The sequence below is a fragment of the Lactuca serriola genome, chromosome 4 (assembly GCF_051521515.1).
Source record: "Lactuca serriola cultivar US96UC23 chromosome 4, Lser_US96UC23_V15, whole genome shotgun sequence".
NCBI classification, from domain to species: Eukaryota; Viridiplantae; Streptophyta; class Magnoliopsida; order Asterales; family Asteraceae; genus Lactuca; species Lactuca serriola.
The window spans coordinates 184,925,331-184,997,419 of record NC_136411.1 but is presented as its reverse complement, the minus strand read 5'-3'; the positions used below and the strand labels follow the sequence as shown (position 1 = coordinate 184,997,419).

The 72,089-nt window shown below is 38.7% G+C and overlaps 2 protein-coding genes and 1 non-coding gene across 3 annotated transcripts; 2 read left to right on the top strand and 1 right to left on the bottom strand.

Moving 5' to 3' along the window:
* The first annotated feature begins 3,848 nt into the window (after positions 1-3,848).
* On the top strand, positions 3,849-3,922 carry TRNAR-UCG (transfer RNA arginine (anticodon UCG)). The gene has a single exon. It is a non-coding gene; the product is annotated as a tRNA-Arg (tRNA).
* A 200-nt stretch (positions 3,923-4,122) lies between these two features.
* MFP1 (MAR binding filament-like protein 1) lies at positions 4,123-7,592 on the bottom strand. The gene is made up of 4 exons (XM_079040556.1): positions 7,223-7,592; positions 6,695-6,735; positions 6,419-6,559; positions 4,123-6,021 (listed from the first exon to the last, which is right to left on the bottom strand). The coding sequence occupies exons 1-4, from the start codon at positions 7,506-7,508 to the stop codon at positions 4,282-4,284; spliced, it is 2,208 nt and encodes a 735-aa protein (XP_078896682.1). The 5' UTR covers positions 7,509-7,592; the 3' UTR covers positions 4,123-4,281.
* Positions 7,593-42,135: 34,543 nt separating this feature from the next.
* Positions 42,136-44,623, top strand: LOC145099059 (uncharacterized). Its single transcript, XM_079036645.1, has 5 exons — positions 42,136-42,550; positions 42,619-43,667; positions 43,793-44,013; positions 44,194-44,376; positions 44,491-44,623. Exons 1-5 carry the CDS (start codon positions 42,136-42,138, stop codon positions 44,621-44,623), a joined length of 2,001 nt encoding a protein of 666 aa, XP_078892771.1.
* Positions 44,624-72,089: the final 27,466 nt, after the last annotated feature.

Here is a 72,089-nt window from a genome sequence, read left to right as displayed (position 1 = left end):
TTAGGACCAAAACCATGGAAAATTTTGATTTTAGACCTTTTATGCAACTTGGAAACTTTTTGGACCCTATCCATGATTTTTTGAATACCATAGGGAAAAATTTTGCAGTTTTGTCAAAACCTGATATTTATATAGACAAGAAATATTATTGAAATTTATTTTTTGTATATATTAGATTAACGTACTAAATTGTACATAAAAATTTAATTATTATCAATAATAAGAGGTGTACATGAAGATATCAGACATTCCATGCCGAAAATATACCAGGAAGATATCAGACATTCCATATAATAATCGGGAAACCAACTCCCAACAAAGCCCTAGGGGTTGTGACTTCCTTGCTACATGTATGGGTCCTGTGATTTCAGTAGTACGGGCGCATACTACCTTCAACACCTACCCATATTTGTCTCAAGTATCATCACAACGCCCTAACAATATACTTAAGCATGGTGAGCGCTCAATCCTCACTCCTAGAGGAAGGCTAATATCTCATAATTGGTCGACTGATCCCTAACAACTAACCCATGAAACTTCCACCAACCCTGCAACACTCGTGTATGCTAGCCATACATAACGCTGGACCTTATAGACATTCGAATATTTGATCCTACCCTAAGCCCTTCATCAAACAAGAACAGGAAATAAGGCCAATCCAAACATTCTCAGACTTTATGATCTTAATTATGTACAGCTATGATGCATACACTAAGCAACTACAGTAATGATGTCAATTTCATATAAGGAAAACCCTAGGCTATCAGGCATCATATAATCAGACAATTCTATTATGCAATTCCTGAAGATCCCTAGCCTATCACTAACATGTTGTTCTAAGATATCACAATATCAAATATCCGTAAGGTATTTTGGGGTCTACTTACTGGCTCCGACTGATCGTACACTTTGCATCCTCCTTTCGTATTTTGAAAACCATTTGAAAATAATTTTGAAATTTTTTTCCTTAGTTTGAGACTAGATTCACACGAGTGTTCCTCCAATTCACTCAAATTAAGGCTCCGATACCAACTTGAAACATCCATGAAATTCATGAAAATTTAAAACTTTTTCAAGCATTCAAAAACCGTTATTTATTACAAATTGCTTTCAAAATAGTTTCATATCAGAGTATCACAGAAATCAAAATCATAAAATGCGAGGAGGTGCACGATCAAGCCTTCGCCTTCCCGCGATCATCCGAAGTACCTGAAACAAAATCCAAACATGTAAGTCTGAAGCTTAGTGAGATCCCCCAAAATACCAACGCCATACAAACCATAACCATATCATAACAAACAACATGCATATAGAGTCTACAGTATGACTGGACCTCCCTCACCGGACCTTTAGTCTGTCTGTCCCTCTCTCAGAACCTTCAACATGTCTGGTCCGCCCTACCGGGCCTTCAGCCTGTCTGGACCGTTCTCCAGGCCTTCGGACCGACTGGTATCCCCCATTGGGCCTGCAGTCTATCCGAACCGCCTTGGGTATGTTGGCCTACAACACAAAGCACTCAACCCACCCCAAGCATACAATCAACACATAGATAACAATTGCTAGCATGTATAAATAGTCAAACCGATCTAACAGATCACTAATCATAACATCATCTTATATACTAGGATACCGACCTAATAGGTCACTAAACATAGCATCATCCTATATACCAGGATATCAACCTAACAGGTCACTAAGCATATCATCTTGCGATAACCAGGATAACAATCCAAAAGAAGGGCCGACATTGGTGACTTCGACCCTCTTGATATAGTGAGAAGAACTCACCTCACAATTTGTGCTGACTCAAGAAGATCAAACTCTAACTCTCGAAAGTCAAACTTGGTCAACCCTTGGTCAAAGTCAAAGTCAACGGTCAAGGTCAACAGTCCATGTTGACCCAACTCGTCGAGTTCCTCAGAACTCAGAAACCGTGAAAACTTGAGTCAACTCGCCGAGTTACCCAACATCTCGTCGAGTCCATGCAGTGTCCAGATGATCGATAAAACCCTAACTAACTCGCCGAGTCATCTCACCCACTCGTCGGGTTCACTCAGAATCCAGAAGGTGTGTAAACCCTTTCCAACTCTTCAAGTTGGCTATGCAACTTGTCGAGTTCCTTCAACCTTTTTTCCATTAATCAGTCGCTTTTAAGCAAAACCAAGGCACCAAACTGTGGATCTAGCCCCCTAGGTGTAGTTACCACGTAAAGTTGCTAACTTTACATGCATGCAAGGCCTTAAGAGGCTAAAACACCTAAAACTAGCCTTAGGAAGAGGTTTAGGGCATGAAGAAAGGCCACAACTTGAGTCTTTATGTCAATGAGGGGCTAGAAGAGTCCAAATTTGAACTCCTCGCTTTAAAACGTGCTCAATCCCAGAAATGCCTTAAGAATAAGCTAGAAATGACCCTAGACTCTTGAATGAAGAGATCCAACAAGAAAATGATCAAGGTAATAATTTTTTACCTTCAAATGAATGCCAAAACGAAGTAGATGCTGAATCTACAAGCTCCTTCTCATTCCAATCTTCTCAATCTTCAAGTCTCTTAAAGAAATGCACCAAACACACACTCAAAATAGGAGGTTAGCTCGATTAGGGTTTGTTTCTGGACGTGAAAGGTGGTAAGGAGACTGGAGGGAGGACTTAAGATCCTTTAAATAGGGTGCAAACTCTAAAAATTAGGGTTTTCATGTTCAGCTTCAACTCGTTGAGTTGGGTCCTCCAACTCGTCGAGTAGGTTCTAGAATCCATGCGACTTTATCAATTTCTACACGACGAGTTGGGGCAGCCAACTTGTCGAGTAGATCTATAATTATGAATATAAAAGCTTTAAAATTTATACCCGAGATTCAGGATGTTACAGTTATAAAATTCCGCATTTGTTAGAAAACTTTGATAATCCCTAGAATATTAATTAAGAAAATTTTGGTCGTTACATGAAGTCTCTTTCAAACATTATCTACTTAGGAATATACTTCATAAACATCATCTTACCCATATTATTTAATATAGAATCTTAACATACTTAATACATCACAATACTTTATTCCAAGTTGGGATACGATAATGTATCTTTACCATCAACAACAATCGAAACATCTTACATTACATATAAGGGCAAGCAACATACTTTTACGAATAACATGCATTATCTTATTATAAGCACACATTAGTTCCAGTTTACACTACAAATTCCTTCACTTAATTATCACTTTCAAGTCCTATAAAACTGTTTTACAGTAAGATATTATAATGTATGCTATAACGGTACAATATCTAATGCAGGCTAGACAAACAAATTTGATTATCATACATGAGACATATTCTACCCTCTTTACACAATAAACATATACATTGAGTGAAAAAGTTGTTGATGATCGTGACCTGAGAAATATTGTTAGGACGCAGTTTTTTTGGTAAGAATTTTTTAGTGTTTTTTAATGTTATAGTATCTCACAATGGTGAAGCATCAAGTGTGTTATAAATTCAATTTTTATATTTTTATTGAATTTGCTCTTAATGAAATATACAAAAACTTTCAAAAATTAACTTTGTTGTTTGAAGGTGTGTTTAAAACTTATATTTAGACTACTTGTACATGTATAAATTATACATTATAGTGATTTAGTTATTACCTTCATCTATGTTTAGTTAACTATTAAAAAAATTAAGCATGGGTCATGAGTCATGCCTGCTTCTCAAAAGGAAGAGATTTGTCTATTGGAGACGGCTTTCACATGAATCACGTGGATTAGTCATTAGAAAGACGAATGTGTCGATAAAAAACATTAATCATGCACTAGATTGACACTTGAAAACTAATTTTATTTCTAGTATAGACACAAAGACCGCATAGCGCAGTGGATTAGCGCGTTTGACTTCGGATCAAAAGGTCGTGGGTTCGACTCCCACTGTGGTCGAGAAATATCTTTTTCTTACTTTTTTTTTTTTTTCCTTATTACTCAAGTAGAACCAACCTCTATCAATCTACTGTTGTTTTGGTTGGGTTGCAACTTTTTCAAAATAACTTGTATAAAAAGTTTCCAAATATTTTTGTATAATATAGCCTCATTAAAAAACATATATTTGGAACTTAATTATAAACCATGAACCAATCAGGTTATGTTGGTAAACTGCAACAATTTTTATTTTTTGAATGTTTTATTTTTAATGACAATTGTTTTGAAAATTACAAATGCTACCTCTACTATGATTTACCCTCCAAGAATCAAATATTACAGATACCTCCCCTCAACTTTTAAGCAATACCAAACCCCCTTCAAGATTCTTTCTGTTGTGATACGACCTTCTTCCTCCTCCCACCTTTCTTCACAACTCCTGCACCTTCATCGTCACTTCCACTCTTATTCCCCTTTTCTGCATTTCCTTCACTTCTATTCTTATTCCCCTTTTCTCCAGAATTCATTTCACTTCTCAATCGCAAAATCTCACCCTTAGCAGCCGCCATTTCCTTCTCAAGTTTGCTTCCTTTCTTCTCCAAACTCTCCCGTTCCTTTCCCAATTTCACAATCATTCCATGAGCATCTTCCATGTTTTCTCGAGCTTCTTTAATCGCATGTTTCTGTTCATTAATGGAATTATACAAAACTTCCTTCTCGTCTTCAAGCTCAGAAATCTTACCCTTTGAGATCTCCAATTCCCTCGATAGAATCACCGTGTTCTTATTCATCTCATCAAGTGCTCTCGTCGCTTCTTCCAAATCCATTTCCACCGATTTTTTTGAATCCCTAATTTTCAAAATCTCAGTTTCTAGAGTGTTGACTTTTTTAGTCAAATCACCGATCGTCTTCCTTTCTTCTTTAACCTCGTTGCTCACAATTTCAAGTTTCTTATACGTCTCCACCAGTTCTTCCCTCAAATCATCGCGAGTTTCAGATGCTTCTAGAAGTTCACCAGACACCCTCTTCAATTCCTCCTTCGTTCTTTCCAAAACGTCTTTACTTCCGGCGAGTTCTTCAGCCAACATTTCAACAGTTTGTTTCAGCTTATCGATGTTACCATGTAATCCTTGTTTAGCTTCAGAATACTCGATTTGAACCCTCGAAACCTCTCCTTCAAGCTCCTTACATGTATTCTCGGAGATTTCTAGACGTCCCGCCAGCTCAGCAGCCTCGTTTCTTGTGTCGCCTAACGTCCTCTGAACCACACGAAGCTCCTCTTCAAGATTTTCGACTTTACCCTCTTCCAGATTCAATCGTTTTTTCAAATCATCCCTTTCATTCGTCAAAACGCTGATTAATTCTTCGTTTTTTTCTACATTGGTCAAAGAAGACTCGAGCTGTTCTTTAAGCTCTTCGAGTTTCTTTTCCCTTTCCTTCAAAAGCTTAGCATCAGAAGCTGATTTCTGTTCTGAAAAGAGCTTCAAATCACCGTACTCCTTCCTAACAGACTCCAGTTCTTCACTAATAACGTTTTTTGCATCACATAAAGATCGAATTTCTGCATTCAGATCATCAATATTCAAACTCTTCAATTCTAATTCTTTCTCAAGTTTAACGATTTCTTGTTTTAGCCTTTCGATTTCCGAATTTGAACCACCCAATTCAGCACATGTTTCTTCATACACAGAATTCAGTTTCTTGAACTCAGATTCTTTGGCTTCAAGGGTTGAGCTTAAATTTGCAAGACTGTCTTCTTTATCTTTGATTTCAGATGTAAGCAAATTTATCCGTTCTTGAAGGACTTGAATGGAGAAAAGCTTATCTTTCACCTGCATTTTGAGGTCTTCTTTATCATCAAAAGCTTTTTTGAGGTCAGCATTAAGACCTTCGATCTGGTTATTGAGATCTTGGATGACCTTCTTCTCTTTTTGAAGCTCTTGTCCTAACCCCTTTATAGTGCTATTTGCTGAACTTAATTGGCTCATTAAAGATTGCTTCTCTTGATTCGATTTTCTACTTTGTTCGTTTTTTTCTTCCTTTTCGTTCTGTAGTTTTGACTCAAAGTTTTTCTGCATTGAAACAAGTGCAGCTTCCTTTTCCACCAGTTTAGCTGTCATCTGTGTGATTATAAGGCTTTGTTAGATATATAATATAGCTTCCCCATTCGAAAAATGTAAGTTTATTTTGACATTTGAGGTCAAAGAAACAGTTTTTCTGAGTGACATTTGAATAACAAATACCCAAATATAGAAATGTCATCCGTATGCAAAGCAAATCTCACTGCTATAAATGGGTTTACTTTTGTTGCATGAAGATGAAGTCTTACACAAAACCCTAATAAAATGAACATTTTCTCATGGGTATTTCTCATAACATATAAGAAAACGTTCTCATTCACTTTAAATACATTACAAGTTTATTTTAAAAGATTAACGTCCATAAAATGTTCTTTTTGGAAGTCTCATTGCGTAAAAGTGTTCAAGATCATAAATAACATGAGAATTGAAGGCTTACAGATTCTATAGTCATCATGTTGGCTGACTTTTCCTTCTGAGCCAATGCATAAAAGGCACCAAGAACACCTGAAGCAACTATTCCAAGTCCACTCGAAAGAGTAATAAAGGGATTTGGTGATGAATCTCCATTAGTTGGTACCTAAGGGGCAAGAAAGGAAATCATTTAAAAGTGCTTCAAACATTATAACTTAAAAGAAGTTAAGGACATAATTTTAACGAGATGATGTATGTATGTTTGTTTAAATTTCAACATTAAACTAGCATAGTATTGGACCTCAGCTATTTGATTTCGTTCTTGTGCCCTTGCAGAATCTTCTGAAATATCATAATCAAGAAAAGAATTAGTCGATTGCAATTTAATTTTTCATTAACCAAACCATTTAGCTTTTGTTTTATTTATTTCTCTCTTATTCTTTATCTTTGTGGGAAAGCCATCAAATTCTTGATTATGTTAACTTTCATTACACTTCTTGATTCAACAAATAAGCTACAATGCCAGTTTTCAACCCATGTATAACCCCATCAAAGATATAAACGTTATAGCTGAAGTTGGAATTTCGGGATTTTTTTTAGGGTAAATAAGAACAATTACTTCATTATTATCAAAGGAAATCACAACGCTACTATTATTCATTTCACGTACCACTACAGGGTCAAGATTCAAGACCCCCATTTTACCAAATCACCAAATTATCCCAAATCAAGCTAATAAATGTAAAACCCTAGATACATTTCGCAAGTAGATTAGAGGAGAAGAACAAATGTGTTCAATTTTGAAAAGGGGACTGGAAATCAAGCATACCCGATTCATCCGGAGCGGAATTTTCAACAGCTCTTGCTTTTAAATTCAAGAACGGAAGAACAGAAACACCCATGAAAAGAATCGCTCTTCTCTGGCAGAAATCGTCTTTGTTGGGGTCATGTTGTTGCATACAAGCATGAATTTTTCTTCTCTTACTGAAATCATGTGGTTTTCTTTGGCAAGAGTAGAGGAAAAGGGGCTGTGAAGAAGATGAAAAAGAAGGGAAAAGAGAGTGATAAGTTGAGGAGTGTAAAGGAAAAGAACATCCCATTGCAAACCCCATCATTTGAGATTCTGGTAGATTTGCTTGTGTTCCTTTCTTTTCGAGTTTTGGATGATTGAATCTCAGACGATTTCAATGCGAGTCTTGCTATTTCTCCCATCATTGTATGGGATTTGCCCTTCACGGACCAAAATGCCCTTCGATAATTTTATCTCCTAACAAATGGAAACTCAAAACTTTCTTTATGTCTTTTTTAAAAAAAAAAAACCTAAATTAGCATTTTTTTTTCTTTTAACATTAAAAAGATTACCATGTTGTTTGTTTTTTTAAAGCTAAGATGTTTACAGTCTGCAGATCATATCTGTAAATCTCTGTAATAGAAGAGGTGGATCAAATGTTTGCAGTCTGCAATAAGAAGTCTGTTTGTATTTTAATGTCTGCAGGTAATGAACTAAATTGTTTTTTCAAAGTTAATTTCATGTCATAAACAAAAAAAAATGCATTTTCAGCAAAAGAGATAGGCGGCGGAGAAAGGAAAAAAAAGATAGACGACGTTTGTTTTTGTTTTGGTTAAAATGAGGCGTGAAGACAGTGGTCATATCTGCGCCAAGAAGACCTCGCGCAGACGTTTTTTGATCTGTATGTTTCCAAAAAACAAACACTCTACGATGGCATATATCTGTGCGACGCAGACAAAAATGGTTGTGCATATCAGCACAAAAAAAAACAACAAAAAACAAAAACAAACAAACAAACAACCGCTATATCTTTGGTCTTGACATACTTTTTTTTTAACATGATGACTAACCATGAGTCGCTACCGGGAGACAAATGGTGCCCACGGTCATTTTTATGTTTGCAGTCTGCATACCATATATCCAAATCTCTGCAATAGAAGAGGTGGATCAAATGTTTGCAGTCTGCAATAAGAAGTCTGTTTGTTTTTTAATGTTTGCAGGTACTGAAATAAATTGTTTTTTCAAACTTAATTTCATGTCATAAACAAAAAAAAATGCATTTTCAGCAAAAGAGATAGGCGGCGGAGAAAGGAAAAAAAAGATAAGCGACGTTTGTTTTTGTTTTAGTTAAAATGAGGCGTGAAGACCTTTGAAAACAGTGATCATATCTACGCCAGAAAGACGTCGCACAGACGTTTTTTAATCTATATGCTTCCAAAAAACAAACACTCTACGATGACATATGTCTGTGCGACGCAGACAAAAATGATTGTGCAGATCTGCACACAAAAATAATAATAATAAAATAAACAAACAAACAGCCGCTATATCTTTGGTCTTGATATACTTTTTTTTTCTTTTATTTGACATGATGATTAACTATGAGTCGTTACTGGGAGACAAATAGTTCCCATGGTCATTTTTGTTTGTATTAAGTCAATTTCTATATGAACAACATTCTAAGATAAACGTAATCTTTTGACAGAATAAGTAAATGACAGTTATGCAAGTAAGTGATCCTTAATCTTTCTTATTCGATACATTTCACAATCAACAACGGTTAAAGCACATTTTGGGGGTGCAAGGCTCTTAATGAGAATATAACTTGAAGGTTTCACATTTGTATGACATGTGTGTAAATTTAAGCATTGTGACTTATAAGTTGTAGCTCCTTTATAAATAGTAAAGTCATATTCATTGTAGAGTTGAGATCTCCCATTTTGTATAGTCTTAATTGTTTTAGAGAATAGATTAGTTTGAATGAGTACTGTAGAGTTTTGTTCTACTCGACATTTATCTAAACAATTATGCTTAAACGTTACATCGTTCTTGTTGATTATGCACTTTCTACATGTTTTGCATGTAAAATCCAAGTTTTATGTTTTCACAACACATACCATTCGACATGTTGTGCGTTTTTAGTTTTTTTTTGTAATGATATTGTATTCTTTTATATACCATAAACCTACACTAATAACGACTTAACAAATTGAGACTTGCAAACAGAGTGTTGTAGTTCCATGCTTGAGGAAACAAGTTGTGTTTTTAGCACGAAGAGTTTTGCTTTATATATATATATATATATATATATATATATATATATATATATATATATATATATATATATTGTAGATGAGTATGTTTGTAAAAACATAAAATAAAATGAAAATGCATAATTACAAAAAAATGTGAATCAATGATAAGAATTGGTTTTAAATGATTGATAATTTTTATAGTGAAATTGATAAGGAACAATTTATATAATCGATCTCTCGAAAATAAAGAGCACTCGATAATACTCTCTCTAAATATGAGTTTATAGTTACAAAAAGCCTAACTGATGAATAAATAAAGGCTCTATTTATATTATGGGTTTGATTCTTCCAAGCTAGATTCAACAAAAACAACCAACCCAAATCCAACAAAAAAATAGCAAGTTGATTTGACATTTTAACTTATTAAATTAAACTAGAGGGCTTCTCGCGCTTCGCGAATGGAGGAGAACTTATATAGGGATAAATGCAATAAATAGTTATGAACTTCATTGAAAATCCACTATTTTCAATTTCTTCCTATAAACTGTAAACAATTATTCAAAAAGCATAAATGATCTTTGAGATTAGTATGTCTGAGTGAAAAATAGGCCCTAGAAAGCTCAATACAAGCATTTTGTATACAAGTAAAATAATTTTTTTCCACCGATTAGGGATCAACAATGGACGTTACAAAAAGAAACCTTAGACCTTAGGGACAAAAACAAGTTAAAATTTCTCGCAAGGATCAGATTAATACATATATACCAACAACTTAAGTAACATTAAAGCGTATAAATTTTTCTTTGAAAAATTACTCACTTCAAGTTTCCCTAAACTTTTATATGCCTACCTCTCCTATAAAGAGCTTTAACATTTCTTTCATTTGTTGCAATACTTGAAGAATTTACAAAATAGAAGCATGTCCATTATTAAAAGACAATATACTTCAGTTTTTACCCATGATAGCAACGTACTTATAATTTTTTTTACTTTCATATCTCTCTATGATAGTATGTGTTTTGGTCAAAAATTAATCAAATGTAAATCACCCAAAATTATAAGAGAGGTTGTGATGTTGTAATCAAAACAAGTGAGCAAATCAAGAGTAGGTGACACAAGTGGTTTACAAGGAAAGCCCTTAATTCTTAATAGGATCTCCGACATAAAACCTTGTGAGGTGATAATTATCACACACCTTGTTATTTTTATTGATATGAACTGTTGAGTACAGAAGAATAATATGAATGTAAGTACAAATGTCGTAGATTAGCTGACCGTGTGTGTAGTGTACATATTACTGGTGTATTTATAGTCTAGCTTAAGCAACATTAAGTCCGATATTTCTGGGATCCTCTTGAATGAGTATTCACATGTTGTTTGACTTGGTATTCCCGGGTCTTAAGACTGGTTGAAGTGATTCTTCATTGAGAATGAGTCTTATGTTGGTCATTTATGAAAATGTGATAAAAAGACTAGAAACATATCAATTATAAATGTTAGGAAATAAATATAATAATGGTTAGGATCCTAAAATATGTCAGGGACCCTGAAAGTTCTTGAAGATTTGGGATCTCGAATAGGGTTAACGATCTTGACCCTAACAATTGCCCCCAAATTATTCATGTAGGATATTTAGGTTAATTTTAAATATTCAACGGTATAATTTCAAGTAAATAAAGATAAGGTTTTCAAAATTTAAACCCTAACGGATAGATTTTATCAATTCCAGGATCATAATGATGCAGTCAAATCACCTTCTCTCTCCACTGTCATGAGGATAAATTAGGGTAATTAGTTCGAGTTATTCTTTACCCTCCGATGTTTCTTTTCGATATTCATCAACTGTTCCTAAGGTATCCTTTTTTTCATCCTTTTTAACTTTTGCAATTTCTTATGCATGGGTAAAAAGATGGTTTGCTCTCGAGCTAGCATCATTTCCCATTTTGATGATAACTTTATCGATCAAAAGCTCCTCACTTACAGTGAGACTTGTTCATTTAACAATGAGGATATTAGGCTCTTGAAATCCAATGAGGTTTTTAATGTAGACATGATTTTTAGGCCTTTCGATGCTTCGATTTAACAAGATGTTGTCTCTTCTTCTTGGATTTGCTTTCATAAATATCAATTTTCTTTAGGGTTAAAATACCCATTTATTGGAATTATTTCTGAGTTTTTAGAAGTCACAAACATCTCATATATCCAAGCCATGCCTGTCATATGGAGGATGAGTGAAGTCATAATTATTTATGTTTCTTGCTAAAGCTCAAACCTAGCAAATCTCCACTCATTCTAAAATCAAAACATAATAACGGAGCTTTGAAAGAGAAATACTTTTTATGAGGCACGACATTATTCCTGGCGTGGATCTCCTACCAAAGTCCTGGGTCAAAAAAGGTTGTATTTACTCTTTAGTCACAAGGATCCTTGTAACACCTCAAATTTCAAGATAAAATTTTTCAATTTTAATTCTTAAAATATTACTCATAAATTAAAACCATCATATATTATTTAAGTTATTATCAGAACAATATTAGAATATCCCAAAATCCTCAAATCTCCATAAGCTGGCGGATGTGTACAATCATGCCTCTGCTTTCCCGTGATCTTGAGATGTACCTGAAACACATTTTACACAAACACTGTAAGCACGAAGCTTAGTGAGTTCTCCAAAATACCACATACGCAAATAATAAACCTTTAATAGCTATGTCTCGATATGGACCCTCCGGTCATGTGTCTCAGTAAAGGCCATCCGGTCTCATGGCTCGGTATGGACCCTCCGGTGATAGCTCAATATATATACAGAATAATGTAACAACATAATTCACAAAGACAGAATGCATAATAACACATAAAGCAGATAAGACCCTCCGGCCAGTAATACAAACAAGACCCTCCGGTCAATAATATAAATAAGACCCTTCGATCAACAACATAAATAAGACCCTCCGGTCAATAACACAATAAGACCCTTCGGTCACTCATGCATTACCACACATGTAAGTATAGTAAGAAGACTCACCTTGGATGATCAACATATCTTATAAATGTTGTTGCTGCACACCGGCCTCTAACACTAAGCCAAACCAAAAATTAACCCAATTAGGATCTAAGACCAAGCCCCCACACATTAAGTCTAAAGATGGCCCACTAACCCTACCTACAAATAACCCAATCCCATTAGGCCCACCAAGGTCTAATACCAAATGGGCCCACCAAGGCCCAAACCTAAACTTAAGTCCAAAATGACAAGCCTAACACAAGGGTACAATACATATATATAATCCTCTAACCAAAAATCTCTAATACAGAAATCCCAAACCAAGATCCAACACTTAAGGCCCAAAAAGAGATCTAGCCCAAAATCCCACAGTGAGATTACGCGGGGCGTACCTCCCTTGGTACGGTCAGTGTGCACACAGTCCTGATCGGGGGACTTAATTCGAAACGTGGGTCGTACGGTACCTTATGCAGGGTGTATTGATCTCGTCCACAAACCTCAATGTTTGACTTAACCACTTCAGCCCAAAGCATCCACACCTCGGGGAAACTTCATTATAAGTACCTAATTAATAAAGTTGGGGACTTTATCAGTTTGCATGTCTTAATGGGACCCAACTTCCAAAAATGACCATTAAGACTCTCTTTACTCATCTTAACACATGCATGGAGAGGTTTAGATGACCAAGTTCTCATTTTTATGAATCTAGACCACCAAATACTCATGAAAGGACACGTATTATGCTCCGGAGTTCATCAAACTCATAAAGCTTCAAGCTTGGGACATAAAACCCTAGAAATGGACCCAAAACCAAAACTATCACAACAATGAACAAGTTTCGAACTTGATACCTCTGGAGGATGCACCAACTAGATTAGAATTCAGATCCACAAGCTAGAAGCATAAGTTTTCCTTCCTTCAAGACTCCTTATTCATCACAAGCTCCATAAGAACACTTAAATGAGCCACAAACCCTCACACAAGCCAGAGAAACGGGATTAGGGTTTGAGAGGGCTTGGATACTAGAAATGGTGGCTGGAAATAAGGCCATCATGTTCCTTAAATAGGGATACTCCAAGACATTATGGTTTGGACCTAGTACGCCCAACGTACTAGTTGGCATTCCCGATCATAAAAGGCGCATAAGTAGGTTGCGCGTACTCAAGTGTACGCCCAACGTACCCAATTGCCACCTATTTTTCAATAAGGACTAATCTTGTAAAAACTTCTAACTATCATGTCTTCTTCGTTATGAGTCCGTTTCCAACGAACCTTATATCCATGGAAAAGTGGCGAGAAGCCCTATGCTTCGAGCAACTCATCATAGCCTCAAAACTCTGCGAATAAAACCCAAAATTCATAAAAATCGAGCCAATACATTCTCCGATACTCTTGGACTCTAAAGCACAACCCGAACTCTTTTATCACACAAGGTACCTTATCCACATCCAAAGTTGGGCTAGACTTTCTCCCTTAAAGCCTAAAAACCTTCTCATACCCGAATTACGGCCCACGAGCCTTAAATCACAAAACTATCCGGAACAGGATGTTACAATTCTCCCCCACTTAAATTAGATTTCGCACTCTAAATCGCTCCTTATCAACACATAGAACGAATCAAACAATCCTAGAAGCGCAACCGAAAAAACTTAGAACATACAACAATCTCCCCAAGACAACCAAAACCAATCATAAACTTCCAACCCGAAGAAGGACAAACCCTTTGCCAATGTTGAACCACTTCCGTCTCTCCGAAACCTGGAATCTATATCGGTCTGTCTCCTCGACAGACCGCTCATGCAGAACATCACTATAACAACCCCTAATTGAATATCAGACCCAACAAATTACTTCCAACCCTGAATATCTCAATGCGATTGATGGAATCAAGTCGTTGACCATAATCAACTACTAATCACTTATACCTAACATACTAGTCGACTCTAACTGAAACCCAAAGAAACGGAAGGATCTCATCGCACTGTAGGCCAACCACCGATACAACTATCAATAACCATCTGAGGATTGGACCTCTATACTTTATCCTCAGACATTAAAAGACTAACCTTTCAATCCGCATAGAAAATGAAACTCTACTCTATGTCGGTCCTCTGTCAGAAAAGACCATTCCAATACCAAAACCGGGACGATTCAACTCCGACCCATAACTAAACGTCCATGCCCGACCAGAACTATCCACTCATATCCACTAATATAAGCCCCAACTACCTTCCAATGCTTAACACCAAATCCGAATGTAGGACTGACTCCCGACCCAACAGTTGGACCGACCAGGCTGCCCTAGCACATATGGCAATACGACTCTACAGCCGTTCAATCCAACCGAGCTATCTCAACCAATCACACTGTACATGCAATCACTAAGCTCGCTTTACCCAAAGCGGATATTACAAGCAATCTACAGCCACGCCTCATCTCCGACCTCTTTCTTCTACCGCTTGCTAATTCTATGCGTGTAGTGGTCCTTCTCAAGCAAAACGAACCGATCTACCCAAGTTTAAAACATCAGTTGGAAATCATAACCACTCAGAATGGAACCCATTTAAAATCCAAAATCCCAACCTGCCTATCCTTTACAAAGATAGAGCCAAACTCAACTCCCCCAAAAAAATTAGAACCACTCGTATGCAACCTGATACTCAACTTATGACCCGAGATTCACGAATCTATGCGTGCATTACTCTCCAATCCTTTCATATCTCTACACCCTCCCTAAATCGAGATATAACGGTTCCCAACCATCGTTGAGACCCCAGTCTCGCCCCTGGTACAACCACCAGGTTCCCAAGGACTCAAATGGAAAGGCTACCCAAGCCTAAGAACCCCATCTACGTCACACACTGACTAGTGAAGTCTACGGCTCCCCGTAGCCTTGCAACACTCTCTCACTGACTAGTGAATGCTACAGCTCCCCGCAGTCTTACAACACTCTCTTACTGACGAGTGAATGCTACGGCTCCCCGCAACCTTACAACACTCTCTCCCTCACCATTGACTCACTCCATGGTTTTAACCGATAGTATTAAGTGATTACTCCCACCTGGATCCATCAACTCTTTTATCACCTCACATCCGCTAGATCACCAAACAATCTCACAATATCATCATTTAACCATCACCATACTAAGTTCACTAAACTCATGTCACAACTGGAAATTTTGTGTCATGTAATCTATACATTCAAGCTAATGTGAATCAAAAACCTAAGAACATGATTGACACCTATGATTATGACTTCAAAAAAACTTCAATCAAATACATTATACAAGTACTACAAATAGTCATCAAACAATTGGAAACCCTAGAAGTCCTTGTTTAAGTCCATTTTGGACCAGGACTCCCTTATTGGATCCAAATGGACCAATAAGCTTCCAATTAGACTATCATGGGCTTAGAACCCTAATTGGGCTCTAATTGGACCCACACTAATCTATTTCAACACTTTGGGCCATGTTGGGCTTAGAATGAAATAAATTAATAACTATGAACCATAAGTAACCTAAATTGGCCCCAACAAGCCATAAAAATCACCTTTATATTTATTTGGACCAAAAACCACTCAATGTAACCATGAAAATTGGGCTTAAGCATTTAAGGCCCAAACAATTTCTTTTCCCCCACCATTCTCGGCCCAAGGCCCAAATCCAAGAGGATAAGGAAGAGAGTTGACTTGGTTTGCCACCTCATTATTGTCCCTTGGATATCCATGCACCTTAGTCCATATCTCCATGCATATCACTTCAAAAGTCATCTCTTCTTCCTATCTCTCTCACTCTCGGCCACATCTCAAACACACACACATATTTCACAAATTCTCTCAAAGAACATTCAAGAAAACTCTCTCCTTTCCTCCCCATAATTTCGAGATTTTAAGAAGCTTTCAAGAGGATATTTCCACCAACTCTTCATCCAAGGTAAGGTTATGCTTGGATCTATGAATTAAATCCTTTGTGTTATCAAAATCCTTTCCTAATCTATGCAAAAATCGTGATATTGCATCCTAGAACCATCTCAAACTCGAGATCTTCAAGAAAAGGGTGCTAAGGCCAAAAATCACCAAGTTTTCTTCCATCTTTTCTTCAAGAACCGAAATCACACCCTAAGGTGAGCTTCATACCCCCTATTTTCTGTTTTTATGAGTTTTGTGGGGGGGGGGGGGGGGGGGGAATACAAGTGAAAGTGTAGATCTATATGTGTTTTGTATGCCTTGTATGATTTCCATGCTTACATGTATGCTTTTGTGTGCTATAATGTTGGATCTAGCCATAAAACCCCTCAAAACCGAGATATATCTTATGTTAAATGATTTTAGCATCAAATATATTTCTACATACAAAGTGTTTCAAGAAAAATGGCTAAGTGGTTTAGTAACAATTTTCTTTGGGCTAAAAACACAAATTTTGGGCCTAAAATGTGAAAAATACAAAATTAAGGGCCCAAATTGACATATCACGAATTCTGATGGATGAGGTGTGCCAAAACAGTTTCAATAAAACAATTTCTGGAAATATACTCATTTAGAGGATTAAAAACATAAATTTCAAGCTTAATGGGCTAAAAATGACATTTTCGGCCCAATGAGGCCCATTATGCGAGATTTTCTGTTTTGGAGGGCCAAAACTGTATTTTTCTGTAAAACAGTGGACTATAAGGGTTCCAAGTCCTTTTCAAAGGTTTAAAATGCTTTTTAAATTTAAAAAGGACCAAAGTTGCAAAAATTTTACAATTTGGGCCAAAATTGTCAAAGTTGCGAAACAGAAGGGTTATAACCGAGAAAACTGAAATTTCAGGGACTTAAACTGTTTTCATTGAAAAATATGCTGAAAAACATCAACTTCAATGATTTTTGGTGTTAAAATGTCAAGAAAATTGATTTAAGGACCAAATCGGAAAGTATTTAACTAAAGGGTTGAAAAAGTAAATTTTACAAACAATGAGGGGCTGAAACAGAAAACTTTCAAGGCTAATTCAATACATGCAATTTGATCAAACAATGGTACCGCGACTATCGACGAAATACAATACACTACAATACCAAAATCGTTGTGAAACGAATTGGTTCGGTCTCGAACCAATGAAAATCCGAAACTACTAACACGACGACACTACGATTCATACAAATAACGTTTGGGAATTCAATATACATGCGAGTGTGCACAGACGTCTACGCACCATCTTTGGGCCCCAAAAGTGTAAAATCTTGTTTGTTGGGCCTAGCTAGCCCAATGACATGATCTTAAGGCCCGAAGACCTTTATCCTACGAAGTGTTGGGTTTCACCGACTTGGCACAACGTAGAAGGACTTTCAATGGCTTGTATACTACTGGTCCCCAAGGGTCCTTTGGTATTGCTAGTAAAGTCTACATTTCATGCGAGGCGGGTCGGGGACCCCTCGTACATTTTTTTTATCCCCAACCGGTTAATGGAGTCATCGAGGTCTTCGTGTCCTCTTTCTCTTCGGATGTGGGACTACACGTAGTCAGGGCGGTTGGATAACATGATTAGTACGGACGACGCCTACGGGATCGTTAGTATAGCTATAAACTGGTCGTTTGTGTAATGCGTGTTTGTAGCAATTAATCATGCTCAAAAATAATCCAACGTCGCCTGGGAATGAGACTACTCGTTTTGCAATGGTTTCAACGTAACTTCATGGAATTCAAAGGATTAGGAAAACATCGGGTTTTCCTAGGGTTTTTCAATACATACGGACTCGAAATGTATACAACTTTAATGAATAATTTTTACAAGTATAGAAACAAACAAGCATACCTATGGATCTTCACAAACATTTTCGAAAGCTTTTCATTTCAGAAAATATCGGATTTTCTGGTGGTTTTCAAACGATACGAACATTGTTTTTCTTCAAATACCGCTTATGAACTCACCAACATTTCATATGTTGACGTTTTTCAAAATACTTGTATTCTCAGGGAACCAGTGATACAAAGGAAATAATATTCAGTGGTGGCCTGCAGTTTATTTATGTACGAATCGAACAATTTATTTTTGGGAATGTAATGTTTAAACAATGTATTTCATGTAAACTCTACTGGTTGTACTATATTAATGCATGGTGACGAATGTTGTTACGCTTCATATATATTCAATGTTATGGTATTCAATTGAGTCACGACAGCCCCCAGACGTTTCCGCCGTCTGGTTCGGGGGTGTGACAACTCATGCGCCACGATCGAACATAGATAGGTGCGCACACCCACCTAGATTAAGCATCACTAATCCTAACAAAAATCCAAAATCCTATCCTCTACTGATCAAAACCCATGCGAAACTACACATACCAAATCTGAAGTTGATCAACTCCTGCTCCTCCTGGAGTATAGATAGCAATCTATACGTTGAACTAGAACATCTCTCAACAATCGAAACTTGACCTCAATGACCCAACCTCCTAGAAACTCGAACATTGGCGAACCCAAAAAGAAACACTGACCACAATAAGATCCCTGTCCTACGGCTACCTTCCGTGAAGACACTCATTCTCTCCTGAGCACATACAACATGCATCATCTTGCTCTGTACCTTGCCTTGACTACCACAAGATCCAAGCCTCATACATTCATACCACAAATCCCCATAACCGAATCTTTTGCACCACAACTTAAAAAAATTGCTGATCCTCCCAACATAATACCCAGTTCTCCCCGACTTAGGGTTTGAACCATCACCAATGGGCATACCAAATAGACTACACTATAGATGGCTCACCAGATATACTATACGACTCTTGGCACGTACCACACAACACTTGATGATCTTCCAAATAAAGACCAAGAAAATCCAAGTATTCCCAATCTCATATGGAAACCTCGGAAAATTCCCAATTTAACTGCCTTCAATCACCCAAAATCTCATTTGGCTACACAGACAGATATTTCGACAATCCTAAAATAGCACTGAATCTTTATCTAGAGATAATGGACTATCACACACTTCTTTATCTGAATCCTTGACCAACACCCCATTTCAAGAATCGACATATAAACAGGATACCTCACTCTCATAGTCGATTTGCGGCATAGACAACAAATGTCGTAGATTAGCTGATCGTGTGTGTAGTGTACATATTACTGGTGTATTTATAGTCTAGCTTAAGCAACATTATGTCCGATATTTCTGGGATCCTCTTGAATGAGTATTCACATGTTGTTTGACTTGGTATTCCCGGGTCTTAAGACTGGTTGAAGTGATTCTTCATTGAGAATGAGTCTTATGTTGGTCATTTATGCAAATGTGATAAAAAGACTAGAAACATATCAATTGTAAATGTTAGGAAATAAATATAATAATGGTTAGGATCCTAAAATATGTCAAGGACCCTGAAAGTTCTTGAAGATTTGGGATCTTGAATAGGGTTAACGATCTTGACCCTAACAATTGCCCCCAAATTATTCATGTAGGATATTTAGGTTAATTTTAAATATTCAACGGTATAATTTCAAGTAAATAAAGATAAGGTTTTCAAAATTTAAACCCTAACGAACATATTTTTATCAATTCCAGGATCATAATGATGCAGTCAAATCACCTTCTCTCTCCACTGTCATGAGGATAAATTGGGGTAATTAGTTCGAGTTATTCTTTACCCTCCGATGTTTCTTTTCGATATTCATCAACTGTTCCTAAGGTATCATTTTTTCATCCTTTTTAACTTTTGCAATTTCTTATGCATGGGTATAAAGATGGTTTGCTCTCGAGCTAGCATCATTTCCCATTTTGATGATAACTTTATCGATCAAAAGCTCCTCACTTACAGTGAGACTTGTTCATTTAACAATGAGGATATTAGGCTCTTGAAATCCAATGAGGTTTTTAATGTAGACACGATTTTTAGGCCTTTCGTTGCTTCGATTCAACAAGATGTTGTCTCTTCTTCTTGGATTTGATTTCATAAATATCAATTTTCTTTAGGGTTAAAATACCCCTTTATTGGAATTATTTCCGAGTTTTTAGAAGTCACAAACATCTCATATATCCAAGCCATGCCTGTCATATGGAGGATGAGTGAAGTCATAATTATTTATGTTTCTTGCTAAAGCTCAAACCTAACAAATCTCCACTCATTCTAAAATCAAAACATAATAACGGAGCTTTGAAAGAGAAATACTTTTTTATGAGGCATGACATTATTCCCGGCGTGGATCTCCTACCACTACAAGAAAAATGACTTACAGTTACACCAAAAAAATGTGGCTATATGCGTATAGTGACATTTTTTTTTCACTGAAAGTGTGACGGAAGGTGACGTCATCGTATGGGTCTTATGGTCACTTTAAATTGTAGTGTCTGTATGCTATGAAAACATGTGGCCGTAGTATAAAAGTGTGGCAAATGTGTACGGACTTTTGTTCCTTAAATATCTAATATTGTAGCGTTAAACAGTTATTAGTCACAGATATTTATTTAACGTTGTGACTGTATATCACCAATATGCGACATTCATGATGTTTTAATGTAGTTTTTTTCTTACATATGGTCACATAATTTAAATTTTATTAAGACTATTGTGTATCTTTTGTAAACTTTTAATTATGGTAAGTGTGACCATATTTGCTAAATGACCACAACTACTTTACTTTCATATGTGACGAATTGCTAATTATTAGTCACAAAAAACAATCAACGTTTGTGACTACAACCTAACGTATAGAGACAAACGAAGAAGTGAATTAAAATCATAAGTATTATAAAGTCACACATTTTGTTAAAATTAAGGACAATTTGGTATCGTATTAAGACTATTGGGTATATTTTAGACACATATAATTTACGGTAAACATGTCCGTGTTCTGTAAATGGACACATATAGTTAATGATCTATGTGACGATTTCCTAGTATTTAGTCTCAACAACAATCAATTATGGTATTTATTTGCCACATATATTGTTTTCCATGTTGTTATTGTTTAACTTAGTGACAATTTTTTTAATAAACACCACTTTAAATCAATTGTAGTCTCATAATTTTTGTATATTATGACTATTGTAAACCATTTAGCCACACGTTACAAATTGATGTAAAGTAGCCATCGTATATTTTTAGAGACATTAAAAATGTATATAACATGACAAAAATCATACTACAGCCACTATAACTTACTATTTACTGTTACTTTTTATACATTTTAGACACATGAAAATACTTTAAATTAAAGTAACGAAACACAACAATATGAAACACAAAAAAAATTCATAATTTTATATTAATAATAATTGAAATCGAAATCCATATATACATTACATTCCTAATTAAAATATCAAAGAAAGGAAAATTTACGTAATTTAAAAAATTTATATAACGGTTAAAAAATCAAAGACATCATAAACCAAAACCTAAACATAACTAGCTAGGCATTATTTTTGTTTGTATTGCTCCTTGTCTTCTTCAGAAGGGCATCAGATGATATGTAAGTTGGTTTCCTTATTGTTGATTTTTGATGTGATATAATTTCTGGTACCTATAACAACAATATTGAAACCAATACAATTAATTCATCATAAACTTAGTATCGTACTTTTTGAAGAAAATAAAGTTTAATGCAAAAAGTATTGGACATATTGAAACAAACCTCTGACTCGGTTTGCACAAGGTATTTTGGCCATGGAACAAAACTTTTATATGCATCCTCAACTAATTTGAATTCTCCAGTTTGATGAGGTAGAAATGCAGTTTTTACAACCACTTCATCAATGGAAACTTTATAGCAATCATCTCCATGAATGAATTGTCTTTCTGATGATAAGTGAATGGTACCGCGGGCAACGATGTTCCTTTTATACGGATATGATAGACTACACTTGATTGGCTACAATGACAAGTAATGTTATAATCTGGAAAAAATAACAGAAATGTATATTCATCATGTAAAAAAAACACTGACCTGGTGAATGGGATTATTTGGTGAAACTTTTGGTATGTTTTGATTGATAGTGGTAGTCTTAGACTCAACAGTTTTGTTGGTGGTTTTTCTATTTGCCTGATATCAAGATTTAAGACATATTTAAACATATATTTTAATAAAAACAAATTAAATAAAAGTATTGAAAACTGTAAAGTTAGTATATACTACTGTTGCAGATTTCATGGAAATCAATTTTGCATCGGGTGCTGCAGTTGCAGATTTCGTTTGAACATGTTTTTTGTTGGTTTTGGAATAACCTACATAATATAAAGTCCAACATGAAAAATCAGAAATCAGTATCAAACATATATATATATATATATATATATATATATATATATATATATATATATGAACGTTGATCTAATAAGACGATAACATACTGGTGTTACAGGTTCTGAAGGTTCGTTATTTTTGAGACTAACAGGAGACATTTCATTACTCTATACAATCTTCTCACTTGAAATACCCTATAAAATATAAAGAAACAGGAAAAATGTTTAAAAGAAATGCAATTTAGAACTAACATTGACAACAAATATTTTCAATATGATTACTTACAATTGTATGAGACAGATTTGGAAAGTTAGCTCCTTTTGCATTAAGATGAGCCAAAACTAGCTTTAGTGTGTGATCTTGTTCATTAACCTTTGTAGACAAAGCCTTGAGTTTAACATCTTTTTTCTCAAGCTCAAGTTTTCCATTATGCAGTGCAACTTTAAGATCTTTAATTTCTTCCTTAAATGACCCTTTGCTGCGAGGAACATTGAAATATCTGTTGTAAGTGACTCCCGTGCCGACACCCTTTAAAAATCCGCCATTTTCCTTTCCAAAAACTAAGGTCATGGCATCCGTTCCTGGTTCAACATTTACTTGTCCTTCTTTTATCTGCTTCTCATGTTCCATCTACCAAACAATAAATTAATAATTATTGTGTTAATATCAATGATTAAAATATTTAAAGTAAAAGTAAAAGAAAAGTGTATTGAAGTTACTAGTTTATCAACCATGATGTTAACATCTTCATCCTTAAATTCTCCTTTACTTTCACGCCCTTTACACCACATAACTGACCTTGGGGGAATTTCCTCCTTCGAAATCACATTCTCTTCAATCTTGATAAAAAAAAATTAAATTATAAAGAATATGAAACAAAAGCATGTTAAATAAAATGATATGAAGTTAATGTAGCTTACCAACTTCCTCCTAAGAGTTGTATACCCCCCTCGTCCCACCCGATGATCATACTTTGACATCTTTCTCGCTTTGATAGTCCTTTGTGACACATTCTGTGAATTAAAAGTAACATATTTGTCACGAACTTTTAGAACCCAGATTATGATAAATAAATGAATAAGTTTTGAAAAAACATTTTAACATTAAACTCTTAAGATTGTGTATAAGTCACAAATTTGTTCCAATCATCTTGTTCAGTGATTAGTGCACGATAACGAACTGGGATTTTTTCAAGCATATCGGTATCGCCTAGATGTGGTTTGATGTAATCTCATACAACTTTCTTTTGAAAATCCGTAGAAGAATACCAAGTCTATTCATCACAAATTGTTTTCCACTTTCATGAACATCAAAATAGCGCTAAAAATACAATGAGAATGTTAGTATTTAAAACTTGATTTTCACATATATTATGTTATACAGATTAAAAAATTGAAGAAAATATTTACTGTTATCTCTTCCCATAGTTTGTCCTTCATTTCCGGTTTAACTTTTTTCCAGCAAAGAGCACTTAATCCCACCTTCTCGCGGACAAGATCACACAAATAGCTAACAAAGACTGCATTAGTCTTCCCTGTAAACTTACCAAATTTATCAAACCTGACACGTTTTTTTTCCACCAGAATTGACATATTCAGTCTTCAGTTTTGGCAATCGAGTCATGCCCCTCTTCCTATCTGATTTTGAAGGAACAGTTTTGTGGATTTCTTCTTCCGAATCTGATTGGCTATTGTAGTGAATGTCTTTATTTTCACCATTCTCTGTAGGCGAATCATATTCTTGGTTTCCATCATCTAGCTCATATTCTGTATTATAGTCAGGGGTATCCTCGTGTTGTTTCTTGTCAACCTCCATGATTCTTCTGTTGATAAAACATATTGAAAATAAGTTTGATTGTTTATAAGTTTGATGATAATGTATGAACAAATAATATTACAGACAATTGCTCACATAAACATTTCATCGAACAGTTTGTGTGCAAGAAGCACACCAATATGAAGAATCAAAATTCTTTGTGTTATGCATGATCCGTGATCAATACAATCAACAACATTGAAACTATACGTACACAAACAATATACTTACACTAGAAAGCTTGATGAATGATGAACTGAAGTATGATCCTTCTAGGATATAACCACACGCTAAACAAAACAATGGTGGAATAAATGGCAGTCTATTAAATATTAAAATGATATAACATGTCCTAAATTGATGGAGGTTACCAAAAATTACTGGGATTTCCTTCATCCAATGGATTGATCTTCATAGTTTTGGCGGTGTGATAGATGAAGAATTCCCGCTTTGATTTGGAGCCCGAAAACCATACAAAAAAATATTTGCCTCTCATTAGTTTTTGTTTAAATTCGTTTGACAGATTCAAATGTGTTTCAAATTTTGTTCTCATAGTAATCCCACACGATTAGAAGAAAAAATCGTGGTTTAGAAACATGTCGTGCATTTTCAAAAATTAGTATGATTTATTTGGTAAGAATATAAATATTACATATTTGGTCCTTATAAGTTAACAATTTATTTTTTGGAAAAACATTTATGACTATTTGAAATAAAAAATATATAAAATTTAAAAATTATATATAGATGGGAAAAATATTTTTATATAACAAAAATAATAATATGGTCTAGTAGGCGTAATTTGGTCCAAACCCACAACCAAAACTATGGATATGACCAAATGAGGTCCAAACCCACAACCAACACTATGGAAATGACCAAATGAGGTCCAAACCCACAACCAACACTATAGAAATGACCAAATGAGGTTCAAACCCACAACCAACACCCATGCATGACCAAATGAGGTCCAAACCCACAACCAACACCCATGCATGACCCAATGAGGTCCAAACCCACAACCAACACTATGGAAATGACCAAATGAGGTCCAAACCCACAACCAACACCCATGCATGACCAAATGAGGTCGAAACCCACAACCAACACCCTGGAAATGACCAACTGAGGTCCAAACCCACAACCAACACTATGGACATGACCAAATGAGGTCCAAACCCACAACCAACACCCATGCATGACCAAATGAAGTCCAAACCCACAACCAACACTATGGACATGACCAAATGAGGTCCAAACCCACAACCAACACCCATGCATGACCTAATGAGGTCCAAACCCACAACCAACACCCATGCATGACTCAATGAGGTCCAAACCACAACCAACACCCATGCATGACCCAATGAGGTCCAAACCCACAACCAACACTATGGACATGACCAAATGAGGTAAAAAATTAATTTTACATATTAATTAAATTTTTTTTATATAAATTTACTATTTTGTTTGATAAAAAAAACAATGCTAGTTTGGATATTATATTTAATTAATATTGTATATAGTTTTTCACATGAATATAATACATATTAATGTAAATACTAGATATATTAATGTGTAATACAAAAATGTGTAATCATTATCATAGCCGATTAACCGTCGTTCTAAATCCACCTCTATAGACTGCAATTAATTGGAGAAGTGATGGCCTCAGTCGACGTCGCTTCACCTCTGACTGATGATCCTTATAAGCCGTTCGCTTATGTCAATTTTGTCATTCTCACATATTCATTAGGTTACGATAACTTCGATTACTCCTTCTTCCTCTTTGAAAAAAAATACGTCGATTTTCAGAAAAGAAGATGAATGCTGATCCGTTGGCCCGTCCGAACTTCAATCTCTGGAGTGTAAGCGCAGAACCACCAAAAAACAAACCGGTGGTTGAATACGGGAAGGAAAACGACAAACGTTTCACCATTCGCGTTGTCCATGGTGGCTTCTTTACAGACTACCCAGGCAAGGCGTATCAACAGACCAAGGTTCACTTCATTTCTCATGTGAACATCGATTTGTTAGACATGGAGTTGCTTGGGCGTTTTTCTAGAAGCCTTGGGTATACCAGTTTGGGGAACTGGTATCATATGCCCATCGGAGAACACAGTGGGTTGTCAATGGTTCCAATACTAAAGGATGAATGTTTGGAACCATTCAAGGCGTTAGTTAGGGCCCACGAATTCAAAGAGATTAAACATCTCTATGTTGAACACAGGCCTGTGTTTGTTCCAAACAATTTCCCACACTTTTTGATGAACTCTCCAGCCAAACGTGTTGTGAAGCTTATTCACATGTTTGTAACAGAACATCCAACGGCTTGGGTTGATGATTGAATAACATACATCCAACATATGCTAAACATGACAATTCCAAGAGAAAAAATGGAGGATGCTATGGACATGGCTAAAGAAAATGTCGCAGCATGGAAAAACATAGCCTAGGTGAACTATGTTGTAATCTTTTTTGTGATTAACATAGAGTGAATATGATACTCTACTTTTGTACTTAATATGAAACTCTTTTATTTAATGAACTGTTATATATTATGTCTATAGGTGATACTGTTTTGATTATATAGTAAGTCTACATTTGATGTTTTACATTATGTCCCTGTTTTGATATATTATGTTGTTAAAAAGGCGTTGTTGTTTGCTAAAACAGGGGTATAATAGTCTATTACATGTTATATGCCCTAATTTGATGGTGTTTGCAATATAAATTTCTTAGGGGCAACATCAGAATTAGTTACTGATGGGATTAAAACAACTTTTAATCTATGAAGATCGATTAGATCTTGAACAAGTATATGAATATGAAACAGTAAAAACGCAATAATAAGAACAAACAGCTTGAATCAAACGTGTCGAATGATTAAATAAAATCCTTAGAAGAGCTCGATTAAGAACATCAACTGTAAAGGATTAGAAGATTACAAGAACGATTACTGAAAAATATTGTACTCTTGATCAATCGCTATATCGATAATCTCTCTAGAATCTTAACCTAATATGCATGCAAGCATTTAACTTATATACAATACATAAAAGGCTCTCGGTTGGACAGGCCCAAACCGGAGAATACAAGGCTAAACAACGAGCCCAAAAGACGCAACATCAAAACTATCTACAGCCCAACAATCTCCCCCTTTGCGTCAATTTGGAGCGAGACCGTCACTTCTTACTTGGGCCGGCAGCTGAAGCTGGTACCTTCTTCTTCACGGTGCTAAACAGACACTTGGTTATGGAGAGGATGGTCTGTCTAAACCGGATGTACCAATTGATCATATCATTGAAGTACTTGATGTCATCAGCCGAATTGTCTTTACACTGCTTGATGATGAATAAGACGTGCTCCAAGCAAGTTGTGGTGAAAAGATGTTTGTCAGCTAAAGCGAAGAGACACTTCTGTCCTTCGGCTCTAGTGAACATCACAGAGTTTCGCCTCGGATCTATCTTGCCCATTTGCATTTGATTTAGATCACTGGCCGATCCCACAGGTGCGACTTTCGGTTTCTTCTTAAAAACTGTGGCGACCTCCTGATCCATTAGGGCCACCTCCATGATATAGCATGCCAGCATCCTTTTGACATGGTCTATGATGGGACCATATTCAGATTCATTTGTCAGCAGGATATTGTACAAGACTATCCAATCATGAGGATTCAGATTGGGCAGATCCGCCAGGGAGATGATGTGGGCAGTTCTTGCAGATCCTCGGATGAGCTTGAACTTAACGTTTGTGAATCTCCCCACGGCATAAGGCTTCAGCACCCGAACATTAACAATCTTCTGGGCGCTCCATGTAAGGTATTGAGGACGAGCGGCCTCCAGGTAGAAGTCAATGAGCTCCCTGTCAAGCTCATCGTTCGGATGCGGGACTTCGAAAATGTTAGAGAAGGCGTGGAAGATGAACGCCTTTCGAGTCAGCGGCATATCAAGCTGTGAATCGATAGAGTTGTTGCAGTCGAATGATATCACCGGCTCGAGCCATAGTATGCTTGGAGTCTCTATGGCCTCTTTTATCATACGATCCCTGGTCCAGGCAGGGAAGAGCAACTTTCGGCTCTCAAGGAGATCGTGGGCTTCTTTTTGCTTTCGTTCGGCTTCTTCAGCCTCACGCGCCACACGACTGGCATCGTCTTCAGCATTGCGACTGTTCTTTCTTTTTAACATGTCCGCAATAGTCTCCTTGTCTTCATCTTCATCTTCATCTCCTCCCTCTGCTATGTTTTTGCCCTTGTTCTTCACACCCGAACCCGAGGCATGACCAGTTGGGGGTGGTTCGGTTGTGTGAGTCGCTTTGGAGGAAGGAGGTGGTTTCGATCCTTGCTTCATATCTCCCCCTTGTTTCGGCATGGACACGAAACTCGGTAGGCCTTCAATTTTACTTAAAAGGTCCATGGCCGGAGATAGTTTTTCAGCGAGGGTACGCCTCACTAAGTGGTTGAGGATGGGGTCGTGTGCTTCTAGGATGTTTGAGAGAGCTGCGTGGACATCCGAAACACACGTCTTTATGACCTCCCTCTCGGATCGAAGAGCTTCCAATTGTTGCTGGGAGTTGGAAAGCTGCGTGTTCTTGACCTTCAGGGCGGTAGTCTTACTCGCCAAGACGTCCATCAGAGAATTTTCTGCCGCAAGATCCTCTTGTAGTTTTGCCAAGCGGGCATCGATGGAGGCACGAAGTGCCGAGTTGTCGTCGCTAAGATTTTGTCTGAGGGTAGCGAACGAAGATAACTCCGTCGAGACAAACTGGGCCAATTGTTGAACAACTGGTTCCAGAGTTGTCTTAGTGGCTTCGGCATTCTCCTGCAAAGACTGCAGCAGGATAGAAGCGTCATTGAATAGTTTATCGACTTTTGCAGTCGCTGCCTCACAGGCTCGGGCGGAGGCGTCTATAGCAGCAGTTGCTGAGGCGACAGAATCATTTTGAGCCCTGGAGAAGGCGTCAACGATTTTCTGAAGGGCAGCTTCAGAAAAAGATGACTGCTGGTTAGAAGAGGAGGCGAGAAGTTGATCAACCTTCTCGTTAAGCTCGCGAAGATGCTTCCGTGTCACTGGAGCATCATCCTCCTCATCACTCTGAACTTGAAACGGACTATAGTAGACCAAATCAAAGTTTATGTGATCACCACCAAGGTATTGATCACCACCATCGGAGGCGTCTTCTGGAGATTGAGGTGGTGGAGAAGCTGGGGGTGTTATTGGTTTGGTTTGTTCTGGTTGGGTGGGTGGGGGGTTAGTTTCGGGTGGTGGTTGTGTATGGGTAGTGTCGGTTTGAGGAGGTTCGGTTACTGGAGGGGTTTCGGTGACAGGTGGTGTTTCGGTTGATGTGGTGAATATGGGTGGAGGTATAGGGATAAAGGTTGGGGGAATTGTGGGGTTTATGGTGGGAATGGAAATAGGAATTGTGGGTGGAGGTGAAGGAACTGGGGATTGATGAAGTTCCATGTCTGGGGTTGGGGAACGAGGAGGTGTGTTGGCTCGTTGAGGAGAATCGTCTCCTTGTGATCCTTCAGTGTCCGAACTCCCACCTTCGGATTCGCTTGAAGAGGAGGGAATGACGAGCTTTCGCTTCGGTTGGGTCTTCCTCCTTTTCGGTTGAGGGGGTGAAGCAGCCTTCGGTTGTTTGCGCTTCTTGGGAGAAGGTCCCTTTGGTGCCTTGGACACTTGCTTCCCCTTCTCTGCCTTTTTACCCCTGGCTACCGGTTTGTCGGCATCATGAATAGATCGCAGCATGTCCGGTGTCAGTTCCCTCGGACCAGTTGGCCCTAACTCCTTGATCGTTCTGATCAGTTTGCTATCGGAGGGCACATCCCCATACATCGACTCCGGGATAGAGCCAATAAAAGAAAATTTTGATGCATCGGATACGATGATCTTCTTGGTATGAAACGTACCAATAGAAGACATCGATGCACCATCGGCTGGTGGAACGTCGAACTTGTCCATGGCCCATCTTGTTATCAAGATCCAAAACCGGGCCAGCGACACCTCGGAGTGTCGGGAAGAGGAAGAGAGGCTCTGAATCAGCTGTTGCCAGAGGACAAACCCATAGTCCAGGTTTATCCCATTGTACACTCCGTACATTATCGAAAGGAAAAGACGACTTGCACCGTCAGATCCTGAGCTCCTCTCTGATAGTCCCTTGAAGAGAACTGTAAATAACCCATTCCACAGGGGCGGTAGGCAGGACTTCTTAAACCTGGCGACGGAGGTGAGAACCTCTGTGTAGCCCATGTTGTAAAACATGCTGTACAACATCCCAACCGGAATCGTGTCCGGGTGAACTCGCGATGAATCAGCTGCAAACCCTAACAAAGTGCAGAAACGGGGGCGAGAAATTGAAGTCTTGTGTTCTGCAACTTCAAAGAAGACCCGGTCGACGGCCTTGTCGTAGTAAGCCGTCGCATAGACCTGAGATAAGGCCACCATTGGCACCGTTTCATTTCTTGACAGTGCAGGAGCAAGCTGGGAGTACTTGAGGCATTCTATGACCGGCGACATGTAGGGATCATATGCCAGTGGGTTCAGATCGATAACCAGGCATTGCTGGGGTCGGATGGGAAGAATCTGGGAAGTTGCATGAACAGATGAAGATTCAGCCATTGTTGCAGGTTTAGGGAAGAAGAAGAACGGGAGAGTATTTGGGAGTATTTTTGCTTTGGGAATTATGGGGGCAGTAAAGAGGTAAAAGGTGGTGTTGAAGGGTTTTTATAGTGGGTGATAGGAGAGAGAAAAATCATTTGAAATCTCTTATAGAAATACGAAACGGGTTTTTGAGTGACTGATTGGTGACAGTTGGGGCGTGCGATGATCACGTAGGAGAGAGAGTGTCAGTTTCCTAGGATTACGCCGCCCAATAAGCGCCGGTTCAGAGAAAGGAACCGTTTCCATTTCCACACGCGCCTCTTTTGCCAGATTGATGACGCTTCATTATCGCACACGCGTCCGTTAAGTGTCAGAAAAAGCGCGGCCGTTTCAAATTCACGCGCCCTCCTTTTTACCGTCGTTTGAATTTCTATCCATTTAACTCCCGCCGAGTCAGCAACTTTTTGTCTTATCCCCTTTTGAAACAACTGTTTTCAATTAATGACCCACGTGGCTAATTTTTGACCACAACTGCTTTTGTAACCATCCAGTAATAATCCAGCCTGTAAAATAATTAGTAATGGAATTTTTGAAAATCTAAGATTTTCGTGCAAAGAGTGTAAAAGAAAAAGAAATAAAGCAACTCTTTTTAGGATAATCTGTGATGTCCATAAAGACACGAAACTGATGATCCCGGGCACGAATCTCTTCCTTCAAGGTCAAGAAAGACCTCAAAGTGTCAGTGTGGAATCCCGTTGAATGACGATCAAACATTTATTAAGAAATGTTGAAAGGCTTCTTTTAATTAGGTTAACTTGGGGTAGTTTCGCTTTGATTCATCAATTCAATTCTTGATATAAGAACGAAAGTGAACAAAGTACTTGTGAGACCGGTGTAGTCTGTTGAACAAGTAGATAGGATTTGATTTTAAAGAAGCTTGGATTAATATGAAATCTCAGATAAAAAAAAATTAAAACTAGATCCCTTGGGAAGAAATGTTATGGTGTGTAACAATTTCATTGGAATCACGAAAAAAAAATTGAGATTCCATGAGGGTACATTCGTCAATTCTTTAGTGAAATCTTGATCAAATTAATTGGTCACCGTCAATTCGTTGGTTTTGAATTTTGGGTTTCACTCAGCTCGTAGTGGCACGAAACTAAGATCATAAACACAGATGTTGTGTAACCATAAACCTCAGTGGTAGTTTCTGAGAGTCTCAAGGGTTACAGTGATGAAGCGAATGTAATGGAGAAGTGTAATAGGGATGGTGTAAGAAAACATAGTACCTCTGCTGCGAAAATAAGGACCAAGCAGGAGACTCTTAACTCATGTGAGAAGAGAGTGAGGTAGCTCACGATTAGAATAAATGAGTTAGTCTTATTGGGAAGACAAGGTTTGTGTATACCAGGTCATGAAGGCTATTATTCAAAATCTTATGAGGCTTGGGACACATACAGCAGCATGCTTCTAGGGACACTTAAGTAAGTCATCAAATGTATTCCCATAAACGAATGAGCACACAAAGAAAAATAAATAAAATATTTTTGGAGTTTTTGAAATTTATAATAAAAAAAATTAATAAATAAAAAAAAAAAAATAAGAGTTAAAATAAAAATAAGACCTAAAAAAAACTCTTAAAAAAAGAATACTGAGCCCGAACGTACGGTTGATTTTGGTTCTAGAAAATTTTGAAAAACCGAACCCGAACCTTCGGTTGGTTTCGGTTCCACAAAATTTTGAATAACCGAACCCGAACCTTCGGTTGATTTCGGTTCCACAAAATTTTGAAAAACCGAACCCGAACCTTCGGTAGGTATCGGTTTTGGAAAATTTTGAGAAACTAAGGAATTTAGATATACAAGAAATAAATTCTTTTAACATAAAGAAAAACAAAATAGTACAAGAAATATACAACACAGAAAAACTACCTTTGAAGTAATGAGCGAGTCAGATGGTTGAACCGAACCCGAACGTTCGGTTGGTTTCGCTTCTTACGTTTGAGGTTGAGAGGTAGTGTGAGGTACTGACTCTGATTCCATCATTCCTAGCCCTTGCAATATTTTATTGAATGATGCTTCTGGAAGAGCTTTGGTAAAGACTTCAGCCAGTTGATCAGTGGTTCTTACGAAGTGAACTTCGACGTTTCCATCTTCCACATGATCTTTGATGAAGTGATACCTCAGTGCTATGTGTTTGGTTTTAGAGTGCTGCACTGGGTTATGACAGATCCTAATTGCAATTTCAGAGTCACAATATAGTGGGATCTTCTTCATATTGAGTCCATAGTCTCGAAGTTGACTCTGGATCCAAATCACTTGTGATGTGCAGGATGCAGCGGCAATGTATTCCGCTTCGGCAGTAGACAACGACACACATGTTTGTTTCTTGGATTGCCAACTGACCAATTTCCCATCAAGAAATTGACAGCCACCAGTTGTGCTTTTACGGTCGAGTCCACATCCTCCAAGGTCAGCATCAGAATAGGCTTGAACGAAGAAGCCTGAATTGGATGGATACCACAGACCTAAGGAGGTGGTTCGCTTGAGATAGCGTAGGATGTTCTTTACTGCCAGCATGTGAGGTTCTCGTGGGTTAGCCTGAAATCGAGCACAATAACACACAGAAAACATGATATCAGGCCTGCTAGCAGTTAGATACATCAGTGAGCCTATCATTTGACGATATAGTGTGATGTCGACAGCCGGTTTGTCTAGAGATGAGGTAAGCTTGGTGCCGAATGCCATTGGGACTTTGACTTTTGAGTCTCCCATCATTCCAAACTTCGCTAGGAGAGTTTTCGTGTAAGCTTCCTGATTGATAAAGATGCCTTCGGGTCCCTGTCTTATATTTAAACCAAGGAAAAAATTAATAGGACCCATTGAGCTCATTTCGAACTTAGTCTCCATCAACTTTCTGAATTCAGCTGTTAAGCTGGGATTCGTGGAGCCAAAGATGATGTCATCGACATAAATTTGAACTATCATAAGGTGGTTACCTTCCTTTTTGTGAAAGAAGGTTGGGTCAACCGAACCTTGTTTAAATTTAGACATCTTTAAAAATTTTGTAAGTGTTTCATACCAGGCTCTCGGAGCTTGTTTGAGGCCGTACACAGCTTTATCCAGAATATAGCAATGATTTGGATACTTTTCGTTCACGAACCCAGGAGGTTGCTCCACATATACAGTTTCTTCGAGTTCTCCATTGAGAAATGCACACTTGACGTCCATTTGGAAAACCTCAAAGTTTTTGTGAGCAGCATAGGCCAGAAATATTCTAACCGATTCTAGCCTAGCTACTGGAGCGAACGTCTCTTCGTAATCTATTCCTTCCTCCTGACAGTATCCCTTGACCACCAGACGAGCCTTGTTCCTTATGACATTACCTTCCTTGTCCATTTTGTTTCTAAAAACCCATTTAAGACCAACAACCGAAGCATCTGGAGGAGTTGGAATGAGGCGCCAGACTTTGTTCCTTTCAAACTCGTTCAGTTCGTCTTGCATTGCTTGAACCCAATCAGAGTGATCGAGGGCAGTGTTCACTGTCTTCGGTTCAACTTTTGATACGAATGAGTTAAACATACAAAACTCTACCTTTGAAAATAAGGAAGTCTGTTTTGCCTTCAGTTGAGATCGGGTCAGAACCTTTTCAGATACATCACCAACTACTTGAGAGATAGGATGATCTCTTGTCCATTTGGTAAGAGGAGGGTAATTCGGATCGAAGGTTGGATCTAGTTCAGCGTTGATTATCTCTTCTGGCTCAGATTGGATATCGTAATCAGGCGTCATATCATCATGCTCCCCCTCAATTGATGAGTCTTGAGAAACATGATGTTCATGGGTTTCTTGTGGTGCTGGATTATCAGGCGTTGAAGCATCTTCGTTTAGGGGGGCATCTTAGGTTGGAGAGGCACCTTCGGTTGGTGAAGGACCTTCGGTTGAAGTAGTAAAGCTTGGCTCCCCCTGGACTTGTGAGCTTGGCTCCCCCTCGACCTGAGAACTTGGCTCCCCCTCGACTGAAGCAGTGTTGGTTGGAGATTCATTAGTGGGCGATTCTCCTTCATGCATTCTTTTTGCAGCATCTTCGACAATTTGCTTCATATGATCAATTTTGTTGTCAGCTGCGCCTGCTTCTGAGAGAGAAGCTTTTTCCGGTTCGTCAAAGAGTTCCAGAAAATTCTCGTACAAATTGGCAATCGAGACTGTGACTTGGCCAGTTTGAGGAAAGATTTCCCCGGCAGTGTCATCTATGACCTGTAGCTTCTTGACATAGTTATCGTCGAAGGTCACATAGTATGTCTCTTCAATCCTTCTTGATCGTTTGTTTAGGACCCTGTACGCCTTGGATGTGAGTGAGTAACCCAGAAAGATTCCCTCGTCAGCTTTGACATCAAACTTGTTGCGGTGTTCTTTAGAGTTAAAGATGAAACACCTTGAGCCAAACACATGGAAAAATTTCACATTGGGTTTTCTGTTATTTATTATCTCATATGGTGTGAGCTTGAATCGCTTATTGAGATAGGACCTGTTCTGTGTATAACAAGCAGCAGAAATAGCGTCAGCCCAAAAATAAAGAGGTAAGGAAGCGAAACTTAACATAGTTCGGGCAGCTTCACACAAGGATCGGTTTCGTCTTTCGACTATTTCGTTCTGTTGTGGTGTGTAGGGAGCTGAGAAATTATGACTAATTCCCTTTTCTGCAAGAAACTCTTCAAACTCCTTGTTCTTGAATTCGAGGCCATTGTCGCTCCTGATGTTTCGAACGACCTTCTTGAGCTGGACTTCAATCTGCTTAATAAATGCTTTCAGCTTTTGAGTCGCTTCAGATTTGAGCTTTAGAAAGAACACCCATGTAAATCGTGAGAAGTCATCAACGATAACAAGAATATACTTGCTACCACCGATGCTTTCGATAGATGAAGGACCACACAAATCGATATGAAGCAATTCGAGTGGTTCAACAACTTTTGTGTTAATTACGGATGGGTGACTTTGACGACTCTGCTTTCCCATTTCGCATGCAGCACATAGATGCTCTCTGTCAAACTTGAGCAATGGAAGACCCCTAACATGACCTCCAGTGACAAGTCGGTTGATATCTTTGAAATTGAGATGAGAGAGTCTTCTGTGCCACAACCAGCTTTCGTCGGATTGAGCTTTGGATAGCAGACATATGGCTGGGTTTCCTTTGACGGGTTTCATGTTTAGAGGAAACATTTCACCCTTTCGCTCTGATTTCAGAATCACTTTCTTTGTCTTTTTCTCTATGATTTCAGAACCTTCATCATCGAATGAAACTTTGAGACCTGTACCTCCAACAAGCTGAGATACACTGATGAGGTTATGTTGGAGTCCTTCCACATAGGCCACCTTCCTTATTGTAAAGTCACCATTCGTTATCATCCCGTATCCCTTTATGGTGCCGAAAGAGTTATTTCCAAACTTAACGTTGCCACCATTTGCAAGAGATCTGTATTCCCTGAGCTCCTCTTTCCTCCCTGTCATGTGACGCGAGCAGCCACTGTCGATGTACCATTCTTCGTCAAACTGCTCGTCACTCATAACCTGCAAAAATTAAGCAGATTTAGGAACCCAAAGTTTCTTGGGTCCATGTGAGCTTTTCATGGGAACTGAAATGGTAAGAGAGATGTCAACTAGATATGTTCGTTTTATTAGAGTTGTTTCATCTTTCTTTTTAATGGTATAGACTTTTATTTTGTTAGGATTGGGTGTGTTCGTTTTGGACTCTGGTTTGGGTTCATCAACCTTCTACTTTCCCTTCTGTTCAGCTGATGAACGAGGTTTTTGAGAACCAATGGAATTAGCTTTAGAGCAAGATGGAGACGAATGGGTGGAAGTAAAAGAACGAGAAGAATTAGGAAGAGAGGATTTGGATGGAGATGTCTTCCTGGCTGATGACTCTAGGTGACCCTTTTGCTTTTGATCGTTGGAGGGGCTGACCTTCGAGTTTTGTTCTCTTTTGATTTCTGAGCCGAACCTCTGTGTTCGGTTGGAGTTGTTCTTGGAACCGAACCTTTGGTTTCGGTCGAAGTCCTTTTCAGAACCGAGCCCTTGCTTTCGGTTGGTGTTTTCTTGCGAACCGAACCTTTGCTTTCGGTTGGTATTTTCTTGCGAACCGAACCTTTGCTTTCGGTTGTTGGAACTTTCAGACTTTCTTACAGGATTGTTTTCATACTTCAGATTCTTGTCCTTGTGTGAATAGTATGCATTCTGGGAGTGCCAGAATTGTTTCCTTTCAGAAAGGTTTTTCCTGTATCTTTGGTTCCTTTCAATCTTCCTATCCCTCATCTGCTTAGGTTGATGATGAACATTAGCTTTCGTTTTCGGTTTCTCCTTGGCTGGTTCCTTTGAAGTTTCACTTTGAGCCGAGGGAGCAGAGGGAATATCCGAAGAAGATCCAGTTTGCACTGAGGGAGTAGAAGGAATGTCTGAAGAGGTTTCACTTTGTGCTGTTGGAGTAGAGGGAATGTCTTCTTTTGCTGATCTCCCATCCTCCTGAGGAATATTTTTCGTACCACTGGTGCTTGGCTCACTGAAATTATCGGGCTTATTCAATGGTTCAGGTATGTATCTCCCTTTTCTCATCCAGGAGGTTCTTTCAGATAGCCCAACGGTTTCGTTTCCATTATCTATTGGAGCTTCCCAGAAGTACTCATCACAACCATCAGCATTGTCTTCGTTAACAATAGCTGTGAGTTCAGCTGTTTGATGTTCGGTTACTCCAGTCACCTTGTATACCTGATTCGGAGTAGTCCTGACCTTTTGATACACAACAACTTTTTCTACTAATATCGGGGACTTTTGTTGGGACAATCTAGCGAATTCCACAGAATTTTCAGAAATCAGATTTTTGTGGTTTTCAGTTTCGCTTTTAACAAATTCTGAGCAGTCAACCGTATCCTCTACAGAAATTTCACTCATGTTTTCGTCCTCGTTAAGCTCAGATGCATTTTCAACATTGATTTTGTTTTCTGAGCTTACATTGGCGTTTAGAGAGTCAAATTTTTGCATGGTTTCGGTTCTCAGTTTAAGTCAGTCATTTTCGTCCAAAAGGTTTTTGAGCATGTCCTTGTGGTCTTTGGATTTAATGAAGGACTCAATTTTGTCCAGTCCATACATGTAAGTCGGATTGACATCATCAGACGATATCACACTCTCACATTTGTAGGCTTCGGCATCGATTTCATCCTCCTTAAATTCTCGGAAGGGCAAAATCATGCGATGGATCTTTTGGCCTATCTCACAATCCAAGTGAAGTTGAGTAATATTGGAATATAAACGTTTAGCTATTAAACAAAAAACGTTTAGTTGTTTTAACAATTTCAAATTGTCTCTCTGCAAATAAATGTTTTCGTCTTTAACTTTAACTAATTCCGACTCTTTTAACTCAATCCACATTCGCCGCTCCTCACTCTTCGACGCCACCCTGCTTAATTGATCAGTCAGGTTAGAATTGGTGACTCGAGTTTGAGTTAAGCTACTATCTAAATGAGAAATTCTTGTATTGACATTTTTTAGTTCTTTCTCATATGAGGATGATGGTACTTTGGATGAAATGAAAACAGATTGTACCTTCTTTATCAGTTCATCGAGCTCATTGAACTGCTGGCTGAGTGGTTTGGCCGTAAAGCACATATCCTCCTGTACCTTTGGTCCATTGCTTCCTCCATCGGTATTGTATCCCCTCATATGAGATACGTCAGTCACCATGAAGCATTTTCCACCACTTCTTTCCTCCATAGCCACATAAGCCTTTCCATGGGTAGGCTTCCTCACTTCTTCGTCTTCTGAGTCAGTAGACCAAACTTCTGTGCTACCGAACTCATCGTCATTAACCGAACCCTACACAATAAGAGCATTAATAGAAGGGTTAGCGGTATACTTCTTCTTTCTCAACTCATCCAGTCTCTTCTGCAGCACGGCTTCCTCATCATTTCCATCGTCCTTTTCAGCCATCTTCTTAAGAACACAGTCCTTAGCATAGTGGTTCTTGCCACCACAATAGAAACAGCTTACTCCGGAATTGCCATCTGCCTTCGGTTCCTTCTTGGGCTCCTCAGCCTTCGGTTCATTGTTCGCTTTTTCAGAGCTGTAACTTCCCTGCCAGTTTCGGTTTTTGTTGCTGGGGAATCTATTCTTTATAAACCGCTTAGGATTGGATACCATCATGGCATAATCCTCAGTTGAGAGGTCATATTCTTCCAAGTTGAGCTCTTCATCCTCCATCACAGCTTTACTTTTAGATAGGAGGGCCAACGAACCGAGACTAGAGACAACATTCTTCTCTTGAACCACAATCTTCTCTTGCGACTTTAGAATACCCACTAGTTTCGCCAAAGAGTAAGATTTAAACTGTTCATGGGCTTTGACTGTGGAGACAACTGCTCTCCATTCAGATCTCAGTCCGTTCAAGAAAGTAACCTTTTGTTCGATGAGCTTCCTTTCAATGTCGTGTTTGATCATCTTGCTGAGAAGATGATTGAAGCGATCAAACGTCTGGGTCACTGTTTCTTCGGCCCCTTGCCTGAATTCACCAAACTCAGATAGAAGCAAGGTTTGGATGGAATGTTCAAGATCTTCGTCTGTGGAATACAGTTCGCGAAGTCTATCCCATACTTCCTTCGCCGTAGTGCATGAGCTGACCAGTCTGAATGTGTCAGACTGAAGGGCGAATCTGATCAACCTTAGCGCCTTAATATTGCACTGGAATTTGTCTTTTTCATCTTGCGCAATATCCGTCACGTCCTTAAGCAGATCGTTGTACTCTTTTTGCGTCTTAATGATTCTGGATGTTGCAGAGTGTGAAAACGGTCCATTGATGATGGCTTCCCAGATGAGATAACCATTGTCCTCCGATCCAATCACGTAATCTTCAAAATGATGCGCCCATACTTCATAGTCATGGGTGTATAAGATTGGAATCTTTGTCGTCGAACCGATGCTGTTGGAAATATTAATGGGATTTGATTGCGTCGCGTCCATTATGATCGTAAAAACCTATTCAAAGATCAGACTTGTAATAAAGCAGATTAGGGCAAAACAATAAATATCAAGATACGTCAATTAAGATGACGGCTCAATAAATATCGATGATTGCGGAAAATCCTAATGGAAATCTTTTTCACAGAAAAGATGTGTATCGATTACACAGCCTCCTGCTCTGATACCAATTGATGGGATTAAAACAAATTTTAATCTATGAAGATCGATTAGATCTTGAACAAGTATATGAATATGAAACAGTAAAAACGCAATAATAAGAACAAACAGCTTGAATCAAACGTGTCGAATGATTAAATAAAATCCTTAGAAGAGCTCGATTAAGAACATCAACTGTAAAGGATTAGAAGATTACAAGAACGATTACTGAAAAATATTGTACTCTTGATCAATCGCTATATCGATAATCTCTCTAGAATCTTAACCTAATATGCATGCAAGCATTTAACTTATATACAATACATAAAAGGCTCTCGGTTGGACAGGCCCAAACCGGAGAATACAAGGCTAAACAACGAGCCCAAAAGACGCAACATCAAAACTATCTACAGCCCAACAGTTACCATAATAATTTTATATGTTAATTATATCTATGTTTTGCATAACTTGTAACTGAGTCATATTTGTCCCTGTTTTTGATAATTTTGTATTAAGATGGCAATGTACTTTGAAACTTAGTTGTAACCTGTGTTTATGCTAACACATGGGTATAACAGTCATTTATGTATTATATGTCCAGATTTGATGATGTTTTTAATGTAATTGTCTTATGGGCAAAATGGTAATTACTTATCATTCTATATTTTACATGTTAATTATGTCCATATGTTGCATATTTGTCCCTGTTTTTGATAATTTTTTTATTAAGATGGCAATGTACTTTAAAACTTAGTTGTAACCTGTGTTTATGATAACACAGGGGTATAACAGTCATTTATATATTATATGTTTTATATGTTAATTAAGATTGTGTTAGCAAGGGTATAACAATCATTTATGTATTATATGTCCAGATTTGATGATGTTTTTAATGTAATTGTCTTTTGGGCAAAATGGTAATTACTTATCATTCTATATTTTACATGTTAATTATGTCCATGTGTTGCATATTTGTCCCTGTTTTTGATAATTTTTTTATTAAGATGGCAATGTACTTTGAAACTTAGTTGTAACCTGTGTTTATGATAACACAGGGGTATAACAGTCATTTATATATTATATGTTTTATATGTTAATTAAGATTGTGTTAGCAAGGGTATAACAATCATTTATATATTATATTTCCAGATTTGATGATGTTTTTAATGTAATTGTCTTATGGGCAAAATGGTAATTACTTACCATTAATTGTTATTATGATAAAACAAAAAAAATTATATAATTTCCTGCTAACTGTGTTTGTATTAGATAGGTTTTACTGGATTCCTTTTTGTGTTGGTTAATGTTTTTATTTTTTTGGTAAAGCAATTATTTGCAAACAACCAGATACCCCACTTGGTAAGTGTCAATGTAGTTATTGGTATTTTTTGGAGTGTCATGGGTTCGAAACCAATTACCAACATTTTTTTTTTGTTTTTAATGTCTCGATATGTCCCTGATCATTCACTTTTTTATCAATTCTCCACTTGCCCCTGATCATCCAGACTCATTGCGTTAATATACAGAATTAGACAATATGAATTCCTATCGATTCAATCGCTGATAACTACAAAGGCACTGCAACTACGTTTTTTCTTCAACCAGAAATTGATGCGTCAAAATCAAATTCATACAGGTACAAATACTATATTTAATTAATACAGGAAATTACAAGTATTTTTCTTTCAAGATATTGGATATAGTAATGTGATCTATTTTGTTTATGCACACCAATTGTTTGTTAAAATGGGTCAATAAACAGGAAACGTATATTGCTTGTTGACGCTGTTGTAAGCTGAATATGGATAAGAGCACACAAAACATCAGAAACCTATGTAAAAGGTGTTGCAGAATTTATCAAATATGCAGTGCGCAATTACAAGATTTCTAAACATATGGATCCTGCAGATACCAAAAAAAAGATAAGAATTCCCTGTCCATGTGTTAAGTGTGTAAACCACATATGTCATTCGGTGGATGTGGTAGATGATCATCTATTCAGGAATGGAATTGATCAAACATACACAAATTGGAATAAGCATGGAGAAACAGAAGAACCACCAAGAAGTTATGTATATGAACATAATTTTGACATGGATACGTCAAACGTTGTAGATTCCACGAACATGAACACAGAAATGCCAACAGATGCTGCAAAAACTATAGAGATGGTTGAAGCTATAGAAGAAAATTTTATTGGGAACCCTGATAAGTTTAGAGAACTGATAGAGGATGCCGAGAAGCCCCTATACACAGGGTGTCTTAATTTCACAAAGTTATCTGCAATCATTCAACTACTCAACTTGAAGAGTAAGTATGGAGTATCAAATAATTGCTTTACAGAATTATTAGTTTTGATAAAAAAAACATGTTACCAGAAGGAAACGAAATGTACAATAGTACATATGAGGCGAAAAAAGCATTTAAGGCAATGGGTTCAGGGTATACTAAGATACATGCCTGTGTCAACAATTGTATACTTTACAGAAAAGAATACATAGATTTGGTAGTATGTCCTACTTGTGGTAAATCAAGATGGAAGGTTGATGAACAAAAAAATAAAATTTACAACAATATTCCTGCAAAATGTTTGTGGTACTTTCCAATTATTCCGCGCTTCAAGTGTCTTTTCCAGTCTAAGACAACTGCAAAAGATTTAACATGGCACACAACAGAAAGAATGGTGGATGTTGGAGTTTTAAGTCACCTAGCTGATTCACCAGCATGGGCTGCCATTGATGACAAATATCCTGATTTTGCTAGCGAACCAAGGAATTTGCGACTAGGCATTTCGGCGGACGGGGTTGATGTGAACAGAGGAAATAGGAGTCATAGTGTTTGGCCTGTTTTAACTGTCATTTACAACCTTCCACCATGGTTGTGTATGAAGAGAAAGTTCATCATGCTTTCGTTATTGATTTCGGGAACACCAGGAAACGATATTGATGTGTTCCTAGCACCTTTAATTGATGATCTGCAATTATTATTTGATTTTGGAGTTGAAACATACGATGCATATGCACAAGAGCATTTTAAACTACGCGCAGTTGTGTTATGGACTATTAATGATTATCCTGCTTTAGGTACATTAAGTGGTTGCCCATACAACGATTTTCAAGGTTGCGTTGTGTGTGGTGAAGAGACACACTGCATTAGACTCCCTGAATCGAATAAGCAGAGTTATGCTGGTCATAGAAGATTTCTACCGTATGATCACCCGTTCAGAAGACAAAAGAAGGCATTCAATGGACAACAAGAGTTCTCACCCTCTCCAGAACCTATGAATGGGGAGGAAATATATAACATGGTTAAATTTATAATTAATAAATGGGGAAAGGTTAATAAGGGCAAGGAGGCAGAAATCCAACAAGCAACAAGTGGAAGAGGTGGGAATATGAATAAAAAAAGAGAAAATCACACCAACTGGGTACTTAAGATGTGGGCCAGCAAAATAATACATACTGGAAGAAATTCAATATATGGTATAGACAACTAAGGTATTGGCCCGACAATTTGGTTCCACATTGTATAGATTTTATGCATGTGGAAAAGAATGTGGGTGAGAGTTTAACAGGAACTGTTTTGAACGTTCCTGGGAAGACGAAAGATGGTTATAAAGCTCGATTGGATTTGGTTCATTATGGTTTGAAACCAGAGCTGCATCCTCAGATAGAAGGGAACAACACAACACTTCCCGCAGCAGGTTGTACATTGACAAAAGAGGAAAAAGACAAATTCTGTGAGACTTTATACAACTTAAGGGTTCCTCAAGGGTATTGTTCTAATTTTTCTAGTTTGGTGAGTCTAAAGGATAGGAAGTTGATCGGACTAAAATCACATGACTATCACATGCTCATGCAACAATTTTTGCCGATATCAATTCGATCTATTATGCATCCACCCACCAGAGTTGCTATTACAAGGTTTTGTTTCTTTTTCAAATCAATATGTAGCAAAGAAATCATAGTGGATGAGCTCGATAAGTTGCAAGAGGAGCTATGTGTAACCTTATGTCTTCTTGAGAAACACTTTCCACCATCATTTTTTGATGTGATGATTCATTTAACCGTTCATCTCACTAGGGAAGTAAAATTATGCGGTCCAATATTCTTTAGATGGATGTACCCATTCGAAAGGTATATGAAGGTTATTAAGGGGCACGTGCGAAACAAAAATTGACCAGAAGGATGCATTGCTGAAAAGAATGTTGTAGAAGAGACAATTGAGTTTTTTAGTCAATTCCTTAAAAGGATGGATACTGTTGGTATTCCACCTGACAATCATAACAATTGTGGAATTGATAAAGGTGTAGATAGTAGTTCTATTACGGACGGTACTCCAATATCAGCTGCTAAATCGGTAGAAGTTTCTGCAGAACTGTAGGGTCCATTATGTGTTCCGTCTTGGGCTCGGTCCTTAGTCCAATTTTGTATCCGGATTGGGCCTGTCCATCCGTGATTTATTTATTAGGGTTTAGTATTTATAGATGCTTGCATGCATCTTTGTACATAGCTTTTCAGTCGATCATTCACAACGATTATAGTTTTATCGATTGTAACCCTAAAAGCCTCTACAGAGGAAGTTCTTTATCGAGCTCTACTGAGGCGTGAATCTATTGAATCATTCAGCTTATTTTTGATTCATTCTCTTGTTTATTATTCTGTTTGCATTATTCCGATTAACCTGTGTGAGATCTAAACGATCAAAGAGTTTTTCAACTCATCAATTGGTATCAGAGCGGGAGACTGTGTAATTCATACACATATCTTCTGTGAAAGAAGTGATTAGGGTTCATTCCGCATTCATTGATATTTATTGAGCCGTCACTCCATAATTGACGCATCTCACTAATTATTCGTCTTGCCCTAATATTACGTATTACAAAGTCTGATCTTATAACAGGTTAAACGATCAAGCATGGACGATTCTCAATCCAATCCCATCAACATCTCTAACAGCATCGGATCAACAACCAAGATCCCAATCCTGTACACTCAAGACTATGAAGTGTGGACGCACCATTTTGAAGATTACATTATTGGATCGGAAGATAACGGGTATCTGATATGGGAAGCTATCACAGCTGGCCCCTTCGCTCACTCAAGCACTTCAAGAATTATTAAAACTCAGAAGGAGTACAATGATCTATTAAAAGATGTGAAGGACGTCGCTCAGGACGAAAAGGAGAAGTTCCAATGCAACATTAAGGCATTGAGACTAATTCGATTCGCCTTTCAATCCGACACATTTCGGTTAGTAAGTTCTTGTGGTACAACAAAGGAAATCTGAAATCGGCTGCGAGAGCTGTATTCCACAGATGAGGATCTGGAGCACTCGATTCAGAACCTACTTCTCTCTGAATTTGGAGAGTTCAAGCAGAAGCCAGAGGAGGTTGTTACACAAATATTCAATCGGTTCAATCATCTTCTCAGTAAGATGATCAAACATGACATAGAAAGAAAGCTCATCGAACAGAAGGTCACTTTTTTAAATGGCCTAAGACCCGAATGGAGGGCAATTGTGTCGACGGTTAAAGCGCATGAGCAGTTCAAATCATATTCTTTGGCGAAACTGGTGGGGATTCTAAAATCCTATGAAAAGATTGTGCTACAAGAGAAGAGCGTGGTTTCAAACTTGGGGTCTTTGGCACTTCTGTCTAAAGGTAAGAATGCAACAGCAGAAGAAGAAGATCTGAATCTGGGAGATTATGATCTGACATCTGAAGACTATGCAATGATGGTGTCAAATCCTAGGAGGTTCATCAAGAAGAAGTTCCCTACCAACAAGAACCGAAATTGGCAGGGAAGCTACAGCTATGAAAAAGTGAAAGAGGAGCCGAAGGTTGAAGAACCAAAGAAAGAAGCGAAGGGTGAAGCTGATTCTGGTGTCATCTGTTTTTACTGTGGAGGGAAAAATCACTACGCAAAAGATTGCGTGTTGCAGAAAATGGCAGAGAAAGATGAGGAGAAGGATGAAGAAGCTACTACTAATCCCTCTATGAATGGTCTTGTTGTGCAGGATTCGGTAGATGATGATGAGTTCGGTGGTGTACAGGTGTGGTCGACCGACTCAAAAGATGATGAAGTGAGAAAGCCTACTCATGGAAAGGCTTATGTGGCGAAGAGTGATAATGCTGGTGGAAGATGTTTGATGGTGACAGATGTATCCCAGATGAGGGGATACAACACTGATGGTGGAAACGAAGTGGCTAAGGAGCGAGAGGATGTGTGCTTTACAGCGAAGCCTCTCAGTGTGCAGATCAGTGAACTAGATGAACTACTCAAGAAGGTACAATCCATTTTTGTTTCGTTTAAAATTCCACAAACATCATATGAAAAAGAATTAAATAACTTGAATTCAAGAATTTCAAATCTAGATAGTTGTTTGACTCAAACACGTGTCACGAATTCTAATCTGACTGACCAAATAAGCAGGGTATCATCCAAGAGTGAGGAGCGAAAAATGTGGATTGAGCAGAAGGAGTTGGAGCTGGTTAAGTCTAGGGATGAAAATATCTATTTGCAAAGAGACAATCTTAAGTTGTTAAAATAGAGAAATGTTTTTTCTTTGATTGCAAAAAGACTTTATACTAACATTACTCAACTGCATTTAGACTGTGAAATAGGCCAAAAGATACATCACATGATTTTGCCCTTCCTTGAGCTAAAGGAGGATGAAATCGATGCCGAAGCATACAACTGTGAAAGTGTTGTATCTTCAGATGATGTAAATCCCACTTATATGTTTGGCCTGGACAAAATTGAATCGTTTATAAAATCCAAAGACCATAAGGTCATGCTTAAAAATCTTTTGGATGAAAATGATAGGTTGAAACTCAGAGCCGAAACTATACAAAAATTTGACTCATTGAGTACCAAATTAAGTTCAGAAAATAAAATTGGTGTTGAAAATGCATCTGAACTTAATGAGGACGATGACATGAGTGAAATCTCTGTAGAGGATGAGGTTGAGTGTTCCGAGTTTATTAGGAGCGAACCTGAAAACCACAAAAACTTGATTTCTGTAAATTCTGTGGAATTCGCTTGTCTATCAAAAAATAAGTCCCCAATCCTTAAAGAAAAGGCCGTTGTATACCAAAAGGTAAGAACCACTCCCAATCAGATTTATAAGTTCACAGGAGTAACCGAACATCAGACAGCCAAACTCACTACAATGGTGAATGAAGATAATGCAGATGACTGTGATGAGTTTTTCTGGTCTGCACCGATAGACAATGCAGATGAAACAGTTGGGTTATCGGAGCGAACATCATGGAAGGTCAAAGGTAGATATGTGGCAGAACCACTCAATAAACCTACCAAATTTGACGTGCCCAGTTCCAGTGGCACAAAAGAGGTTCTGGTAGAATGCGTCTCCTCAACAAGCAAAACCTCTTCCATGGAAAGTAAACCAGTTGTTCAGAAGCCGAAACAAAAGGAAAATATTCATAGACAACCGAAACAGGTGAAAAATCGAAAGCAACAGAGAAATCTAAGATATAAGAAAAATCTCTCAGAGCGAAAGCAATTATGGCGCTCCCAAAATCCTCACTATACTCACTTTGATAGAAACTCCAAGCCAAAAGGAGAAGAAAATAAGAGTAAAAGGAGCTTCGGTGCATTGGATAAAAAGAATCAGAGGAAGACTTTCGGGCCACAGAAAGAACAAAACCAGAAAGATAAGTTCGGTTCCGAAAGTAACAACAACCGAAAGCTTGGTTTCGGTCCACCAAACAACAACAGACAAAGACCAGAGTTCAGTCCATCAAGCTTTTACAGCAGAAGACCCAGTTTCGGTCCAGCAACCCACAACAACCGAAAAGCCAGTTTCAGTCCATCAACAAATAGCAACCGAAGGTCCAGGTTCGGTCCCTCAAATGATCATAACCTAAAGGGTCATTTCGAACCTCAAGTCAGGAAAGATTCTCATTCTAATTTCTATTCCTCTAATTCTTCTCGTTCTTCTTCTAAGCCTAATTCTCGTCCTACACCAAGCTCACACTCGAAGAAGGATTTGAAAGGAAAAAGTAAGATTTCCTTAGCAGATGAAGACCGAAAGCAAGCTAAAGTCCAAACTCCCGAACCTGAATCCAAAATACCTGCATCTAACTCCAATAAAATCAAAGTGTTTACTATTAAGAGGTAAGATGAAACAACCTTAATAAAACGAACTTATCTTGTTGATGTTTCTCTTACTATTCCTGTTTCTGTAAAAGGCTCACGAGGACCCAAGAAACTTTGGGTTCCTAAATCTGCTTAATTTTTGCAGGTTATAAGTAACGACCAGTTCCACGAAGAATGGTACATAGACAGTGGCTGCTCACGTCATATGACAGGAAGGAAGGAAAAGTTAAGGGAGTTTCGGTCCCTTCAAAACGGTGGTAACGTCAAGTTTGGTAATAATTCCTATGGAACGATAAAGGGTTATGGGATGATAACCAATGGAGACTTTACAATCAGGAAGGTAGCTTATGTAGAGGGGTTGCAGCATAACCTCATCAGTGTGTCTCAACTGGTGGGAGGTACAGGTCTCAAAGTATCGTTCGATGACGAAGATTCAGAGATAATAGAGAAGAAATCCAACAAAGTCATTCTCAAGTCAGAACGAAAAGGTGAAATGTTCCCTCTGAATCTCAATCCAATCAAAGGGAATCCAGCCATATGTCTATTATCCAAAGCCCATTCAGACGAAAGTTGGTTGTGGCACAGAAGGCTATCACACCTCAACTTCAAAGACATCAACAAACTAGTCACCGGTGGTCATGTTCGGGGACTTCCACTGCTTAAGTCCGATCGAGAACACTTATGTGCTGCATGTGAAATGAGGAAACAAAGTCGCCAAAGTCACCCAACAACCATAAACACCAAAGTTGTTGAACCACTTGAGTTGCTCCACATCAACTTATGTGGTCCATCATCAATAGAGAGCATTGGCGGTAACAAGTACATCCTTGTTATTGTTGATGACTTCTCACGATTTACTTGGATATTCTTTTTAAAGCACAAATCTGAGGCGAATCCCATGCTGAAGATCTTCATCAAGCAGGTCGAAGTGCAACTGAGAAAAGTCGTCCGAAACATCAGGAGCAACAATGGACTGGAATTCAAGAACAAAGAATTCGAAGATTTCTTAGCAGAAAAAGGCACCAGTCACAATTTCTCAGCCCCCTACACACCTCAACAGAACGGAATTGTCGAAAGGCGAAACCGATCCCTGTGTGAGGCGGCCCAAACCATGCTGAGTTTTGCCTCCCTTCCTCTATATTTCTGGGCAGAAGCCATTGCTGCAACTTGTTTCACTCAAAACAGATCTTATCTCAACAAGCGTTTCTCTCTCACCCCCTATGAGATTATCAACAACAGGAAGCCGAATGTCAAGTTCTTTCATGTGTTCGGCTCGAGATGCTTCATTTTCAACTCCAAAGAGCATCGCAACAAATTCGATGTCAAAGCCGATGAAGGCATCTTTCTGGGATATTCTCCTACTTCAAAGGCGTACAGGGTTTTGAATAAGCGTTCTAAACGAATTGAAGAAACCTATTATGTAATGTTCGATGACAATTATGTCAAGAAGTTGAAGTCTACCGAAGAAGAAATTGGAGAGATTTTCTCTCAAACAGGTCAAGTCACAGCCTCAATCGCCAATTTCCTTGACCAGTTCATGGATTTATTTGATGAACCTGAGAAGGCTACTCACTCTAAGGCCACTGCAGCAGACAACAAGATGGATCACCTTAAGAAGATTATCGAAGACGCAGCCAAACAAATGGGAGAAGAAGAACCAGTTCGAAACGAACCTCCCCAGAGCGATACGTCGGTCGAGGGGGAGAATCAATTCTCTTCAGATCAACCGGACTCACATTTTCAGGGGGAGGGTCCATCAGTTTCAATCGACAATAATACTCATGGCAAGGGGAAGAATCCAATCTTTGTCAGAACCGAAAGCCCATCCAGAACCGAAAACCAGTTTGCACCCGAAAGTCCTGTAGCAACCGAAAGTCCAGAACAACCCGAAAGTCCGGAACGACCCGAAAGTCCCGTAGCAACCGAAAGTCTGGAACAACCCGAAAGTCTGTAACGACCCGAAAGTCCTGTAGCAACCGAAAGTCCAGATCAGCCAGAAAGCCTAGTCGAAGAAAGATTTTTTGGTTCACATCCAAATGATTCATTATCTGTCGAGGGGGAGAATTCCGATATGCACTATGATGATGATATTCAATCAGAGTTGGAAGAAATGGTAAATGCTGAATTGGATCCATCCTATGATCCAAATTATCCTCCTCTCACCAAATGGACCAGAGATCATCCTGTATCTCAAATAGTGGGTGATGCATCAGAAAAGGTTCTAACTCGATCACAACTGAAGGCGAAGCAAACTGCTCTATTCTCCAAAATAGAATTCTGCATGTTTAATTCATTCATCTCCAAAATAGAGCCGAAGACCATCAATATTTCTCTCGATCATTCTGATTGGGTTCAGGCAATGCAAGACGAACTCAATGAGTTCGAAAGAAATAAGGTCTGGAGACTCATTTCAACACCAAAAGATGCCTCGATTGTCGGTCTCAAATGGGTGTTCAGAAACAAAATGGACAAGGAGGGAAATGTGATCTGAAATAAGGCTCGGCTAGTAGTGAAAGGATATTGCCAAGAAGAAGGAATCGATTACGAAGAGACATTCGCTCCGGTTGCAAGGCTGGAATCCGTTCGAATATTTCTTGCCTATGCTGCACACAAGAATTTCGAGGTCTACCAGGTGGATGTGAAGTGTGCGTTTCTGAATGGGGAACTTGAAGAAACTGTGTACGTGGAGCAACCTCCTGGTTTTGTAAATGAAAAGCATCCAAATAACTGCCACATCTTGGATAAGGCAGTTTATGGTCTCAAACAAGCACCTAGGGCATGGTATGAAACATTAACTAAGTTTTTAAAGATGTCTAAATTCAAACAAGGTTCAGTTGACCCAACCTTCTTTCGTAAAAAGGAAGGTAACCACCTTATGATCGTTTAAATCTATGTCGATGATATCATCTTTGGCTCCACGAATCCTAGCCTAACAGCTGAATTCAGGAAGTTGATGGAGACTAAATTTGAAATGAGCTCAATGGGTCCGATTAACTTTTTCCTTGGTTTAAATATAAGATAGGGACCCGAAGGCATCTTTATCAACCAGTAAGCATACACAAAGACTCTCCTTGCCAAATTTGGCATGATGGGAGACTCAAAGGTCAAAGTCCCTATGGCGTTCGGCACCAAGCTCACACCATCTTTGGAAAAACCAGCAGTCGACATAACGCTATATCGCCAAATGATTGGTTCCCTGATGTACCTCACAGCTAGAAGGCTCGATACAATGTTTCAGTATGCTATTGTGCCAGGTTTCAAGCAAATCCTTGTGAACCACACATGCTGGAAGTGAAGAATATATTCCGGTATTTGAAGCGAACCACCTCTCTCGGTCTCTGGTATCCCTCAAACTCAGGTTTCTTCGTTCAAGCCTACTTAGATGCAGACTTAGGAGGATGTGGTCTAGACCGAAAAAGCACCACAGGAGGTTGCCAATTCCTAGACGGGAAGTTGGTTAGCTAGCAATCTAAGAAACAAACATGTGTTTCTCTATCTACAGCCGAAGCAGAGTACATTGCAGCCGCCTCCTGCACGTCTCAAGTAATTTGGATCCAAAGCCAACTCCAGGATTATGGACTCAATATGAAAAAGATCCCACTATATTGCGACTCAGAAAGTACAATTAGGATCTATCATAACCCAGTGCAACATTCCAAGACCAAGCATATAGCACTGAGGTATCACTTTATTAAAGATCATGTGGAAGATGGAAACGTCGAAATTCACTTTGTTCGAACCATTGATCAACTGGCCGACATCTTCACCAAAGCCCTTCCTGAAGCAAGTTTCAATAAAATCCTACAAGGCCTAGGTATGATGGAATCGGAGTTAGTACCAAAAACACCTTCTCAAAACTAAAAGTTGGAAAGCGAAATTTAACCGAACGCTCGGTCTATTTCGGGCTCGGTTTACACGGGAACCTAAATGAACCGAACTCTCGGTCTATTTCGGGTTCGGTCCCACTGCACTTGTTTTCGCTTATCTCAAAAAGGCAATATCTTTAGTTTTATACTTTTGTACAATTGTTTTCCAAAAATCCAAAAATATTTTTTTAGGAACCGAAATGAACCGAGCGTTCGGTCCATTTCTGGTTCGGTTTAAATTTTTTTTTGTTTGGTTTGTTTTGTTTTTCTCTTTACAAAAATATCAAAATTCCAAAAATATTTTCTTTCTTTTGTCTCTACTTTTGTTTATGTTAACAGTCTCTGGAATATCGATGGGGCAGGTATCATTCTCACACTTTATACTAGCTAAGTGTCCCTAGAAGCATGCTGCTGCATGTTGTCCAAAGCCTCAACTGATTTTGAATAAAGCCTTATTGACTGGGTATAAACAAACCACGTCTTCCTAATTAGGCTGATAAATTTATTCTAATCATGAGCTACCTTACTCTTTTCTCATATGAGTTAAGAGTTTTCTGCTTGGTCATTCCTTTTATAGCAGAGGTACTTTGGTTTCTTTACAACACCTCATACATTCTTCTTCATCATATTTCGGTTCATAAATGTAACCCTTGAGACTCTCAGATATAACCACTGAGGTTTATGGTTACACAATCTCTGCGTTTATGATCTTAGCTTCGTGTCACTACGTGCTAAGTGAAACCCAAAATTCAATACCCACTATGCATTGACGGTGAACAATTAAATTTGCTCTAGCTTTCACCCATGAATTAACGAAACCACCCAAGTGGTTGTACCATGAAATCTCTATTTTTCTTTTTGTGTGATTCTTCTGAAATTGTTACACACCATAACATTTCTTCCCATAGAATCCAGTTTTAAATTGTTTTTGAGATTTCACACTAAACATTTTCAACAAGTCACTAAATATTGTCCAAACCTACTTGTTCAACAGACCACATTGGTCTCACAAGTACTTCATTTGGTTTCTATCTTATGTCAAGATCTAGAATTCTGAACTGAAGCGAAAGCCACCCTTCTAAGCCTCATCAAAAGATGCCTTTCAACACTTCTTAACAAGTGCTTGATCGTAATTCAACGGGAATCCACACAGACACTTTAAAGTCTCTCTTGACTTTGAAGGAAGAGATTCGTGCCCGGGATCCACTGCTTCGTGTCTATATTGACATCACAAATTCCCACATAGATGTTGCTTTATTTCCTCGTCTTTGACACTCTATGCACAAAAATCTTTTTGATTTTCCAAAAGTCTGATTTGTTTCACTACAAGCTATTTTTTTTGTAGCTCCGGTTCTTAATGCTATATTCACAAGGGGATGCTGTGGTTTTTCTAAGTGTTTGTTTTTATTTAATGACGACAGCTCATTTTAAAGATAGAGATGATGACTCAGCCAGGAGACTAAAGGTTTCAAGAATTCAAAAAGGTATTTGATGGGAAGGCGTGCTAAATGGAACCGTTTTTCTCTCTCATGCGTAATCATCGGGGTTGCCAACTGTCACACTTCCATCAACTCAGGAACCGATTTGCGTTTCAAGAAGATTTGGGGCGAATTTTTTCTCTCACCTCTATACACGGTATAAAGTGTTAAACCCTAGTCGTTTCACCTCTTTACTGCACCAAAATTTCTGAGAGCAAACAAAGACGCTTTTCTCCCACTGTTCATCTTCTTCTTCGAAGCACTCAATAGTGGCGGATTCCTCCTCTGTTCATGAAACCTCCCACATTCTCCCAATCAGACCCCAGCAAAGCTTGGTCATTGATCTCACCCCAGTTTCCTATGATGCCTTCATGTATCCCATAGTGGAGTGTCTCAAATACTCTCCACTGGTTCTCACACTGACCAAGGTCGAAACTGTGCCTATGGAGTGTCTATCCCAGATTTTCTCCACAGCTCACTATGATAAATCTATTGATCGTATCTACTTCGACATCCTTGATACCAAATCTTCCATCTCAAAGCAGCGATTTTGCTCGCTTCTGGGGTTGAACCTAATGAATCGAGGGTTAACCTTGATTCGATATCTGTGGGTCAATTATTCTCCATGTTTTACAACATGGGTTACACTAAAATCCTTACCACCGTCACGAAGTTCAAGAAGTCGTGTCTTCCTCCTCAATGGAATGGATTTTTCACGATACTGTTCAAAGGTTTATCAGAGAGGAGTGTAGGTTCTGATGGGGCCAGTCGTCTGTTCATGATGATTCTTTATGGGTTGTACAATGAGATCAACCTCGACTATGGCTCAGTTCTATGGCAGCAGTTGATCCAAAGCCTCGCCTCTACTTCTCGACACACTGAAATCTCATATGCCAGGTTCTGGACGTTCGTCATCAAATGGGCAATGGACAAGTATCATGTCCCCATAGTGGCCACTTCTCCACTCTCCTCGATTGGCGTCTTCCACACTACAAAGATCATAGTCACTAATCCTTCCAAGTTTCTCTTTGTTGGCTCAATTCCTGAGTCCATGTATGCTTGTGTATCAGGAGAGAGCCGCATCATCAAGACCTACAAGGAGTTTCTTCCTTCGGGTCCCAGAGAGCTGACTTCAAAGATGCTTCAGTCCATCAACAATGCCGACAAACCTGCTCCCAGGGGCAAGAAACCAGAGAAAGGGAAATACAAGAAAGTGGTCAAAGGGGTGAAAGGCCCTTCTTTTAAAAAGAGAAAACCAATAAAGACAACCCATTCACCTCCACCAAAGAAGAGGAAAACCCAGCCTAAACGCAAACTCATTCTTGCTTCTTCCTCAAGTGAATCAGAGGATGAAAGTTCAGACTCAGAGGAGTCATTTCGAGGCGACTCTCCTCCCCGTTCGCCTTCACATGAGGTACCAGTTACAACTAAACTTGTCTCTTCTCCCCTATCACTATCTCTATTTCCATTCCTCCCATAACTTCCTCCACTCATATTCCACCAACTTCTATTCCTGTACCACATCCTATTTTCTCAGACGCTACAACAGCAACAACCACTGGAGTTTGAACCAACATATCTGATACAGGGGCTCGTACTTCAGCACCCGAACACACACCTGAAACCGAACATACTTCCACACCCGAACCTACTCCCACAACCGAACCTCCACCATCGCCTTCATCTGCCAATCACTCAGCCGAAACCGAGACTTTTCTAGGAGGGGAAGATATGACCTTCGATTTTGTTTACTACAGTCCCTACCAGGTTCAAAGCGATGATGACGATGATGCTCCTGTCACCAAAAAGCACATCAAGGAACTTCATGAGAATATTGATAGTCTCGTCGCTTCTTCCTCCTCCTCTCGGTCCCATATCACAGAAGCTGCCATTCAGGGGATGGTTGATACTTTCACCAAGGCACACGAAGCCTCTATCAACTCTGCCACTGTTGCTATAGATGCATCCATAAAGGCCTGTGCTGCTGCGACCGAAAAAGTCGAAAAACTATTTCGAGATGCTAACACCTTTTTGGAGTCTTTGCAGGGGGCAGCTGAATCTAATGCAGCAAAGTTAGATTCAGTTGTTAAGAAGCTGGCTACTTCCTTTGAAACAACAAAGCATCACTTTGCCAGTCTTCTTCAGACCCTTGAAGCTGATAACAAAACCTTCCAGGCAGCTGTTGAGGATCGCTTGACCAAGCTCCAAGAAGATCTTGCCTCGGAAAACTCGGTGATGGATGCGCTTGCACGCAAAACAACTGCCCTAAAGATCAAGAGTCTTCAGCTTTCCCAATCTGAAAAGGAGGTTAATTCTCTTCGATCTGAGCGAGCTGTCATTTCGAGTTGTGTTTCGGATGTCCACGGAGCCCTCTCAAACATTATTGAAGCGCATGACCTGATTCTCAACTACTCAGTGAGGCGAACTCTTGTTGAGAAACTTGCTCCTGCCCTTGCCTTGCTCAGCAAAATTGAGGGGCTTCCTGAGCACGTGGTCCATCCAAAACAAGGGGGAGAAGGAGCTTCAAACGGTAGTCATCAAGCTTAACCACCTCCTACTTCTTTATCAGCTCCAGCTAAAGCAACTGAACCACCAACAACTGGTCATGCATCAGGTTCGGGTGCTCAAGACAAAGGCAAAAAGGTTCTCGATGACAGTGATGGCGACGATGACAAAGAAACCATTGCTGATATCTTGAAGAAACAGGCCAGGGATAAGGAACTGGACATGAGTGCTCGGATCGCTAGGGAGGCCGAAGCAAACAAAAGGAGGATGGAGGAGGCTCATGATCTCCATGAAAGTCGAAAAACCCTATTCCCTCCATCTACTCTTGAGAAGCTTATCAAAGAAGCTATCGAGTCCCCCAACATCCTCTGGCTTGAACCTGTGATCTCCTTGGACAGGGTTAATTCTGTTAACTCTCAGTTCGACATGCCCTTGACCCGAAAGGCCTTTATATTTCATGCATTTCCCCACATTGCTGAAGTCCCTCATCCTCACCCAAAGGTCGATAAGGAACTTATTGACTTCTATCTGAGGTTTGCTCAGCCTCAGTATCAGACGTGGAGTGCACAGAAGATCGTCAACGTTCGGGTCCTCAAACCCTTTCGGGAGGGTAACTTCACGAACGTCAGATTCAATGTTTTGAGGGGGTCAGATAAAGCCGAACATGCCATTACTCTCGCTGATCTTCCTAACCTGAATCCTCATGATTGGATCATCCTGCATAACATCCTCCTCACCAATGAAGCTAAATATGGGCTGATCATAGATCACTTCAAGAGGATGTTAGTTTGTTATATCATGGAGGTTGCTAAGATGGATCAGGAAATTGCTAACGTATTCAGGAAGACGCCCACCATCTTCCCAGTCGGTTCTGCAAGTGATCTGAATAAAATGCAGATGGGGAGGATCGATCCAAAGCAAAACTCAGTTATGTTCACCAGGAATGAATGCCAAAAATGTCTGTTCGCCTTGGCTGACAAACATCTTTATACCACTTCGTGTTTGGAGCATGTTCTGGGGATCATCAATCGGTGTAAGCAAAATTCTGAAGATTATAAGAAGTACTTCAATGACATGATCCACTTGTACATTCGTTTTAGACAAACTATTCTTGCCATCATTCCTTATCTATTCGTTACCACGAAGAAAGTTAATGCAGCAGGATCCAGTAAGCCAAAGTAGAGTCTCGCTCCAATTGACGCAAAGGGGGAGATTGTGGGGTCCATTATGTGTTGCGTCTTGGGCTCGGTCCTTAGTCCAATTTTGTATCCAGATTGGGCCTGTCCATCCGTGATTTATTTATTAGGGTTTAGTATTTATAGATGCTTGCATGCATCTTTGTACGTAGCTTTCAGTCGATCATTCACAGCGATTATAGTTTTATCGATTGTAACCCTAAAAGCCTCTACAACGGAAGTTCTTTATCGAGCTCTGCTGAGGCGTGAATCTATTGAATCATTCAGCTTATTTTTGATTCATTCTCTTGTTTGTTATTCTGTTTGCATTATTCTGATTAACATGTGTGAGATCTAAACGATCAAAGAGTTTTTCAACTCATCAAGAACTATTCAGCAAAGCACATTTCTTTGTATTGCAAAATACATCTGAAGTACTCCCATATATCAAGTAAGGTTTTTTACATGTATGTATTTTTATAATAATATTAACATTAACGTATTAACAGACGACACATGGAATTTTTGGAACATCTACACCCTACTAAACGAAAGGCACATCTAGAACAAGAGCATACTAAAACATTTGGTCATTGGTTACGAAAGGATGTATATTATTTTCAAATATGTTGTGTTCTTTGTTATTTTTGTCTTGATTTCTTCAATTCATAATCTAATTACAATTCAGGTAGAGAGAGAGTTAGGGGCCTGTAGAGATACTATAACAGAGACAATGAGATGTATTTCACATGGACCCAATAAGAACATTATTAAATACGATGTATATGCTATTAATGGATATACTTTTCGTACAAAAGCTCGTGAAGGTAAAGTTTACCAAAACGGTGGGGTTAGTGTTGTTGCAACTGACACACACATCAGTAAAGAAGTTGTAACATATGCCAAAAACACTTATTATGGTGTTTTACAAGAGATATGGGTGCTAGATTATCATTTTAAAAGAATTCAAATTTTCTTGTGTGACTGGGTTGACAATAGAAAAGGGGTAAAAAGGGATAAATTGGGGTACACACTAGTTGAACTAAAAAGATTAGGCCATAAAGGTGATCCCTTCATATTGGCCTCACAAGCACAACAAGTATTTTACGTGACAGATCCACTCGATCAAAAAATGTCTATTGTGTTCAAGACACCTCCCAAAAATTACAAAGATACATATGAAGATGTAGATGAAGAATTTAGTACTATTGTTCCTCATAATGATAACATATTGCCACGTGTAGACACACTTGACTTGAAGAATTTTGTTTGTAGAAGAGAAAGGCCAAAACTTGAGCACATCGTTATGTGGAGAATAAGAAAATGACAAAAAATGACGTTGTACTTTACTTAATGTCTTTTTACCATATTATACCATCAAACTATTCTGGTGTAAAATTCTTATAACTCAAAGATATTTTTTTTTTGGTTTTTTACTGTTATATTGTTACACATGTTGTAACATAAACTGCATGTAATAGCAATGTACTTTCGTTATGCAATGTTAAACAAGTTATGTTGTATTCACTTCATTTATTTATCATAATATTCTATTAAAATAAGTTGTATTCTTTTCATTTTTAATGGTGTATTATCTGGTGCAATTGAAAGAATAGATGACAAAAAGGGCAGTTTGGTACTTTCTTATAACTCTTATTCAAGATGACATTATTTTTCTTATATGACTATATTTACATATAGACACATATAATAGCTGTAAATGTAACTAAATGCTACCTACACACACAATATTTGTTTATTATTAAAGCCAATCATAATAATTTGACACACATAATAAAAGGTACATGACCATAAGTAACATATTTAATGAACGACCCCTAATTATAACGATAAGACATTATTTTTCTTTTATGACTATATTTACATATAGACACATATAATAGCTGTAAATGTAACTAAATGCTACCTACACACACAATATTTGTTTATTCTTAAAGCCAATTCATAATAATTTGACACACATAATAAAAGGTACATGACCATAAGTAACATATTTAATGAACGACCCCTAATTATAACGATAAGACATTATTTTTCTTATATGACTATATTTACATATAGACACATATAATAGCTGTAAACGTAACTAAATGCTACCTACACACATTATTTGTTTATTCTTAAAGCCAATTCATAATATTTTGACACACATAATAAAAGTTACATGACCATAAGTAACCAATAGTAACTTCTTTTAAATTTTTGTGTAAACTAAATACAACTAGTATAAAACCGCCCTATGGACACACAAATAATTAGTGTGACCAATATTTGTCACCTTTTAGCTACTTTGTCTGTTATGTGGCTAAAAAGGCAACATGTTATAGACACACAGAGAACTAACTCATGTGGCAATAATTTTATCTACTGTCGCTCAATAAAAAAGTGTGACGATCTTAATCGATATATGTGGCTGATTGTAACCTATGGCCTCAGTGTTCGAGTGTGACTAATATTTGTCACATTTGGTATAATTAAGTGTCGTAAAAGTTTTGATTGTCTATATAATGGCCACACAATCTAATTTAAATGTATCCAAAAACAGTCTCTAAATTTTTTTTGTGACTTTTGGCCACAATTTTAAGAAAAAGTGTCACAGGCCGTTTTTCGGAAAGTGTGACCGTAGGTCATTTTTGTACTAGTGTACTAAAGTCCTGGGTCAAAAAAGGTTGTATTTACTCTTTAGTCGCAAGGATCCTTATAACACCTCAAATTTCAAGATAAAAATTTCAATTTTAATTCTTAAAATATTACTCATAAATTAAAGCCATCATATATTATTTAAGTTATTATCAGAACATTATTAGAATATCCCAAAATCCTTAAATCTCCATAAGCTGGCGGATGTGTACAATCATGCCTCTGCTTTCCCGTGATCTTGAGATGTACATGAAACACATTTTACACAAACACTGTAAGCACGAAGCTTAGTGAGTTCTCCAAAATACCACATACGCAAATAATAATCCTTTAACAGCTATGTCTCGATATGGACCCTCCGGTCATGTGTCTCAGTAAAGACCATCCGGTCTCATGGCTCGGTATGGACCCTCCGGTCATAGCTCAATATATATACAGAATAATGTAACAACATAAGTCACAAAGACAGAATGCATAATAACACATAAAGCAGATAAGACCCTCCAGCCAGTAATACAAACAAGACCCTCCGGTCAGTAATATAAATAAGACCCTCCAATCAACAACATAAATAAGACCCTCCGGTCAATAAAACAATAAGACCCTTCTGTCACTCATGCATTACCACACAGGTAAGTATAGTAAGAAGACTCACCTTGGATGATCAACATATCTTATAAATGTTGTTGCTGCACACCGGCCTCTAACACTAAGCCAAACCCAAAATTAACCCAATTAGGATCTAAGACCAATCCCCCACACATTAACTCTAAAGATGGCCCACTAACCCTGCCTACAAATAACCCAATCCCATTAGGCCCACCAAGGTCTAATACCAAATGGGCCCACCAAGGCATAAACCTAAACTTAAGTCCAAAATGACAAGCCCAACACAAGGGTATAATACATATATATAATCCTCTAACCAAAAATCTCTAATACAGCAAGCCCAAACCAAGATCCAACACTTAAGGCCCAAAAAGAGATCTAGCCCAAAATCCCACAGCGAGATTACGCGGGGCGTACCTCCCTTGGTACGGTCAGTGTGCACACAGTCCTGATCGGGGGACTTAATTCGAAACGTGGGTCGTACGGTACCTTATGCAGGGTGTATTGATCTCGTCCACAAACCTCAATGTTTGACTTAACCACTTCAGCCCAAAGCATCCACACCTCGGGGAAACTTCATTATAAGTACCTAATTAATAAAGTTGGGGACTTTATCAGTTTGCATGTCTTAATGGGACCCAACTTCCAAAAATGACCATTAAGACTCTCTTTACTCATCTTAACACATGCATGGAGAGGTTTAGATGACCAAGTTCTCATTTTTATGAATCTAGACCACCAAATACTCATGAAAGGACATGTATTATGCTCCGGAGTTCATCAAACTCATAAAGCTTCAAGCTTGGGACATAAAACCCTAGAAATGGACCCAAAACCAAAACTATCACAACAATGAGCAAGTTTCGAACTTGATACCTCTGGAGGATGCACCAACTAGATTAGAATTCAGATCCACAAGCTAGAAGCATAAGTTTTCCTTCCTTCAAGACTCCTTATTCATCACAAGCTCCATAAGAACACTTAAATGAGCCACAAACCCTCACACAAGCCAGAGAAACGGGATTAGGGTTTGAGAGGGCTTGGATACTAGAAATGGTGGCTAGAAATAAGGCCATCATGTTCCTTAAATAGGGATACTCCAAGACATTATGGTTTGGACCTAGTACGCCCAACGTACTAGTTGGCATTCCCGATCATAAAAGGCGCATAAGTAGGTTGCGCGTACTCAAGTGTACGCCCAACGTACCCAATTGCCACCTATTTTTCAATAAGGACTAATCTTGTAAAAACTTCTAACTATCATGTCTTCTTCGTTATGAGTCCGTTTCCAACGAACCTTATATCCATGGAAAAGTGGCGAGAAGCCCTATGCTTCGAGCAACTCATCATAGCCTCAAAACTCTGCGAATAAAACCCAAAATTCATAAAAATCGAGCCAATACATTCTCCGATACTCTTGGACTCTAAAGCACAACCCGAACTCTTTTATCACACAAGGTACCTTATCCACATCCAAAGTTGGGCTAGACTTTCTCCCTTAAAGCCCAAAAACCTTCTCATACCCGAATTACGGCCCACGAGCCTTAAATCACAAAACTATCCGGAACAGGATGTTACAATTCTCCCCAACTTAAATTAGATTTCGCACTCTAAATCGCTCCTTATCAACACGTAGAACGAATCAAACAATCCTAGAAGCACAGCCGAAAAAACTTAGAACATACAACAATCTCCCCAAGACAACCAAAACCAATCATGAACTTCCAACCCGAAGAAGGACAAACCCTTTGCCAATGTTGAACCACTTCCGTCTCTCCGAAACCTGGAATCTATATCGGTCTGTCTCCTCGACAGACCGCTCATGCAGAACATCACTATAACAACCCCTAATCGAATATCAGACCCAACAAATTACTTCCAACCCTGAATATCTCAATGCGATTGATGGAATCAAGTCGTTGACCATAATCAACTACTAATCACTTATGCCTAACATACTAGTCGACTCTAACTAAAACCCAAAGAAACGGAAGGATCTCATCGCACCGTAGGCCAACCACGATACAACTATCAATAACCATCTGAGGATTGGACCTCTATACTCTATCCTCAGACATTAAATGACTAACTTGTCAATCCGCCTAGAAAATGAAACTCTACTCTATGTCGGTCCTCCGTCAAAAAAGACCATTCCAATACCAAAACCGAGACGATTCAACTCCGACCCATAACTAAATGTCCATGCCCAACCATAACTATCCACTCATATCCACTAATATAAGCCCCAACTACCTTCCAATGCTTAACACCAAATCCGAATGCAGGACCGACTCCCGAACCAACAGTTGGACCGACCAGGCTGCCCTAGCACATATGGCAATACGACTCTATAGTCGTTCAATCCAACCGAGCTATCTCAACCAATCACACTATACATGCAATCACTAAGCTCGCTTTACCCAAAGCGGATATTACAAGTAATCTACAGCCACACCTCATCTCTGACCTCTTTCTTCTACCGCTTGCTAATTCTGTGCGTGTAGTGGTCCTTTTCAAGCAAAACGAACCGATCCACCCAAGTCTAAAACATCAGATGGAAATCATAACCACTCAAAATGGAACCCATTTAAAAATCCAAAATCCCAACCTGCCTATCCTTTACAAAGATAAAGCCAAACTCAACTCCCCCAAAAAATTAGAACCACTCGTATGCAACCTGATACTCAACTCATGACCCGAGATTCACGAATCTATGCGTACATTACTCTCCAATCCATTCATATCTCTACACCCTCCCTAAATCGAGATATAACGGTTCCCAACCATCGCTGAGACCCCAGTCTCGCCCCTGGTACAGCCACCAGGTTCCCAAGGACTCAAATGGAAAGGCTACCCAAGCCTAAGAACCCCATCTACGTCACACACTGACTAGTGAAGTCTACGGCTCCCCGCAGCCTTACAACAGTCTCTCACTTACTAGTGAATGCTACAGCTCCCCGCAGTCTTACACCACTCTCTTACTGACGAGTGAATGCTACGGCTCCCCACAACCTTACAACACTCTCTCCCACACCATTGACTCACTCCATGGTTTTACCCGACAGTACTAAGTGATTACTCCCACCTAGATCCATCAACTCTCTTGTCACCTCACATCCGCTAGATCACCAAACAATCTCACAATCTCATCATTAAACCATTACCATACTAAGTTCACTAAACTCATGTGTCGCGATCCAACATAGATAGGTGCGCACACCCACTTAGATTAAGCATCACTACTCCTAACAAAAATCCAAAATCCTATCCTCTACTGATCAAAACCCATGAGAAACTACACATACTAAATCTGAAGTTGATCAACTGCTGCTCCTCCTGGAGTATAGATAGCAATCTATACGTTGAACCAGAACATCTCTCAACAATCGAAACTTGACCTCAATGACCCAACCTCCTAGAAACTCGAACATTGGCAAACCCAAAAAAAAACACTGACCACAATAAGATCCTTTTCCTATAGCTACCTTCGGTGAAGACACTTATTCTCTCCTGAGCACATAAAACATGCATCATATTGCTCTGTACCTTGCCTTGACTACCACAAGACCCAAGCCTCATACATTCATACCACAAATCCCCATAACCGAATCTTTTGCACCACAACTTAAACAAATTGCCGATCCTCCCAATATAATACCCAGTTCTTCCCCACTTAGGGTTCGAACCATCACCAATGGGCATACCAAATAGACTACACTATAGATTGGCTCACCAGATATACTATACTCGACTCTTGGCACATACCACACAACACTTGATGATCTTCCAAATAAAGACCAAGCAAATCCAAGTATTCCCAATATCATATGGAAACCTCAGAAAATTGCCAATCTAACTGCCTCCAATCACCCAAAATCTCATTCGGCTACACAGACAAATATTTCGACAGTCCTAAAATAGCACTGACTCTTTATCTAGAGATAATGGACTATCACACACTTCATTATCTGAATCCTTGACCAACACGCCATTTCAAGAATCGTCATATAAACACACTCTCACAGTCGATTTGCGACATAGACAACGAAGGTCATCTTCCAGAGATACTTCCCCTGGTTACCAGTAACCGTGGCTAGAACACACCTTAGAATGCTCATTTGAGGCAGATCCTTGTCCTCACCTGTCACAGTCCCCACTGATGACTCTTTCCCAACATACGAATAACACAAAACACTCATACCACATAAATTGATTTGGTGCTAGTACCTCAACTATCTCGTATCCCACAAGGTCTTCCTCTAATCTCTGAAATAAAAAGCTCACTCACCCTTCCTTCTAAAATGGAAAGCAGGAATAATATAATCCTCGTCATAGAAATTTCCATCAGAATCCATTGGCCGATCGTCCCAGATTTCCTAAGTAGCTGCTCAACCTTCCCGATCTACCAATCCCAATCAACATGTTCACTCCCCAAAGAATACTCACCTCTAAACAGCACACTCATCAGACTGAATTTGCTCCCTAGGCTCTCCTAGGTTCCCACACTTCTCTGTCGTCAGCTGTTGATGAAATTCCTCGTAATGTCAATTAGCTACTCTAGCTAACTCGTGTCACTCATGGGTTCCACCAAGCATAAAGCATGAATCATTCGGGTATCGAGCAACTCCACCAGCTCATAAGACCACTTTAGCATTGCTCTATCCACAACACAAAAGGCATTACTGAACTCATGCAATCCTACCTCTCAACTCCTCGGAGATCTCTAATCATATATATACAACACTACCAGCTCACATAACAGGCATACAAGAATCTCCCCTAAGTAGGCACACCAACATGGAATTCTGAGCAAATCTCTAGCCCTAAACTAGCATGCAGTTCTATCAGCTCATAATAACAACACATAATCAAGTAAGAGTATTTTGGGAAATCACCACCCGTGCTCTGGCTGATTGTACACACCGCTTCAAATCTGCTTTCAAAACTCTTTAATCTCTTTGAAAAATCGTGTGATAAAAATCATTCTTTTTGAAAAGTTATCAACTCCTCAGTTTGAGTCCAGACATACCAAAGGGTGTGCCCGAATCTCTCAAACCAAGGTTCTGATACCAAATTGTAACACCGCAAATTTCAAGACAATATTTCCATTTTTAATTCTCAAATATTACTCATAAATTCAATTCATCACATATTATTTAATTTATTATTAAAACAATATCAGAGTATCCCAAAATCCTCAAATCTCCATAAGTCAATGGATGTGTACAATCATGCCTCCGCCTTCCCGCGATCCTGAGATGTACCTGAAACACATTTTACACAAACACTGTAAGCACGAAGCTTAGTGAATTCCCCAAAATACCACATACACAAATAATAAGCCTCTCATGGCAATGTCTCGATATGGACCCTTCGGTTATGTGTCTCAGTGAAGACCCTCCGGTGTCACGACTCAGTATGGACCTACTGGTTATATGTCTCAGTAAAGATCCTCCAGTCTCATGGCTCATAATGGACCCTCTGGTCATAGCTCAATATATATACAAAATAATGTAACAACATAAGTCACGAAGACAGAATGAAAAATAACACATAAAGTAGATAAGGCCCTTCGGTCAGTAATACAAACATGACCCTCCGGTTGATAATATAAATAAGACCCTCCGGTCAACAACATAAATAAGACCCTCCGGTCAATAACACAATAAGACCCTCTGGTCACTCATGCATTACCTTACAGGTAAATATAGTGAGAAGACTCACCTCGAATAACCCGAGCCATACATAACCTAAGCTGATTGGGCCCACCAAGGCCTAACCTCAAACTTAAGTTCAAAATGGAAAGCCAACTACAATGGTCTAATACATACATACATACATATATATATATATATATATATATATATATATATATATATATATATATATATATATATATATATTCCTCTGACCAAAATCTATAATACATCAAGCCCAAACCAAGACCCAAAATTTAAGGCCCAAAGCAAGATCTAGCCCAAAAGCCCACAACAAGATTACGCGGGGCGTACCTCCCTTGGTATGCTCAGCGTAAATGCAGTCCTAATTGGGGAACTTAATTCAGTACACGGGGCGTACGGTACCTTGCGCTGGCGTACTTCTCTAGTCCATAAACCTCAATTTTTGACTTAACCACTTCAACCCAAAGCATCAAAACCTCAGTGAAACTTCATTACAAGTACCTAACTGATAAAGTTGGTGACTTTATCAGTTTGCATGTCTTAAAGGTGATGGGTTTTAGGTAAAACAAATAAAGTAGAAAACAATTCCTAAGTTCACATGCAACCTACTTTGGATCTATGTTTTATCTATTGAACATACAACTTTGAATTGCAAAACAAGAACCCTAGAGGAGAGAGGCTATAATCGAAATTTACAACCTAGGGTTTAGTAATTACATACCTTTCAATTGTTATAGTAAACAATTGATAATTCCCTTGATCTTGATCTTGATCTTCTTGGAAGCTTAGCACCACAAGTGTAATGCCTCTAATGGAATCACACCCAAACTAGCAAGAAGGAAAGTAGAGGAGAGAGGGGAGAGGGAGTATGCAAAATTTCGGCCCTTAGGGTTTCTTCACAAGAAAGAATGACCAAAACATGAACCAGGAGGCTCCTTATATAGCTGAGGGATCTAGGGTTTAGGGGAAACCCTAGTTATCCTTTGCTTAGGGCCTAAGCAAACCCAAGGGCCTTATCCAAGCCCCTATGGACGAGATTATTAGGGTTTCCCCTAAAGATTTCGTCCACCCTTATCCAAGGGGGTTCTAGAGCCTTCCACTCAACAATTAGATAATTGCAAACTAGTCCCTGCACTCTATAATTAATTCTTTTAACCCCAAAATTAATTCTAATTAATTTCTGGCTAACAATTAATTAAACAAAATGATTTCTTATTAATATATTAATCTTTTAACATATTAATAAATTCATTTATATTAATTTATTAATCTATTAATAAATTAATATCTCTCATTTCATAATTTCCTTGTCTGGTTGCTAGGTTTGAGGGCAACCCAAAAGGACTGTGCTGCTATCAATTCAAGTACATACCAATTATAGTTATGGGCTTAGACACCTAATCCAACAGTCTCCCACTTGGATAAGTCTGTAACTATAATTGCTAGTATGCCTTCTAAATTTGACCAGCAAATTGTAGCTTCCAAAAAGCTGCTGCCGAACTCTGACCCAGTCAGTTACGTGTCCTAAGATAAGTGATCATATAATCCTTCGTTCTGCTAGATATCCCTAGACAAAAGACATGGAATGTAATCAACCTCTTTGTCCAGAATCTATGTTTCCCGATTCCTGATTTGTCATGATGTAGGACTTCTAATTGAACACATCAATGTAGTCCTGGCTGGGCCCAACACACAAGTCAATACCAAATCATCGAGGGGCCCACAGATATCGCTTTTCCCGTTAGGGAAAAAGGAACGAATAAACATTGACTCATATGCTTGTATCTTTTACTCATCAAACCATACATGATAATACGTTTTATAACACCAAGTTACTGATGCGTTTTCGTATCACCAATGCATAGCCGACTTGCAAATCACAACTCATATATCTCTGTTTCAAGATTATAAGATATTATCGTCTCAGTATTACTCGTGATGAATTCCATGAAGTAATACTCTGAGCGAGGGTTTATCCAATACTCAAATCTCAATTTCTGAGTACTCATGAACGTTGCAGCAAATACATTGCCATGTCTATCCTTAGACAATCTACAATCCAGTTCATGACAGTCTTGATTCACTACTTACTTCCAAAAGTACGAGCGACTGTGGAGTTTGAATAATCTCATTATTCGGGAAGTAAAACATGCAAAATGAAACACAATAATAAACAATTGACAAAAGATAGAACCCAAACTTATAAATAATACTTTATTATTTAATCACCAAAAGTCAATTACATTTACTTTGTTACAAGTTTCAAAAAACTAATCTAACTACTAAAACTAATATCATCTTTCAGTCCTATGCTCTGAGCATGCTGAATATGCTTAGCCCTACTCAGACCCTTTGTGAGGGGATCTGCTGGGTTATCTTTAGATGACACCCTCTTCACTATAAGATGGCCTTCTTCTACTCTATGTATGATGAAATGGTACTTTCTGTCAATATGTCTGGTTTTACCATGATCTCTCGGTTCCTTTGTCAAGGCAACCGCTCCTTCATTATCGCAGAACAGTTCCATAGGCTCCTGGATGGTTGGAACAACTCCGAGATCCCCGATGAAGTTCCTCAACCAAGCTGCTTCTTTCGACGCTTCACTTGCTGCTATGTACTCTGATTCACAAGTAGAATCAGCCACCATATCTTGCTTGGAACTCTTCCAAGTAACTGCTCCTCCATTTAATAAGAATACCCAGCCTGACTGAGAACGGAAGTTATCTCTATCCTTCTGAAAGCTGGCATCACTGTAACCATCTACTCTCAAAGTATCATTGCCACCAAGTACAAGGACCCAGTCCTTTGTTCTTCGCAAATACTTGAGTATATTCTTCATGGCTATCCAATGAGCTATACCTGGGTTTCCCTGATAACGACTGACCATGCTCAAAGCAAATGCCACGTCAGGGCGAGTACATGTCATAGCGTACATGATCGATCTGACAGCGGAAGCATAAGGTACACGACTCATGTCATCTATTTCCTCATTTGTACTCGGGCATTGAGTCTTACTCAATTTGGTATTGCTCTGGATAGGTAGCTCTCCCTTCTTGGAATTTTCCATACTAAACCTCTTTAGTACCTTATCCAAGTATGTGCTTTGACTAAGTCCAATTAGTCTCTTCTTTCTATCTCTCAATATTCTAATCCCAAGAATATAGGCGGCTTCTCCTAGGTCTTTCATGGCAAAACACTTTCCAAGCCAAGACTTAACTTCATTCAAGGTTGGAACGTCGTTACCAATGAGTAATATGTCATCGACATATAACACCAGAAAAGTTACTATACTCCCACTAGCCTTGATATACACACAAAACTCATCTTCACTTCTAGAGAAACCAAACTCTTTGACTTTCTCATGGAAGCAAAGATTCCAGCTACAAGATGCTTGTTTCAATCCATAAATGGATTTCTCAAGCTTGCATACTCTATTGGGAAACTTTGTATCAACAAAACCCTCTGGCTGACTCATGTAAACATCCTCAGCCAACTTCCCGTTAAGGAAGGCAGTCTTGACATCCATCTGCCAGATTTCATAGTCATGAAAGGCAGCTATGGCGAGCAATATCCTAATAGATTTAATCTTAGCCACTGGCGAAAAAGTCTCATCATAGTCAACCCCTGGGGTTTGAGTGAAACCTTTTGCAACCAGTCGAGCCTTGAACGTATGCACATTCCCATCCATGTCTGTCTTCTTCTTGAAGATCCATTTGCACCCAATTGTCTTCCGACCTGGTGCACTATCAACCAAATTCCAAACTTGGTTGTCATACATGGACTTAATCTCGCTGTCCATTGCCTCTTTCCACTTGGAAGACTCTGGGCCTGCCATTGCTTCCTTATAAGTGACTGGTTCATCTAAGTTTACTAGTGTTCTGTCACTTATGAATGTGTCACCATCTGAAGTAATATGAAAACCATACAACTCAGGTGGCACACTCACCCTACTGGATCTTCGAAGAGGTAATGATTTATCAACCGGTTCAACAGGAACTGTTTCCTCTGGTTGAGTGCTAGTGTCATATAAGGTTCCTTCATTGGTTGACTCTTGAATCTCTTCAAGGTCAATGGTACTCCCACTGTCCTCTTTGAATATGAGCTCTCTTTCTAGAAAGACTCCTCTTCGAGCTACAAACACCACGTTTTCACTAGGTCTGTAGAACAAATATCCAAAAGACTGCTTTGGGTAACCAATGAAAACACATTTCTCACTTCTAGCTACTAGCTTGTCGTGATTCTCTCGTCTTACGAAAGCTTCACAACCCCAGACTTTAATATGTGCTAACGAGGGAACTTTCCCTGTCCACATTTCGTGAGGTGTTTTGGCAACCTTCTTTGTAGGGACAAGATTGAGGATGTGGGCGGCTGTCTCTAAGGCATACCCCCAGAAGTGAATAGGAAGTGAGGCACGACTCATCATAGAACGAACCATGTCTAACAAGGTTCGATTATGCCTCTCAGCTACACCATTTAACTGTGGTGTCCTAGGAGGAGTCAATTGTGAGACTATCCCACATTCTTTCATATAGTCGTTGAACTCGGTACTAAGATACTCCCCGCCTTTATCGGATCTAAGTATCTTGATCTTTCTGCCCAATTGATTTTCGACTTCATGCTTAAACTCTTTGAACTTTTCAAAGGTTTCTGACTTATGTTTGATCAAGTAGATGTAACCATATCTTCTATAATCGTCAGTGAAAGTCACATAGAATCGATTAGCATCCCTTGTGGTTGATCTGAAGGGCCTACACACATCTGTGTGTATGAGATCCAACAGACCTTCACCTCTTTCACAAGACCTTGTGAATGGTGATTTTGTCATCTTTCCCAAAAGACATGATTCACACATATCATCTGATTTTAGGTCAAATGATTCCAACACTCCATCCTTTTGGAGTTGGGCTATGCATTTCTTGTTAATGTGTCCAAGACGACAATGCCACAAACATGCCTTGTCTATAATATTAGACAAGTCAATATTAAGTACACTATTTCCTAAGCTATCAACACAAGTCACTGTTTCATACACACCATCACAAGGTAAAGCTTCAAACACAAAAACACCATTCTTATAAACAGAAATTGAACCATTCAAATCATTAAAAGAATATTTAAAACCTTGTCTGAACAGTGCATGAAATGAAATAATGTTTCTCGTCATCTCAGACAAATAGAAACAATTTATTAAATCTAATCTAACATCATTACTGAGCAAAAGTTGATAAACTCCGATCTTGGTAACTGGTGAAGACTTTCTGTTCCCCATGATCAAGTTTATTCTCCCATGCTCTATCTCCTCACTTTCCCTTAGCCCCTGCAAATCAGAACAAATATGTAATCCACATCCTGTATCAAGGACCCATGAACGAGAAGATAATGAGTTATTAGCAGAAATAATGTAAATACCTGCTAAGGATGGCTTCACTTTGCCATCCTTGATATCTTGCAGATATTGTGGGCAAGATCTCTTCCAATGCCCCTTTTGATTGCAATAAAAGCAAATGGCCTCTTTTGGATCAGAAACATGGGGAGTGGAACCATTGGGCTTAGCCTTCGGGCCATTACTAGATGACACAGCTTGAGCCTTTCTCTTCCAGTTTTTCTTGGGAGGACCTTTCCTCTTCTTCCCCTTTCCCTGTCCAATGGCCAAGACAGGGGCACTTGCAGGTGTGGAGGGTATACTTTTACCCTTCATCCCTGCCTCAGCTGTCTGCAACAAGTTGTGCAATTGGGCCAAAGTCTGCTCAG

Bases quoted from the DNA above. Each gene is read 5' to 3' on its own strand.
- LOC145099059 (XM_079036645.1), top strand. From the start codon at position 42,136: ATGGATCCTGCAGATACCAAAAAAAAGATAAGAATTCCCTGTCCATGT. The intron at 42,551-42,618 runs GTAAGTATGGAG...ACATGTTACCAG, and splicing joins TCAACTACTCAACTTGAAGA to AAGGAAACGAAATGTACAAT. The intron at 44,014-44,193 runs GTATTGTTCTAA...ATCAATATGTAG, and splicing joins AACTTAAGGGTTCCTCAAGG to CAAAGAAATCATAGTGGATG.
- MFP1 (XM_079040556.1), bottom strand. From the start codon at position 7,508: ATGATGGGGTTTGCAATGGGATGTTCTTTTCCTTTACACTCCTCAACT. The intron at 6,736-7,222 runs GTATGCTTGATT...ATGATATTTCAG, and splicing joins TTCCGCTCCGGATGAATCGG to AAGATTCTGCAAGGGCACAA. The intron at 6,560-6,694 runs GTCCAATACTAT...CTTGCCCCTTAG, and splicing joins AACGAAATCAAATAGCTGAG to GTACCAACTAATGGAGATTC.